Source organism: Ambystoma mexicanum, chromosome 11 (assembly GCF_040938575.1).
Source record: "Ambystoma mexicanum isolate Mex_15411 chromosome 11, UKY_AmexF1_1, whole genome shotgun sequence".
Taxonomy (NCBI): Eukaryota; Metazoa; Chordata; class Amphibia; order Caudata; family Ambystomatidae; genus Ambystoma; species Ambystoma mexicanum.
This window is the reverse complement of record NC_090934.1, coordinates 1,414,701,764-1,414,773,852: the sequence shown is the minus strand read 5'-3', so window position 1 is coordinate 1,414,773,852 and position 72,089 is coordinate 1,414,701,764.

The window sequence follows — 72,089 nt, the reverse complement described above, 5'->3', positions numbered from 1 at the left end:
CGCCAAGACAACCAAATGCCGTATTATCATTTCAATTCAACATGGATCCAAGATGCCTCCTTAACACCTTTTAATTTCGATTTTGTTTCATTTTTCATTTTTATCAATTTTTTTATTTTCTTAATGTATCCTTTCTTCCTCATCTTCTTGCATACCTTTTCGTGTGTGCTCTGATGTGCTATTTAATGTTGGGCTTTTAACGTCTATGTGTTGTGTTCCCAAATGGAACTTGGCTTGAAATATGACCCTGAAATTCTGCTTTTCAATGTACACGTTCCTCCTGCTTTGATGGGGGCGTGATCCACTTCCCCATACCCTCCCTAGGCTCACACACAGACACTCTAGCTGTGCTTACATTTCTTTCCATCCTCTGTTTATTTGAATTCTTCCGACCAAATTTCAAATATAGTACCAATTGCAATTTTTCATTTTCAAGGGAGTTTGATTACTTTTTTTGTTTTATCCATTAGAACATGTAAAATAAGTTTGCGGCAATAATGGCAGCTTTGCTAAAGCAGAATGTTTTGATACATTGGGCCTCATTACGTGGTAGGGTTAAGGGATTACCGGCACCGGTAAGGGCACCGGTGCCGGTAATCCCTTACCACCCTACTCTGAGGTCCCTTAGCGGGTCCCTTCCTCAACGACAGGTTTTACCAGGCGTTATGGAAGGGACCCGTTAAGGGACTTCAGAGCTAATAACGGGCCCCTATGGGGGCTCGAATGGGAATGGGGAATGGCTCCCGGAATGGGGACTTACCGGGTCCTCCACGGTCGGAATGACCCGGTAAGTCCCTATTCCGGGAACACGGATCCGGAATGCGGTAAAGGGTAGCCATGGCGCTAATAGGTTACCTCCTACCGCGTAATGAGGCCCATTGTGTTATGCCATGCTATATTATGTCCCGTTTTGCTATGCTTTGCTTGCAATGTCATGTTGCTTTGGATAACACAGACAGGATCTGTGAAACAGCTGGGAGATGACACGCAGCATTCCACAAACACCCAAATAAATAAATAGTACAGATTAGTGGCACTCAGTGCATGAAAATAGGCCACAGTGCCCGATGTACACCAGCAAATGAGAGCTGGTAAGGAAGGCTCTTCAACCATTTTGAACTTTAATATTCCCCCGCTGCCGTCCATTAACTGGACAAGGTAATCACAGATTTGGTCGAGAAGAGTAGACAAGGCTGAATTATGCGGTACAACTCCCAAAAAAGCACAGCATAAGCCCAGGGGGAATCCAGACACCCATAACACTATTACCATCCCAGTGAACCTTCTAGCATCCCTCAAGAACCTCCAGGCAACTGAACCAGGGCTTTCGTCTCAGATACGCCACTGATCAAAATACACCCTCATTTAGGAGGGCCTATACTCCCTCCCAGAATTTCGGTCCATTGAACATGGCTGTACATGGCTGTTCAGGGACTAAGGAGTAACGTAGAAGAGAGTGTTCTCTCCTGCCCCTTTGGGCATCACCTGAATGTGCTTAGACAGTAGAGAAAGGCTCAAAGCCTGTGTCCATGGTGCCAGACATCCTCTGCATACAAGTGTAGAGGAGCAGCTGCCTGCCTCTGGAGGAAACCCCACCCCCCTACCTCCTATATGTTGGAAGTCTGAAATCGTGCCACGTTTGACACCAGCCGTTGTGCCAATACTGCAATGTATGTTCGAAAGAAGATACCCATTGAGACAACCCTATCAAATGTATCCCCGGAGGGATGACAATTTGAGGGAGGAATTCCCTGAAGGAATATGAGAAAGAGCAAAGAAAAGAAGCCTGTGATATAATAAAAAAGTATGAACGACATCTCAGGATACTGGCTGAAAAGGATGTATAGATCCCGAAGAGCCTAATGACGAAGTAAAGAATTAAGTGAACTTTTAAATACGAAAAAGAAGATATAACGTGTACAAAGTGCTGCAGAGAATTAACCGTTCAATAATGTACAGACGCTGAAACGCAACTAGACTAAATCATCATAGATGCTGGCTATAAATAGTGAATAGAATTCTGGTAAAGACGCCACTGTATAGAAGCTGGACATCAGTATCATGAATTTCAGTAAGCCAGGACCCATGAAGAAGGAAGAGAAAACTATGTTGCAGCAAGAATAAGCTGAATCGTGGAGCTGCATGGCGAGGCTGTGCGGCCTGAAGTCAAGATTGAAGCAGCTAAGGTCAGCCATCTATTCTGGAAAGGAGTGAACACATGAAGGATTAATCATCTCCTGTTAAGGTGCAATTAAGGAACATCAAGAGTGCCAATTTTAATTAATTTAAGACATTTCAAAGCTGCAGAATGGACCAAATCATGGTCTCGTCTCACGTGAGTAAAGCATGAAAATGGAGTTCGAACTTGGAGTCCTAGAAGACGATAGTGAGTGCCTTCACTCCCGTGTATTCTCAGAGACAAGGATACTCTGCAAAGCCAATTTCAAAGACAATCTTCATGGCAGAAGGCATGGGCGATGAGGGATGTTGGGCTATTTGGGTAGGGCGGTAGAGCCAGGTTCCATCTCCTTGCACATGGGTCTGCGCTTACGTGCTGCTAAGTGAACTGAATATTCCAGACATGGCACAAGTGTGCCAACCAATTATGGTACATACAATGAAGGACCTTATCATTTGAGAACCAATGAGAAACTGCGTATCTATTGTTTCTGAATATTACATGTTTTAGAGGTAGGCATATGTAGTCCAGCTGACAGTGGCCAGCCAATTGCAATCCTATTTCTTATAGATGATATACTTAGATGTTCCTCTTAAGCCTATTTCGATTCACAGTGGGCTTTTCATTATTTTCCACGTAGTATGATGTCACCTCTGACGTATTTTGGATATATAACCTTTGTTTTGTGAAAAGATCACTGAAAAATCGAGCATATGTCCGTTGATGTTCCTTCTAACTCCCTTTGTTAGATCATTGTTGATAAAACAGTACTTAGCCATCTTCCTGAGTTTGTGCGGTTATTTGGACTCAGAGTGTGTCTGTGTGATCCCATCCATTGCATGCAGGTTCCTAAAGGGCCCTAAACTCACAAGGCTTTTATTGGGCAGCTGCTCCCCTAGGGCGCTGTCTTTAATGTCAATGTCTCCTCTCACCCAACAATCCTGCCATGCATTGTTTTACAACCTTACCTCGAGGTTAATGCCCTCTGACTGCATTCCAGTGGGTTATTTACCAATTCCTTGCATGCAAGAGTGACACTCGTTCTCTCTTCTCCACCTGCGGCTATCTGGCGTGGCTCTGGGTGGGAGAGATCCTCTGCTAAACTCTTCTTTTGTGTCCCCAGCACTCATTCTGCACACAGTCAATTCATGTTTCTCACACCTCAGTCTTCACGCTCCTCTTTATCAGAATCCCCTCTGCCTCTAACCAGGAGAGACTCACCTGAACTCTTGAGGACATCTGAAGGCTATCATGCAGCCACAATACCCACCTCCATGACACTTCCGTGGTACAATAAGGGAAGCTCTCACGCTTTCTTTTGTTTACATTTTCTTTTGGTCAAACCAATCAGAACTATACAGTCCTCCCAGCAATCACTGTCACTCATCCTTGAGATTTATTTTCTGTACATGCTGTGAGTTTCTGTCGCCCCTTTCCTGCACTCCTTGACCATGTTTCCTTTTCACCCCACAAACCAGGGTCCAGCTGCCGCCCTCGGCGGGTTTCAATTTGCCTCTACACGACAGGCTTGAGTGCTTTAAGACCACTACTATGCCCACCATAAAAGACTATTAACTTAACATAACATCTGAATTTCAATTAATTATTAATTTAAAAATATATATATTGACCTTTTAGCCATCTTGATCTCAGTTAATAGCCATGTTCTTCTTTGCATGACCATTTCCTCTTAAGGACTTCAAAGCTAATCATTGCGTCGCGCTCTTCCATTCAAAGCGGCTTTGAGAGCATCCGAGACATTACAGACTGGAATGCCCTTTAGATTGTTTCTGAAAAATAAACTATCAGCAAACTAAAGTATTTTGGTCATCTGCTTTATTAGTTCTGCATTAAGCGCTTTGAGGCCTACCGGCAAAAGGCGCTCTATAAGAAATGTAAATAAATAAATAAATAAATAAATAAATAAATAAATTGCCAATTGGAAACTCTTTATGCACTGAATAAGACACATAGTTTAACAGATAAAAAATATCGTTTTCTGGCCGATAAAAAAGGTCCCTTCTACATTAAGCAACTATTCCAAACTAGATTCACTAATAAGCATACAATCTACCAATGAGTGAAAATCATGGTGATTTGAATGGAAGAATAACTCTTAGTCTAAATTATGAGACACCGCCAGGTGTCAACAGGCCTGCAGCCTTACAGGTGTTCTCCATCGTGCTAGAACTTAGTCTCGCCTTCCATTTCCTTTCTCAAAGAGTTTCCTATGAGAGGCTGCAATTATCATTTAGCACTATCTCATGCAGTGCCCTCTTTGGCCCATAATGAATGACAGTTGCACGTGGGAGCACACACCTTCAGAATGTCTCACTCCAATCATTGTTAACTAGGACACAGTGACCATCGCCATTATTCGTATGTGTTAGGATTGTGGCGTGTGCGATTTTTCTAATAAGGACATTACTCCCCCATTTATGTCTGCAACCTGAGAAGCTAAGTCTTTTGACACCCGTTCCTGCTTACATAGATCACATTTAAAGTGACATAAAGGATATTCCTGCAGAAGAGAAAGTGTACAACTTCAATGGGTGTACACTGTGTTCTCCCCTCTGCATCGCATAGCCAATCCCCTGGATCCTTCCATCCATCGCCTTTTGCGAGATTTACTACTATTACTAAAGAACAACACCACAGCTTGACAAATCACCCACATGTACATGTGGTTTCATTTAACCAAACTTACACATTTTTCAAAGATATAGATTCCATAGACTTGAGACTGACCAGATGTTGCCACATTTTGACCCATAAGGTGGTACTCATCGTTGAACCAGGTAAGCTGCAAGAAAGGAAACAAGCACTGGCAATGCCAACAGTTTAGGCATTTTGTGTAGGCATGGGAGCACTTGCCAGGCACTGTCGTAGTGTCATTAACTGGCCATTGATGGTAGCAGGTGCATAATGGAGCGAGTACCTGGGCATCCGATAGCAGTTCTTGGCAAATGCCTAATACCTTAACACATGCCAAAACCGTTGGCTTTGCCAATGCTTGTTTTTGACAGGACTTCAGTGAAGGACATGCATAGCGCTTATAAATCAAGTAGGTAAAGGCAGACCTGGTTAAGACATTTTTATTACAACAGTTGCGTGTTAACAGTTCTAGTTAGGTCATTGACTCTCAGAAGACAGCCTTAAAACACTTTAATGCAATTTAAATGCAAAGTTTGATGTTAAGGCTTGAATAAAGGGAGCTCAAAGGGTTTCCATGAGGAGGTGTTTTGGGCAGGAGGGGCAGGAAAAGGGTGGTATTGGCTATGGGGGTTAGCATGGGCAGTCAATGGGTGGGCAAATAACTAAACAACACCCACAAGCTTCGTCTCCCTCCTCATATGCCGTTTCTCCTCATCTGTACTCTAATGCAATAGTTTTGACTTAAAGGTGGTGCAAGCGCCACCTAATAGCCCAAACTAAAAAGAGACGGACCGACATTATAAGGGAAAGAGACTGCACAAACATGACAAACACAGATGAAAAGAGCTGAGAAGCAATGCTTTTAGAAACAGAGACAGGGATGAGAGCCTGACTGCTGGTCTCCGGTCCTCCTTACCTGAGCTTTTGCATTCGTTTCAGAAATTAGAGCATAAGTGCAGCCCTGCGCTTCTCCTTGCCCAAGGCTTTGTGCATCAGAGACAGGGAAGAGAGCATAACTGCAGCACTCCGCTCCTCCTTCCCCAAGGCTCTGTGCATCAGAGAAAGAGATGAGAGCATAACTGCAGCACTGCGCTCCTCCTTCCCCAAGGCTTTGTGCATCAGAGACAGGGATGAGAGCATAACTGCAGCACTCCGCTCCTCCTTCCCCAAGGCTCTGTGCATCAGAGACAGGGATGAGAGCATAACTGCAGCACTCCGCTCCTCCTTCCCCAAGGCTTTGTGCATCAGAGACAGGGATGAGAGCCTAACTGCAGCACTCCGCTCCTCCTTCCCTCAGGCGTTGTGCATCAGAGACAGGAATGAGAGCACAACTGCAGCACTCCACTGCTCCTTCCCCAAGGCTCTCTGCATCAGAGAAAGGGAGGAGAGCATAACTGCAGCACTCCGGTCATTCTTCCCCAAGGCTCTGTGCATCAGAGAAAGGGATGAGAGCATAACTGCAGCACACTGCTACCCTTCCCTAAGGCTTTGTGCATCAGAGACAGGGATGAGAGCACAACTGCAGCACTCCACTGCTCCTTCCCCAAGGCTCTGTGCATCAGAGAAAGGGATGAGTGCATAACTGCAGCACTCTGCTCCTCCTTCCCCAAGGCTCTGTGCATCAGAGAAAGGGATGAGAGCATAACTGCAGCACTCCTCCTTCCATAAGGCTTTGTGCATCAGAGACAGGGATGAGAGCACAACTGCAGCACTCCACTGCTCCTTCCCCAAGGCTCTGTCCATCAGAGAAAGGGATGAGACCATAACTGCAGCACTCCGCTCCTCCTTCCCTAAGGCTTTGTGCATCAGAGACAGGGATGAGAGCACAACTGCAGCACTCCACTGCTCCTTCCCCGAGGCTCTGTGCATCAGAGAAAGGGATGAGAGCATAACTGCAGCACGCTGCTCCTCCTTCCCTAAAGCTTTGTGCATCAGAGACAGGGATGAGAGCATAACTGCAGCACTCCGCTCCTCCTTCCCTAAGGCTTTGTGCATCAGAGACAGGGATGAGAGCACAACTGCAGCACTCCACTGCTCCTTCCCCAAGGCTCTGTGCATCAGAGACAGGGATAAGGGCACAACTGTGGAGCTCAAGTCCTCCTTCTCTGAAGCATAGTGCATCAGAGACAGTAATTAGATCATAATGTGGAGCTCCGTTCCTCTTCCCCTGAGGCTTTGCACATCAGAGACAGGGATGAGAGCATAACTGATGAGCTATGGTCCTCCTTGCATGAGGCATAGTGCATCAGAGACAGTGATGAGAGCATAACTGTGGAGCTCCAGTCCTCCTTCTCTGAGGCATAGTGCTTCAGAGATAGTAATTGTATCATAACTGTGGAGCTCCGCTCCTCCTCCCCTGAGGCTTTGTGTATCAGAGACAGGGATGAGAGCATAACTGTGGAGCTCTGGTCCTCCTTCCCTAAGGCTTTGAGCATCAGAGACAAGAAAGAGATCATTACTGCATTGCTCCACTCCTCCTCCAGTAAGGCTTTGTGAATCAGAGACAGTGGTGAGAGCATAACTGTGGAGCTCCTCTCCTCTTTCCCTGAGGCTTTGTGCATCAGAGAAAGGGATAAGAGCACAGCAGTGGAGCTCAGGTCCTCCTTTCGTGAGGCATAGTACTTCAGAGACAGGAATGAGATCATAACTGCAAAGGTCGGTGTCGTAAATCTCCCCCGTCTCACCTGGGATCGCTTCTTGCTCTGTTCCTTGGGAGGATTCCTCTTGTGGGCGGATCGGGTCTTGTTTAGAATCACTCGAGTCTCGTCCGGCTGCAGAGCGCGTTCAGAGTTCCGGGAAGGCCGCTGTTCCAGGATGTCCAGGAAAGTAGGTAGCGGTCGCTAAGACTAGGGATTCCAGGAGCCGAATAGAGGGAAGGGGAGAAGGAAGGAAGAAGGAACCAGGATCTTGGATAGTGGATTCGCGGACCAGCACACACAAGTCAATTCACTACCTAATGATAGCGTTGAGACGCGCGGGGCCGCGGGGGTGTGGCCAATTTATAGGACGTGCCGTGTGCGACGTGTAAGCTGGTGCGAGGCAAGTCGCTTGTTGGGGCCATGTTGGGAGTAACAAAGAATACAAGCCCCGGCGCGATAAGGATCAGGAAGTCCAGAAGGGGCAAGTTCTATGGGTCATGACAGCATGCCTCCTCCGAAGGTGTCGGGCAAACCTGGTGGTTTTCCCGACACCCGGGCAAACCACCAGGTTTGCCCGGGTGTATGAGATGGAATCTTCTAAGCAGTCGAGGGGTATTTAAGTTAGAAACTGGTTCCCAGGTTCTCTCGCTAGGAGGGTATCCTTTCCATTCAACCAGGTATTGAAGTCGACCCCGTTTATACCTGAAATCGCATATTCGGGACACTTCATATTCTAGCTGATCATTCACAACAACAGGACTGGGTCTGCAGGATTTTCGGGAGGATTGGATGTAAGGTTTCAATAGGGGGGTGTAAAAGACTGGGTGTATTTTCTTCCAGGAATCGGGTAGCTTGAGTCGGAAAGAGACAGGATTGATGACCTCCTTTATGGAAAATGGTCCATAGTACCGAGGGGCCAATTTGTTTGGCCGTAGATATCCGGGTAACAGTTTCGAGGACAACCAGACTTGATCACCAACAGAATAAGAGGGCGCTGGTCTTCTCTTGGAATCCGCATAGAGCTTAGTGCCTGTTTGAGCCTCTTTCAATTGTTCCTTGGCTTCCTTGTGTGTGTTGATGAGAGTCTGTATCCAAGAGTCGAGAGTAGGTACTGGAGTGGGATTTGGAAGAACAGAAGGTAAAACGGACGGGTGAAAACCTTGACTGCAATATAAAGGGCTGACCTTGAGTGCTGAGTGATCGGAATTTTTGTAGTCAAACTCGGCCAGGGGTGTGAAGAGAGACCAGTCATCCTGAACCTTGGTGGCAAAACAACGACGATATTGCTCCAGGGTTTGGTTAACACATTCCGTGGCTCCGTTGGTTTGTGATTGATAACCTGATGAGAGAGCGCGTTGGATCCCTAGAATAAGACACAGATGTTTCCAGAATTGTGAGACATATTGAGGTCCTCAGTCCGATATGATCTTGGAAGGAAGTCCATGAAGACGGAAAATATGTTCCAGGAAGATTCCAGCAAGTTCTGAGGAGGATGGTAGTTTATACAAAGGTGTAAAATGAGCCATATGGGTGAACAAGTCTATGGTTACCATGATGGTCGTGTACCCTCGGGAAGGTGGTAATTCCACAATGAAGTCTGAAGCAATAAACTCCCATGGTCTTGTTGGCAGCGATAGTTGCAGTAGAAGACCCGCCGGTCTCTTGTTATCATGTTTGTTTTGACTGCAGACAGTACAAGCCTTGCCGTACTGTTGTAAGTCGGTCTTCATTTGAGGCCACCAAAACTGTCTTTGTATAAGACGGAGCGTGTTAGTTATACCACGATGACTGGAGTGAGGGGTATCATGGCAGAGGTTTATTACCTTGTGTTGTAATTTCTGTGTAGGAATGACCAGTGCATTGTCCTTGAATAGATATTCTTCCTTGACTCTTAGATTCCATGGATTCTTCCTAGAAATTTCCTTCCAGAGGTCAGAGGACTGGGTTTGCACTCGGATTTCTTCCAGGAGGTTGATTGCTTGATCTACAAAGATAGTTTGGGGAAACATCTTTAGGATAGGCCTTGTCCTCAGTGGCTGCATAGTCTGGTCGTCGAGATAAGGCGCCAGCAATCATGTTTTGTGATCCGGGAACATGAGTGATTTGAAACTGGTACTGGGCAAAGAAGTAGGCCCAACGGGCCTGACGACTGTTCCTGCACTCCAAAGACTGTAGGATTTGGAGATTCCGATGATCTGTGCGGACCTGAACTGGATATCTAGCACCCAGAAGTAGGTGTCGCCATTCAATGAAGGCTTGGCGGATGGCCAAGAGTTCCTTTTCCAGGACGGAATAGTGTGTCTCACTGGGGGTCAGGGTTTGTGAAAGGTAAGCAATGGGGTGTTCCAGTCCATCCTCAAGTTCCTGTTTCAAGACCGCCCCTATGGCGTAGTTAGAGGCATCCATTTCCACTAGAAATGGGCGATTTATGTCGGGCTGGGTCAGGATGGGGGCTTGCGTGAACTCTTTTTTCAATCGTTGGAATGTTTTATCTTGCGATGTAGACCAGATAAAGGGGGTGTCTTTCTTCAATAGAGCAACGATCGGCTGAACGATTTCGGAAAAGGTAGAAATAAACTTCTGGTAGAAGTTGGTGAGGCTCAGGAAGGATTGCACCTGTTTCACAGAAGTGGGAGCGGGCCAAGCCAGTATGGCCTTTACCTTCGAAGGGTCCATACCAATTCCTTCTGGGCTAAGGATGAATCCTAGGTAGTGAACAGAAGTAACGTGGAACAAGCATTTTTCGGGTTTGGCTAACAGTTTGTTTTCACAAAGTCGTTGTAGTACTGCCTTTACGTGTTCTTCATGTTTTAGAGGAATCTTGGAAAAAATCAATATGTCATCCAGATAGACAATGAGGAAGAGGAACAACATATCAGAGAACACCCTGTCCATAAAATGCTGAAAGACTGCGGGAGCATTGGCTAGTCCAAAAGGCATGACTAGGTATTCATAGTGACCAAAGGGTGTTCTAAAGGCTATCTTCCATTCGTCCCCTTCCCGGACACGGATTAAATAGTAGGCACCCCGGAGATCCAGCTTCGTGAAAATTACGGCTCCTCTCACAGCTTCCAGGATATCCGAAATCAGGGGCAGTGGGTATCGATCTTTGAGGGTGCATTGGTTTAAGCCTCGATAGTCGAGGCAAGGTTTGAGTTCCTTGGTATTCTTCTTGGGAACGAAGAACAACGAAGCACGCGCTGGAGATTTCGAGGGTTTTATGGTGCCGTTTTCAAGATTGCTGTCTAGGTATTCCCAAAGGGCCTTTTTCTCAGGTTCGGAAAGGATGAACATTCAGCCGAAGGGAATTACAGCTGAGGGATCTGCATCTATGGCACAGTCTTAGGGCCTGTGAGGGGGTAAGGCTTGGACTGTGGCGGTAGAAAATACATCAGTAAACTCCTGATAGGACTCTGGAACTTGTATGATATTGGAAACCATGAGTGGTGTTTCTTGGTCTCTTGGTGGTTCTTTAGGAGTTATCGAGGAGGGGTCCAGGGATAAACAGTGGGACATACAGAACTCTGAGCCCAGGAATAATGATCCTGCTGTCCAATTGATATACGGATTGTGCTTTTGTAACCAGGGCATACCCAAAACCATGGGGTAATGGGCTGACTTAATGATGTCGAATGTAATCCGCTCTTGATGATGATTTATGGAAAGTTGGATCTCTTTAGTATGCAGGCTTATGGGTCCTGAAGAGAGGGGTCTTCTGTCAATTGCTTCCACCGGCTGCGTGGTGTTTCGTGTCTCATACAGAATATGATGACTAACAACCCAGTCTTGATCAATGAAAATTCCCATAGCTCCGCAGTCCACCAAGGCCAGAATGGGATAAGTCTTGTCTTTGGAGGGCGAGAGGAAGGCCTGTAGTATCACCAAACTGTTTTGTCCAGGAGAGTTCAAGGATGGAATTGATGTAGAGCAAACATCTTTCTCCTGACACCTCGCTCCATCTAGGATCGGGAGCTGGCGTTTCCCAAACGCCGTGGAGGGGCTAGAGGGCATTCTCTAACAAGATGTTTATCCGAGGCACAATACATGCACAGGCCTGTGTGGATCCTTCTCATCCTTTCTTGAGGGGAAATAGGCCCACGGAAGGCTCCGATTCGCATGGGTTCTGGATCTGTGCCAGGGGTTGGGGCAGAATCGGTTTTAACAGAGGTCTCAAGGGAATTCTTTTGAAAAGGTGTCTTGGTCTTTCTTCTTTCAGCCTTTCTTTCCTGGATTCGAAAGTCTATCTGCATGGCTAGATCCATAAGCGCCTGGAATGAACTAGGACGAGCCACCCGGGCTAATTCATCCTTAATGTCCTCGTTTAGACCCCTGCGAAATAGAGTGAAACTTGCTTCAGAGGACCAATCCGCTTCCTTGGCCAGTTGTTTGAATCTAGTAATGTATGTTAGCATATCCTGAGTACCCTGGCGGAAATCAAGTAAGCGTTCCTGAGCACTAAAAACCTGTTCTGGGTGGTCAAACATAGTCTTGAGTGCCTGAATGAATCCATCATAATCATCCAGGAGGGCATCCCCTGAGTTGACTAAGGGCGTAGCCCAGGTTAACGCGTTCCCTGTGAGGTGCGAGATAATGAAGCCCACCTTCGCCCTAGAAGTTGAAAAATAATAGGGCTTAAAAGTAAAATGCACCAAGCAGGAATCCAGGAATCCACATAAGGATTTTGCCAATCCATCATATTTGTCCACCACTCCACCAGTTACACACTGTCCTTGTTAGCGGGGTCACGAGACAAAACTAGCTGCCTTAGCGCAGCATTCTCAGCCTTTAAGTTCTGTACTTCAGTTGTGAGCTCTTGCATGCCACGCATAAGGTCCTGGACTGCTTTCTCCATAGCAGTATCAGTGTCGGTCGTTTGGTGTCTCAAACTGTCGTAAATCTCCCCCCGTCTCACCTGGGATCGCTTCTTGCTCTGTTCCGCGGGAGGATTCCTCTTGTGGGCGGATCGGGTCTTGTATAGACTCACTCAAGTCTCATCCGGCTGCAGAGCGCGTTCAGAGTTCCGGGAAGGCTGCTGTTCCAGGATGTCCAGGAAAGTAGGTAGCGGTCGCTAAGAATGGGGATTCCAGGAGCCAAATAGAGGGAAGGGGAGAAGGAAGGAAGAAGGAACCAGGATCTTGGATTGTGGATTCACCGAACAGCACACACACGTCAAGTCACTACCTAATGATAGTGTTGAGATGCGCCGTGTGCGACGTGTAAGCTGGTGCGAGGCAAGTCGCATGTTGCGGCCATGTTGGGAGTAACAAAGAATACAAGCCCCGGCGCGATAAGGACCAGGAAGTCCAGAAGTGGCAAGTTCTATGGGTCATGACACTCAGCTCCTCCTCCTTCCGTAAGACCTTGAGCATCAGAGACAGTAGAAAGATCATAACTGCATTGGTCCACCCCTCCTTCCCTAAGGCTTTGTGTATCAGAGACAGTGGTGAGAGCATAACTGTGGAGCTTCTCTCCTCCTTCCCTGAGGCTTTGTGCATCAGAGACAGTGATGAGAGCATAACTGTGGAGCTCCCCTCCTCCTTCCCTGAGGCTTTTTGCATCAGAGACAGTGATGAGAGCATAACTGTGGAGCTCCGCTCCTCCTTCCCTGAGGCTTTTTGCATCAGAGACAGTGATGAGACCATTACTGTGGAGCTCCGCTCCTCCTTCCCTGAGGCTTTTTGCATCAGAGACAGTGATGAGAGCATAACTGTGGAGCGCCGCTCCTCCTTCCCCAAGGATTTTTGTTTATTCCAGACTTGCTCTTATGAAAAGCTTATCAAAAGCTTATTTGGGTCTCGACAACAATATCTGTGAGTGCTGGGCAAAAAGACTCACTTCCTTCTGAGTGACCAAAAGGTAAATTAATCTGAGAAGCTTAAAGGCAAAGAGGAAGCTTGACTGTAGTGGAAACAAAGTTTCCATAACATGAGGATTTTTCACAAAAGAACACCCCAAGAATTCGGAGTTTCCTGAGAAGGTTGAATGTGATAAAAAATAAAAGAGAATTAAACAGAGAGCCGCAGAGGGACCAACAAAATAAATTGTACGTGATAATGATCGGTGGTGTATAAAACACATTGGGCTCACGTTAATTGTTGGTGGGGGCATAACATGAGAAACATGCATAAAAACCTTGCGCAAGGCTTACATACATGTTCCTTACATCACGTCCCATTTTCATTCATTTGTATGGTGGAGAGGAGGGGCGGAACTCAACTTGCGTTTCTACTGCCTTTCTTCCTCTCCACCATACAATTGCTGGATTTTCATGGCAGCGCAAATGCTGGAGATCTCTAAGGGCATTGCTATAAACGTTGCCTGACATGCTTGCAATTACAATGTTTATCATTACAATTAAACCCTGCATGACATGCTCCCATGGTAAGCAGTGTTCACAATAGAAATGAACCGCTGCCCGAAATGCGAGCATGTCGGACAGCGTTTGATTGAAATGTGGGCGACGCCTGCCATGTTAACATGGCAAGCAGCACTCACAATTAAAAGTAAACAATGCCTGTAATGCGAGCATGCAAGGCGGACATTACTCACTATGCACGTCAGCGTGCAAAAGTGCAGGGAAAAAGGCAGTGTACACGTGTGTACGCTGCCTTTTGCCCTGCACATTTGCACTCGTCTGTGCAAATTACCAAAATTTGGCAGCAGGGAGCCTGCCTATGTGTATGTCAACAAATAATGGGTCTCCGAGGCAAATTACACATTTTTTTAAAAATGAACTCCATAGGGACTAGTTTATTTGATCCACGTAAATAGTGTGCAGGGGACTTGGTACACATGCGCTTTGGTGCAAACATGTTCTGCCGCATTAATTTTCTCATTTAGACTTTTCAGTGCAAAAGGGAGGTGTAAAGGGGAGGAAAAATCACCTTCACCTCTCCCCTTTGGTGCTTTGCAGTACAAATTAAGTAAGCGCTGTCTGCCATTTACAAATTACAGGCAATGTTTACAATAGATTCCATTGGAATTCCCTTGATGTCCTGGTGTAAAAAGCAGGTGGATTCTATAGGATTCCACAGCAGCCAGCATGAAAATACCATGACGGTGTAAATGCTGTCACATTTGTTTAGAGGAGAGAAACGTGGGTGGAATCGTGAAATACGATCCTTGTCCCCTCTCCATATGGCTCGGCAGGTGAAGAAACGTGGTTTGGAGGGTTTTCCAGAGCAATTGCCAGATGTTTAAGGTTATTTCCAAACTTTCCAGCCATCAGCTCATTGTTTTTGCCATGTCTCCTCTCCTCCATAAGAATGCATGAAAATGTGGAATAACGTATAAGGTAAACAAATGTGTAACATTTTCATGTGTGAATGTCAGACATTTATTTTACATCCCTCCTCCATAAACTTGTTCTCTAAAGTGAAGAACTTACTTATAGGTTCATGAAATATTAATGGTATGAACATGAATAATTGTAATATTTTGAAAGGTTGATTTATCAGATAACCAAATAAATAAATAAATACATAAATAAATAAACATGAATATAAACAATCTACAGGACATATGCTACTTGCGTGCAATATATGGTAATCCTGCACTAGACATGCCTTCCCAAGAATTTAATTTGAATTTTGTATTTAGATATTTGTAGCGCGCAGAACACAGGGAAGTGTACTGGGCAGAATGAACTGCATCTGGGCACAAGTGGAACAGTTGGTGAACTTCTTGTGCAAGTATAAAAGCCCGGTCAGGTGCTGAGATAGTTTTGGTGCTAAGAAAAAAGGAGTGCGTTTAGGTGTTTGCACACGGCCATGAGGAAGACTTGGGAATGCAGTGAAAGGGGAAGTTTGTTCCAGAGCTTAGGTCAGAGCACAGAGACGTGCCTGTTGCCTCTGTAGACTAACATTAGTGAAGACATTGTGCCTCATTACAAGGTCCCCGGTCTGGTAAAAATGCAGGAAAAATTGGAGGTAATACCAGCACCAGCATTTTGAAGGGACCAGGGAAACCCAAGTTTGCCAGTGGGGGCTCTGATCTACCGGCAGGACTGACCTGGGCTGTAATGCTGCCCGAAGCACAGAGAGTGGCCACGTACGAATAGAGAGAAGCTCATGTCTAAATGGCACTCTGAAAGCTCCACGCTACAAAAAGGGAGTGAAGCAATCAAGGAATCACAAAGGCACCTGCAATAAGTGGCAACAAATACGGGAACTCTGGTGAAAGTGTTATGCAATGATGAACAACAGATGGGGACCCGGGCTAGTACCTCTCGACTGGGATTACAATACCCAAACCAAAGAACCTAACGGAAGGGGCTCATTCCTATTCTAACCTGCCCACTCTCTAGACATTTAACCCAACTTTTACATACAATGTGTGACAGCAAACTAGAGGCGGGCCTAGGTCACTGCAGAACGGGGCAATAGTTTGCGGTCTACAGGCCACGTACGCGTAAGTCTGACGCACTAACCGTTGTGTCAGTGGAGTCTGCAGTACAGTGGGCTACCGGGGACACAGCCTGCAGACCATTGGAGGAGGGCTGCTTCCGGAAAGAGGTTGGGGTCGGGAGGGAGTGGGGCGGCTGGACAACCGAGGGGAAGGTGCAGGGGTGGGACCCCTGAAAAGGACTGAGAAGATGGGAGAGGGCAAAACACCAACCTTCACGGGCTGGACTCCACAAAGTTAGTCTTTTTGTTCCCAGTCTTCCTGAACCGGACAAACGTGTGTCCAACTGAGTCCCATGCATTTGACACTTTATAAAACATTGACTGCAATTCAATGGGAGAGAAACAGACTACCAGTAAAACCTGTGCTGTACTGAATTCCCTTCTTTTGTTTAATCCCTTAAGTGCTGAGGACGGGTATGTTCGTGCTTTTTTGCATAGACTTGCATAATAGCCTGGCAGTTGAGAGATACATGAACCAGAAAACAATCCCTTGTTTCAGAAATGAAAGTGCTGTTCTACAATAGAGCTGAAAGAAAATCACAGTGGCAGAAGCATGCTGTACAAGTGCATGTATTGCACTCACTATATTTGCACCATGTACCAGTACCACTAGAGGATCACCACAGTTACAAGAAGATTGCAGGAGGCAACATAATGAACTCCCCCCTGCACCAGCAAGCGGTACTATGGGGCAAGCTCATCATGAGTTAGACATCCATGCAGCAAGCAGTACTATGGGGCAAGCTCATCATGAGTTACACATCCATGCAGCAAGCAGTACTTTGGGGCAAGCTCATCATGAGTTACACATCCATGCAGCAAGCGGTACTACGGGGAAAGCTCGTCATGAGTTACACATCCATGCAGCAAGCGGTACTTTGGGGCTAGCTCATCATGAGTTACACATCCATGCAGCAAGCGGTACTACGGGGCAAGCTCATCATGAGTTACACATCCATGCAGCAAGCGGTACTTTGGGGCAAGCTCATCATGAGTTACACATCCATGCAGCAAGCGGTACTTTGTGGCAAGCTCATCATGAGTTACACATCCATGCAGCAAGCGGTACTTTGGGGCAAGCTCGTCATGAGTTACACATCCATGCAGCAAGCGGTACTTTGGGGCAAGCTCATCATGAGTTACACATCCATGCAGCAAGCGGTACTACGGGGCAAGCTCGTCATGAGTTACATATCCATCCCAGAGAACTGACAATTAAAAGCAAAACCAAGCAAAGGGAGATGTATGATATAATATGATATGATATTTATAACGCGCCTATACACAAGTGTTTCAAGGCACGACGAGGCAGGGAGGGGAAACAGAGGGAAGACAGAGACAGCGATCCTACTAGGCCAGGTGGCATTGAGATTGCGCAAGTGCAGGGGGGGTTGTACTGGTGGCAATGCAGAGAATACACCTACCTAATTCCCTGCGCCCATATATGTGTTTATTTTAATGGCAAAAGTGTGGTACAATAGCTTTAAAGATGCGGTCCTCGTGCCGTAGTGGGCATTCCGGGCCTGAAACCCCTGTTAAAGGCCCTTGCTGCACTCAGGCCTTTAACTCAGCATTCAGGCTGCATAACACCCTGTACAGGCCTCAGTCCAGATCTATAAAGCTTAACGAGCACTTGATCATTGGCCTACCCTCAGCCAATAAGAGTGCTTTGAATGCAGTCAGAAATACTGACATTGACTGATTTCTTAACATCTGACTTCAGGAGCCAATCAAGAAGCAACACAAGGCATGTTTATGCATTCAAGAAAGAGCAATGCAATTTCTCAAAAATGTCTTATTTTAATGCACCATCAATGTGATAGATAATATCCGATTAAATGCACCAATTTGAAAGCAAAACCATGGAACAATGCTTTCACTTTCCTACAGGGAACCCACTCTCTTATTGTGATGATTGGCAGGTTGGGAATAAGAAAGGTTGATGAAGGAGAGAGGGAGGATCTGGTCGTTTCCAGGGAGACAACAATTATTGTGTTATGTCACCTGCATTGAGGTCCTGTTTTCTAACTCAGCGAGGAATGTTCTGTTTTTTTTCTTCCTCACGGTATGTTCGTTGCCAGGAGACTGCCCAGCTGGCTGAGGATGAAGCTAGCCGTTATGAATGGGCGTACTAAGGGTTAAAAGCCAGAAAAACTATTATTTTCGTTGTTATAAAGCGCCGTGCGCTAGTTGATTTTTTTTCGTTGTGTGAGCTGAAGAGTCGTGTTAAATCCATTGAAGAAGGAAGGCAGCCGGACGAGCACTTAAATCCAGCACGAGCCGTTCATGGACTACCAGGAGGTTGGTTTTCGAGCAGGAGCGAAGGTCGGCTCTGAATGGTAGGAGGACTGTGGCGGCAGGACGAGTCTCCAACGTTGGGAGTCTCGCCGAGGACGGGAACTGCCTGCATCTCCAAAGAAGGAAAAAGGAGGAGTCATACATCGGAGCTTCGGGAGGGGCTGAACGAGCGACGTATGAGCAGAGACTACGCGGATGAGCCCCAACAGCTGTTCGTCGCCTACGTACAATGCAGAAGAGGAGGAAAGCTGTCCGGAATATGACGAAGCCGAGTGCCGAGGTCCTGCAAGACCGAGTTGCCAAGTAAGCGGGTAGAAATTCTGACTGCATGATGTACATGTTTGTGTGAGGAAATAAAGTGGGAGAGAAGAGAAGCCTTTTGAAGAGAGATATAGAGAGAGAGGAAGGTTTCTTTAGGAACAAACGTTTTTTGCCAGCATAAATATACCTTACTGGGATGTTCAAGTAATGCATTGGCCAAGACAGTCACATTGCTGAGTAAGCAGTTGAGTCCTATAATTTCATAAAGAACCTATGAACTAAAATAAACAAGACTCATAATAAGGTGATCAGATAGGAGGGAACACTATCTGTTTTCTGCATTGCACTGACCCAGCAGAGCTGTTCAAGGAGCACTGACATTTTGTTTCACATCAGTGGGCCAAGTTTGTTTATTGGACAAGAAGGAAAGCCCTCATATGACTTTGGCCAAGATTGTTAAATATTAGGAGAATCATCACATGAAGCCCTACATCTAAGAGCTGGAGAAGGCCGTGTTCTTCTGGAAAGAGACTACAGCTACCAGTATCCTTTTTCTTGGGAAAGTTCATTGAGAACCTTTAATCAAAATATTAAAGTTATGTTTCACTTTCTGACCGTGTGTGTGATCTTTTAATCCCACAAAGTGACATTTTACCTCCCGTCCTAAGCCCTCACGCTCGGGAAGGGCATACGTACGTGACAACAAATCTGCCTGAGACATCAATTTCCCTGGCTGGTGAATTGTTTGGAAAGAGAAGGGCTGGAGGGAAAGGAACCACCTCAATATCCGTGGGTTGGTGTCTTTATTGCGTGCCATCCACACCAAGGGAGCATGATCGGTCATAAGAGTAAAATGTCTCCCTAGTAAGTCATATTTTAGTGACTCAATAGCCCACTTGACCGCCAGACACTCCTTTTCAATTGTGGCATAATTCTGTTCATGCAGCAACAATTTTCTACTTATAAACATTATGGGTCTCTCTTTCTCCCCTTGATTTTGAAACAAAACTGCCCCTAAACCTGGTACCGGTGCATCTGTCTGAAAGAAGAAGGGAGCTTCATAATCAGGACAGTGTAGGACAGCTTTTTCAGTTAGGGCATCCTTCAAAGAACTGAAAGCCTTTTCTGTTTCGTCATTTAGCCATTCTTTCTTTGATGGTGCAGACTTCTTTAGTAGTTCTGTTAAGGGAGCGGCCAACGTCGAGAAATGGGGAATACATCTACGATAGTAGCCTAAAAAGCCTAAGAAGGCTTGGACTTGTCTAGCAGTTCTGGGAAATTGTAATTTTTGTATTGCCGACAATTTCTCTTCTTGCGGTCTGATCTCCCCTTGACCTACAAAATACCCAAGGTGCTTAGTATGGGAATATGCCAGAAAGGTTTTCTTCGGATTAACGTGTAAACCAGCTTGTTGTAATGTAATGAAAACAGCTTCCAAGTGAGTTAAATGATCCCCCCCATGAGTGACTGTATACAATAATATCATCCAAGTAAGCTCCCATATATTTCTCATGACCTTTGTTTAGATGATTAGTCAGTCTTTGGAAGGTTGCTGGGGCTCCATGTAGGCCGAAAGGGAGGACAGTAAATTGGTACAGACCCATGGGTGTGGCAAAGGCCTTTTTTCCTTGTCTTCTGGCCATAGGGGAATCTGCCAATATCCTTTCGTTAAGTCTATCGTCGTTAAGAATTTCTCCTTCCCAAGATTGTTTTATAAATCCTCTATCCTTGGCATAGGATATGCGTCGAACTTGGAGATTTCATTTAACCTCCTGAAGTCCATACAGAAGTACGTGGTTCCATCTGGTTTTGGAACCAGAACTACCGGTGAACACCAGTCACTGTGAGATGGTTCTATTACTCCTAGATCAAGCATTTCTTTAACCTCTTGATTTAATGCTTGAATCTCGGATTCTGGAATTCTGTAGGGGCGCAGCCTCACGTTAACCCCTGGAGTAGTTGTTATACTGTGAACAGTGAGGTTGGTCTTTCCTGGGATGGAGGAAAACATCTTCTCAAATGTTCCTATTAACTGATCCAACTCCAGACGTTTTGAAGGTGAGATGCTAGGATTTCCTTTCAGGACTTCCTTTCCATAAATCTCTTTTGATTGTGGGAAAAGCTCAGCTTGTATTTCTTGATTGTCAATCATAGCCATCGTCTCAGGCGGTTTCACCCACTCCTTCAAAAGATTCACATGATACTTCTGTAAAGGAAACTTTTTCTCAGGTTGTCGTACGGAATATGTAACTGGGCCCAACACTTTCTCTCTCAAATATGGGCCTCTCCAGGATGCTAACATCTTATTTTCTGACGACGGTAACATTACTAACACCTGGTCTCTGACCTTGAAACTTCTCATTCGGCTCTTTTGGTTATAATATTGTTCCCGTCTCACCTGAGCTTGACGTAGATTCTCTGTAGCGATAGACTGCAATTTCTCCAATCTTTCTTTCAGCTGACAGGCATACTCTGTGAGAGAAATTTCCTCCGACGGTTGCTCTTCCCAGCTTTCCTTTAGTACATCCAGCGATGTGCGCACCGGCCTCCCAAAAAGGAGTTCAAAGGGAGAGAATCCTGTTGATGATTGTGGAGTATTACGTAAGGTCAGTAATATCCAAGGTAGCATCCTGTCCCAGTTCCATTCACTCGGAGAAGTGGTCTTCCTTAGCATTTGTTTAATGGTCTGGTTATAGCGCTAAACAAGACCATCATTCTGGGGATGATACAGTGCCGTCTTCAGAGGGTTCATTTTTCATGTCTCACACACTTGCTTCATGACGTTAGACATAAAGTTGTTTCCACGGTCCATCACCACTTCCTTAGGTATGCCAACCCGACTCATAAAAGGTATCAAGGCATCGCAAATTTGTTGTGAATTAGTAGTTCTCAAAGGGAATGCTTCGGGATAGCGAGTCGCATAATCCACTACGACAAGAATATACTTATGCCCTCGGCTGGAGGGATCCAATGGACCCACAATGTCCATCCCAATACGCTGGAATGGTTCAAGTACTAACGGCATAGGTTGTAAGGGTGCCTTTGTTATATTTGCCCCGTTTTTCCTCTGACATTCTTCACATGCCTTACAAAACCTAGCCACTTGAGCATAAACTCCAGGCCAATACAATCTGGCTAAAACTTTGTTGTCTGTTCCTAAATGTCCTTCTCCTAGCTGTAAGTGAGCTACCTCCAAGACGGCTTTATAGAATTTACTGGGTACCAGTAACTGACGGATCAGAGTTTCTCCAGAGCCTCTTGTTATTCGATAGTATAAGCCCCTCTCCTGAATAAAGTGGGTTCCATCGTGTGTGGTTTTGTCCTTAGCAGCAATTCTAGCATTTTGCAGGAGGGGATCTAGCTCCTGTGCCCTTCGAAAACTGTCACCCCCTTCATCAATTTTCCAGTCTACAACTATAGGTAGTATGTGTCTTTCTCCCCATTCTTGTTTTATTCTCCTCTTGTCTGCTCTTCCTTTCCTTGTTATTTGGGCTTCGTATCTCTTCATTATTAAATGGGGCACTTTCCAACCAGCTCTCCCCAACTTTCTTCAAAAGATTTGAAAGATTGGGGACATCTGACCCTACTAACAACGGTTCAGGTAGAATAGGCATTACTGCTGCCCTTATCCTGAACTGTTCCCCAGCTACTTTTATCTTAACTTCTTTCGTAGGGTAGTATTTTATGTCCCCATGTACACATCTAATGGGTATATCTTTGTTACAGTCAACCATTCCACCTACCAGATCAGAGGTTACAGCGGTTTGAAGACTCCCAGAGTCAATCATGGCTCCCATTCGGGCTTCCTGAGCATGGAGTTCGGCCATCTCTGGTTGCTCATAGGTCTTCCTGAAGAGGGCAATGGGGTTGTGCTGCCCCTTGAAACTGTTGTATAGGTTAACAGGCATCCTTTCCCTGCCTTCTGATATGCAGAGGCGATATTAACTGCTTCTGTCAACGTGAGTTGGTGATGTTGCCTAACCCGTCTCTCCTGCAGGATTAGCGGCTTGGTAGGCGCTCTGCATTTCACCCGTCATCAAGGGGGCAATGTAGTGGCACCACCTCTCGGGCCCCACTGACCATTCCTAGCTACCCGCTCAAAATTAACAAAATAATGAGCAGGGTCCTCGCCCGGAGCGTATTTCTGCAAGACTGAAGTTGGAACTTGTGAGTGATTCCTTAAGGTAGTAGCTTCTAAGAGTTGAGCCTGCTGTACTTGTAGAGCCTGTTGAAAGGCCTGCCTATCGGCCTGAGCCTGCTGGCTTTGCCTTTGTAATGCTTGCTGTAACAGGTGTTGGCTTTCACTTAGCGTCTTAATTAAGTCCTCCATGGCGTTCTCTTCAATCCCACTGCTGCCCCCAAAATGTCACTTTGTGGGATTAAAAGATCACACACACGGTCAGAAAGTAAAACATAATTTTAATATTTTGATCAAAGGTTCTCAATGAACTTTCCCAAGAAAAAGGATACTGGTAGCTGTAGTCTCTTTCCAGAACAACACGGCCTTCTCCAGCTCTTAGATGTAGGGCTTCATGTGATGATTCTCCTAATATTTTACAGTCTTGGCCAAAGTCACATGAGGGCTTTCCTTCTTGTCCAATAAACAAGCTTGACCCACTGATGTGAAACAAAATGTCAGTGCTCCTTGAACAGCTCTGCTGGGTCAGTGCAATGCAGAAAACAGATAGTGTTCCCTCCTATCTGATCACTTTATTATGAGTCTTGTTTATTTTGGTTCATAAGTTCTTTATGAAATTATAGGACTCAACTGCTTACTCAGCAACGTGACTGTCTTGGTCAATGCATTACTTGAACATCCCAGTAAAGTATATTTATGCTGGCAAAAAACGTTCATTCCTAAAGAAACCTTCCTCTCTCTCTCTATAACTCTCTTCAAAAGGCTTCTCTTCTCTCCCTCTTTATTTCCTCACACAAACATGTACATCGTGCAGTCGGGATTTCTACCCGCTTACTTGGCAACTGGGTCTTGCAGGACCTCGGCACTCGGCTTTGTCATATTCCGGACAGCTTTCCTCCTCTTCCGCGTTGTACGTAGGCGACAAACAGCTTTTGGGGCTCGTCTGCGTACTCTCTGCTCATACGCCGCTCGTTCAGCCCCTCCCGAAGCTCTGACGTATAACTCCTCCTGTTTCCTTCTTTGGAGATGCAGGCAGTTCCCGTCCTCGGCGAGACTCCCAACGTTGGAGACTCGTCCTGCCGCCACAGTCCTCCTACCATTCAGAGCCGACTTCCGCTCCTGCTCGAAAACCAACCGCCTTGTAGTCCATGAACGGCTCGTGCCGGTTTTCAGCGCTCGCCCGGCTGCCTTCCTTCTTCAATGGATTTAACACGACTCTAGCTTCACACAACGAAAAAAACTCAACTAGCGCAACGGCGCTTTATAACAATGAAAATAATTGTTTTTCTGGCTTTTAACCCTTAGTACGCCCATTCATAAAGTCTAGCTTCGTCCTCAGCCAGCTGAGCAGTCTCCTGGCAATGATCATACAGAGAGGAAGAAAATAACCAGAACATTCCTCGCTGAGTTAGAAAACAGGACCTCAATGCAGGTGACATAACACAATAAGCATTGTCTCCCTGGAAACGACCAGATCCTCCCTCCCTCCTTCATCAACCTTTCTTATTCCCAACCTGCCAATCATCACACTTATACATTCCACATAATTCATGAGTATGCTGCTAAAGTGTTCAATGTCAACCAAGTTTATTTATGAAATGCTTACCCTATCGTATATCACTTTGAATGCACTCAGATTTTGTGCGTATTCACGCGTAATTGAACTAACGTTTTTTTACTTCAACTACTGTCATGATGCCTACCACCGGAGCACCAGGCCAGGCCCAGCACCCCTGGGAGCAGGCATCACTCCCCCGGGTAAAAGCCCAGCGGCCCTTTATAGGGGCTCTTTGGACTCTGTCCTGGCGCCGTTGGCGCCAAGCTCATGTTGGACATCAGTCCTGGCGCCATAGGTGTTTGGTGCACTTACCTGAAGCAGACCAGGCTGCACACTCACCTGAAGCAGACCATGCTGCATGAAGAACCAAGCCAAATGAGGCTTAGGAGGGACTATTTTTCTGAAGGAACTATTTTGTTACTTGGGTGGGGCTGTGGAAGAATACTCACCTGGAACTTCTTCCAAAGCTATTTAAGCCACGCCCGGACAGCCACACGTGCTTCGCGTTGTTCTGCATCCCAGCAGCTGAACGCTCACCGTGTCTGCTCCTGCACCTGGACTCCAGGCACGCCTGCCTCGAACCTGGAACACCAGTAAGGGAATAAGAGAAGAGAAAGGTGAAAACAAAGAACTTATTCAACGTTCTTACCTGCATCCGGAATCTTCACGCCAGCATTCCTGAAAGAAGACTTCCATTTAAAAGAACCGCGTTGCTCGCTGCAGCGCCGCGCTTCACTCACCTGTTCCCGAGACGCCGCCCGGCTCCATCACGGCTCTCAGCACCGGTCGCCACATCTCTGCACCTAGGGGAGAGAAGAAGAGACAAAAGGTGAGCAAGGGAGCAAGGGAACACAAGAGGAAAACCGAATTTTCAGCCATATTACTTACCGGCTTTTCTTGGTGAACCATTCCACATCTCGGGTCGGCGCCGCATCTTTGGCAGGTACCGCACCCCGGCCCCTAAGGGGAAAGGACAAAAGACATTACTGGGAAATTATAAAGACATTTAGAGGGGTCGCCCTCATCACTAACTCACCTGATTTTACCACCGGCAATTTAACCCCTCAACGCATCGCCTTTGTTCTGCACCTGAAATAAAGGACAGAAAAAATAACATAAAAGGAGGCTCACACTTGAACTTTTGCATCTTCATACTTACGGTGTATCACTCAGAAAAGTCAAGTGGATGTGCCAGCGCCATTCTGAAAACCAGTGAAGTAACTGGACGAACGCGCGCCCCTACACCAGAAGCAGGATGGAGAGTTCATCCTTCCAAACCATAAGGTGAGCTTAAACCGGGGGTTTTGGAGGAAGTCAGAGAAGAACGAAGGGGGGAGGGGGGAGCAAGCACACTATTCAGCAGACAGTTAATCCCCTTTCTCATCTGCAGAAGGATATTCCTACGGGCCAGACAAGCAAGATTTGGGGGTCCTGTTCAATCGGTGGTCCGAATTCTGCGCATCACGCTTGAAGAGGCCACAGCAACCCAGACCAGACCAGCGCCTCCGTGGGAGCCAGGTGAGCGTTACAACTACACAACCTATATTGTTATTACCGTCAAGTGCAACAGCATTACAGGTCACAGGAGGGGTGAGTGTGACCGGGTTCTGCAAAAACATGGAGTGCACGAGCCGGGCATGGAAGAAAAAGGCTTGAAGAACATGTAGGTGGATTTCAGAACTCTGGCCTGATTTTTATCTTTCTGTAGACATTTTGTTTGTTTGTTTATTGATTTGTTGGGCGCACCGAACCCATAGGTAACTGGGCGCAACGAGGTACAAGAATACTTAAAGCTTAGCTTACACAACAAAATAGATACAGTACATCGTCAGGAAATATACAAAGAAATATAGCAGAAAGGTACATAAGATTGCATAGATATAAGGTATATACATCAGCGTTGGGTCCATCATATGTCGTTGGATCGCAGCCAGCTCAGGGTATTGCGCCTAAAGCAAAGGTAGGATTGGCCAGCTCTGAGTGCTAGAGGTAGTGAGTTCCAGGACTGGGCAGCTTTCACTGGGAAACTGTTTCCTCCAGATTTCTTTACCTTATATCTGGGTATCTCCAAACAAAAGTAGCTAGCCATTCTAGACAGGTGGGACCATGCAGTTCCGTGCAAGCGAATTGTATGTGTGATGGCGAAACCAAACAAGGACACATCTGCCCTGGTCTGAGCGGCAGTTGCGGCAGCTCCGGGGGCTTGAGTCCATCGTATGAGTTCCAGAGCAATGTCTATGTTGAGGGTTTGCGCTTTGCGGCTGTAAGAACCCTCTATAAAGGGTAGGCAATGGTGTTCCCGGGAGCGATAGCTCAGGGGAAACATGCTCGCCTCAGAAGCAAGACGAGGCAGAGCAATGTAGGTTCGATCCCAGGTCCGCACTTAGAAACCTCTGGGTATTAAGTGAGTTATAAATAACCAATTAAAATAAATACAATAAAAATCACCTTCTCAACATCTGCTGTACGTTGCCACTCAAAGAGTGTTTTGCTGGAGGGTCTTTAGTGGCAACCCTACGTTTATTCATGGTGGTAGTTGGTTATCACAGCATCAATGTGTGGCTTTAATCAATCTGTTGGTCAACTTTGCCAATTGGCATGGGACTGGCCAAGGAAAGTGCTTGGTTTAGGATGTAGGGCCAATGGAAAATTCCAATGTAAATCATGCGATTTTTCAAACAAATTGACTCAGAAGCAAAGCCTGGCCCAACAGAATGCTTGATTCAGACACCCCGCCTCTTGCAGGAAGAGCTCGTCCATCTACGCCGGGAGAGATGAAAAGCATGCATAGTGATGCGACATGGACCACTTTTGCAAGCAGTCATCCCAGATAAAGAGCTTATTTATGAGAAGTCCTACCCAAGAAACCTATGTTTCCTCTTTTGCAAGACCCAGATAACATGACAGGTGTATCTGTGGAGGGGCATCTTGGCGCTATTGACAGATATTGTTACCCAACTTAATGGTACTCATTTCATTATATTATAATAACAAATTATTTAATAATAAGTTATTGAAACTGCGCTTAATACCCTGAGGTTTCTAAGTGTGGACGAGTTGCTCCCCGTCATCTTGTTTCCAATGTGAGTGTTGCCCCTGAGCTATCCTCTAGAGACCCTGAGCTATTCTTCCAAGCCCTTTGAAGGGCCTCAGAAGGATGAAAGTCTGAGCGGACCTGCCGGCATTCGAACCTGTGACCATGAGATCAAGCACAAGTCCCTGTCAAGGATGCATTATTCTTCCGCCGCTGACTAGATGGAGAGGCTTGTAGGATAGCAGCTGCTTCTGATTTCTGGCCCTGATTTCTGGATTTCTTCCTAGAGCTTCCCAGTTGCTACCGCACTAGTATAAAGAGATCAACATTTCTTGAGATCCAGGCGCTCCAGCAAATGGGAGACCCTTAGGGCGAGGGAACACGAGCAGAAGCCAATAGCCGTCCATGGATTTCACTGTCAAAATATTCCCAGGTCACGCTTGTGATTTTTTTTTTCTCATTGCGTTGGCATCAGATCTTTATCAAAATGATTTAAAATGCGCCTCTCACTGCGCATCCATATTTCACTGCGTTATTTATTGTACTTTTTTGGAGAGTGCGATTCTAATGCACATCCTGAATTTTTGCCAAAACCTTTCGAAGGAAAGAAACATGGATGCTGGAGCAGGCCGTTTTTGATGACACATATTTATTAGACGTTTTCGTTCACAAGGATGTCGCACAAATAGATCAAAATAAATCTTCCAGAGACTTACCACATGAATCGTGAATTCCTCGACCACCCCGCGAGTGAGTTATCTGCCGTGCACTGCGCCTGTGTGCACGTGCACCTCTCTGGTCATTCCTGCCGGGCATAAAGCGGTGGGGCGCTCTTGCCTTAAAAGCAATATTTATCAGGACAGGGTAAAACAGAGGATTTTGTTTTTGCTTGGTTGGTGCCTATTAAAGTCTATGGACGGTCAAGGGGCTTGGTGGGTGTGTGAACTGACTCCATGGCTGAAGACGCCGTCCAAAAGCTATCGAAATATCAGAGGTAGATCTTTCTAGGGTGGCAGCGGCATTGTACCTCTGGCACGGTGAATACACAAGATGGTGCCCAAACAAGACCCGTAACTGTCAATTTTCCATGGCAGCCAGTGGCCATCTTGGCGGCATGGCCCCTCAAGCTAACTGATGGCTTATTCTGCCACCTTCTACATTGCTGATTTGGAACTATGGCCAGGGCTCTGCCGAACATAGCCTGTGCCTGCAAGTTAACCCCTTAAGTGCCAGCCTATTATGCAAGTCTATGCAAAAAGGACAGGCATACTATTAATGTTAGTATTTTCTCTGGGGGGCCTCCTTTTTCCAAGCACAACCACTCCATGCATCCTTCCAGAAATCAGGCACAGAATGTGGTCTTGCTCACACTGTTGTCAACTACTGGCAGCTGCCTACCTCACTCTACGTGCAGGAGTACAAGGGAAGCAATTGAAAGTTCCTCTGGGGAGTTCCAACCCCAGAGAGGACAGTGTAGACCTTCCAATTCTCATATAAATCAGACTAGGGTGTGAACTTCTTAAGTGTGTGTGTGTTCTGTGGGAAGGTGTCCACACAGAGGGATCTACACACAAGAGAGGCTCTCATTTTCTGGGGTGGCCATGCTTTCAGTTGTGTGTACGCAATGTTGAATGAGCCATTGTCATGGTCTGCTCCACTGGAGGAGAAATTCATCTGATGCTTAATGCAAATCGACCAGTCGAGGGACCTTCGATTATTCGGACCCACTTTTTCAGCTAAGGCAAAGTGGTTTGCAATTCTTCCTAAACTCTGGTATTGCATTATGGGATAATAATGCATCTTACACATTATTTTATATACTAAATGTTGGAAAATGTGTAACCTTCACAATGGTGGAAGATCCTAATCCAGGAAAATAATATGCACGGAGATAGACTAAATTGTCCAATGAAATAAATAACAAAAAAGGTTGCGTTCATTGCCTATAAAAAGATGAAGTCTATGCATGTTGGGAATGCCAACTTTTTAGGGTACAAACGCTGAGTGCAGATGCTATGGTATTAAGATTAGTGCCATGCAGCTGTGCCCTTTGAATGGTTTACAGACACTCTGGTAGATCTGTAAGAAATTGAGTTGGGTTGGTTAGTTGGGAAGAGAGGGAAAGACAAGATTGCACTGCTTTGCGTTGAGGTTGCACATTGGAAGCACCCTGAGCTCTGCTTGCTTCAAGGATTTCTAGGTGAGAAGTGCAGGTGGCATTATGGGCTTTTTATCCAAAGGATCGCCTCATGCTTAGAGTGCGGGTGAGTATTGGCCAGGGGCTGAGTATGTCAGTTGTAGTTAGAGGTGTGCATTTGTGATCTTCAACGTTTGGGGAGAGGGTTTTTTGAAGCCGTCTGAGAGTGGCTTATTTGCATTTGTGTGTGGTGAGCAAGGTGGAGAGAAACTGAGGGTTAGTGGAAAAATAGGCAGTGTTCTTGGGGTTTCAGTAGTGCTTTCAAATTATTGGTCTTGCTATCTATTGCGTTTATGGTGAGAGGTGTTTGGCTTCAGTGGTCGAAGCAGACGTGGAGATGTGCGGTATTGAGGTTTAGATATTTTGGGGAACAGGGAAGGTGTTCTCATTAGGTTTTGGCTTTGCATTGTTGTGATGTCTTCTAGTCATCACAGGTTCCTGAGTGTCATGGGCTGAGTTCTAGGTGGACGGTCGGAAGCTGGTTTGGTGTTCCCACGGTTTCATCTTTTCATGAACGTCAAACTATTGAGGAGTGTTGTTTCTGCTGTTTGATGAGTGTTGGTTGTACGTTGTCGGTTAAGTGTTGAATGGCCAGGTTTGTAGTCTTCTCCTGAATTTCAGGTGATACAGTATGGTGTGGATTTCCCTGGGTAGTGTGTGCCAGTGTTGGGCCGGTTCATAGTGATAATACCGAATCAAAAAATCTCGAAAACAAAAATCTCGAATACAAAAGGCCGAAAAAAAAAATATCGAATTTTTTTTTCAATGTGTTTTTTTCCAAAATGGGGGGGTTCCCCCCCCAACCCCCCTTTTTTCATTTTTTTTTAATTTTACCCCTTTTTTTACTTACCTGACCCCAAAAACATATATAAATAAATAAATAAAAAATTCGATATTTTTTTTTTCGAGATTTTTGTTTCGGGCTTTTTGTCATTCGATATTTTGTTTTCGAGATTTTAACTGACCACCGTTGGGCCACCATAATGGAAAAGGCAGAGCCCTGTCTATCTGTGCAAAATCTACTTGTTTCCGATAGTCTGTTGTTTCTTATTCTTAGGTCTCTGATTGGCTGGTGGAGTGGGATTTTGTTTTGCAGAAATCCTGTGCCTTGAACTTCAGTTGCTCTGTGGGGGATGCAGATGGCCTTGAACTGTGTCCTTTCGTGATTGGTTGCCAGTGGAGTGCTCTGAGAGCCGGTGCTACTTGTTCCCTTCTGCTCCTGTTGAGTCTGAATAGTTGTGGAGAGGCCGTGTTTTGAATCTGTTGCCGTTTTTTGGGAAGTTGTCTGACATAGCTATATAAAAGCTGTTTGCATAGTTGATTCTTGAGAAAGATCAGGAAGATGATGGCCAGTGCTCTGTGTGCGAAGGAGAATCTGTTAAGTAGAGCAGAGTTGGTAGAAGCACTTTTTGACTATTGCGCTCACTTGGGGTTGAAGTGTGGGTTTGGTGCCCATTGATATGCTTAGGGTCTTGATCATTTTAGAAGGTTTGGGGCAGTTATATATTTCCACAGCCTATGGTTGAGGTAATTCAGGTGTGAAATGCAGAGACATTATCATCATTATTTCCATTGTGTCTAGGTTGAGTTATAGTTAGTTGTCCATCACCCATTCACTTAATCACAAAAGGCCATTGCTGAGGGTGTTGCTGGGGTTTCCATCGTCTGTAATTTTGTATGTGATTTGTGTGTAATCCACATAGATGTAACAGGCAAGACCATAGGACTTTATGATCATCACCAAAGAGGCCATGTAGAAGGTGAAAAGAATCAACGAGAGACTTGATCCCTAGCAAAGACCACAAGTAATGGATCTTGGAGTTAAACGGAAAGGGGGAGCAAAGTGATTTCTGTTCTGTCCATTAAGAAAGATCTCATCCATTATAAAGTTTTGTTATGGAGTCTGGTGTCTTCAAGCCTTCTAATTAGCAGGATGTGCTTAACAGTGTCAAAAGCTGCTGAGATGTCATGGAGCAGCAGCACTGAGGTGATGTTGTTGTCCACTACGATTTTGTGGACGTCCCAAATGGAAACCCATGCTGATTCAGCGCCACTTGCAGGTCTAAAATAAATGTGTTAGTTATTTATTATGTTATTGGACTGAACATGCTCCAAGATTTCACTGTCGACATAGCTCTCTAGAATAATGGTTGGTTACGGTGTGTTTGAGATAGAATACAAGTTGGTGGTGTCTTCTGGGTCTCAAGCAGTGTTTTTTTGAAGCGGTTTGATATAGGCAGTCTCGAAAGCTTTTGTTGCAATTCCTATTTTGAGATAGCATTTCATTAATTTGAGGAAGTAGAAGGCTGGTGTTTCTTTGTTAAGGAACTCTTTCTGGATGTTTGTTGGCAAGGCTCAATCAGAGAGCTGCTTTGATGTTAGGTTTTACAAATTAATTGAAGTCTGGCTCAGATATTGGTTTAAAGTTGTTCATCAGTGGCGTTCTAGGTTGAAAGTCATTTACCACAGTCTGAATGTTTCTTCTAATTCAGTTCCTTATTGCAGTGTTAATGGCTTGCTGTATGTTTAGCCCTTTGCTTCTGAAATGGTTGGTCATAACATTACATACATTTTGGGTAGATGAATGTACTTTGTTGCAGCAAGCAGGGTTTCTCATGATTAATGATTTGCTAAAGTTCTTTCTTTGGACAAGGTGCATTATTGATTTATTTGAATAGTAATGTTTCCTTTCTTGAAGGATTTCTGCTTTGAATTGACACATCTGTCTCTGCTAGGTGACCTTGCCTTGTGTGTGGTAGTGTTTCCTCCATGTTTTTTCAAGTATTCAATTTCAATGTTTGTAGTTGAACCATCTTGTTGAAGTCTTTTTTTCTGAGAGAGTGGTACGCATTCATCGGTTGTGAGTGTCTAGTGCTTTGGCTGTCCAATTTTCTAGTCTCATTAAAGTACCTCCTGGTAGAAAGAGTTCTTGTATGTTGGGGTTGGGTTTGGTCTCTTCCATAAGATTGCCAAGTACCTCCAGGTTTAGAGCTCTCCAGCTTCCCCTGGTGGTTGTTCTTTTTGAGTCAGGAGATGATGCATGATCGTGTTGATAGTAAAAGGGATCATTAGATGCTCACCCCGTAGTAATTTAAAGGGCGGGGGTAATTAGGCCTTGCTCACAAAAGGTTAGATTGCGAATATGTTGTGCAACGTGTTCAGCTCTTTAACCATTCCTTTTAAGCTGGCTATGCAGTAGCTCAGGTGTTTCAGTGATAGCTCTCTTTGCTCCTTATACCAAATTATCGAAGTATCATACGACCGGTAGATGTTTCTGTTGTATTTCTAGGTTTGCAATTATGTCTGAAATGTTTTCTGCAAAGGTTGGATTGCATGAGGGTGGTCTACAAATAAGTGGTAAGGGGAGGTTGGTTTAGTGCTTAAGTGTGAGATGGATCAGGAGTCCTGCACAGTCCAAGAAATTCATGTCACATGAATTTGGGGTTTTGAGGTGTACCTTGTGTTCCACCACGATACGCGTTTCTCTTTTGCCAGTCCGGTTGACTTGGGTAAGTTGTTGGGGATGGGCTTGTGTGCCATTACCTTGTAGGCATCCGACAACCCAATTTCTGTCGTTAATAACATGTGCATTCCTCATTTGCTAAGAACTTTGTGAATCTCTGTTCTTTGTTTAGAGATGGAACACATTTTGATCAGACTGCAGTGCATCATGTCTCCTGCTTCTGGATCATGTGTCAGTGTCACTGGATGACCCAAATTGCTTCAAGTTTCTGGGTGCAAGCTTGGGTCCAGGTTCTCAGATGGTAGAATGGTTGTGGGTTGGTCAGCTGCATTCACCATAATGACCCCCTGAGCTCGAACAGCTGCTTTGGGCATCAGAATTGATGGAGACAAACAGCCTCCACTCTGCACTGGTCCTCTTCCTCTCAAAGCAAAGGACAATGTGCTCCCACCGCTCTGCATTGTGTTGGGAGTATTGATGTCGGTGACAGTGTTCTCATGGTGTGGGCTTTTAAGCAGTGGCTGCTTTGTATGACTATTGTGCTGATTTATATTCCACATATGTTGAGTGTATTATTGTAAGTGTGTTTTTACACATTTTATTTTACTCTACTGTTTTGAGTGAGGCAGTGGAGTTGAGGGAAGGGTCTGTGTGTGTATGTGTGTTTGTTGGAGGACTTTAGCATCATTATAATCACACACCATTTCTGTGCATTTCTGTGGAGACTTGTCATGCCGCCGTCTTTTGGTGGTCGCTGGCGGTTATGGAAGGCTTGGCGTTGGCGGCGCCATTAGATTGTTCCGTTTTTTTTCCTTTCACTTCCTGCTTTGACGGTCTAGTCTTTTTCTCTTGTTTCTGTATTTAACCACGCCCTCCCCTGGGCTCTGCGCGTTGCAACTTTGTTTCCTTTTCCTGGTTGCCGTGCTACTTTGTTTTCCGTGCCTTTTCCTGTTGCCATTTTCCGCGGAGTCTATCGCGGTATCCTTTCACTCAGCTCCTCTCCCTTCCTTCCCTTTTTCTGCCTTTCCGTCCTCTCGGTCCCCTTACCTTTTGGGGTTTCTTCTCTCCTTCCTTTCTCCCGGATCTCGTTCCTGGTTCCTGGCGGTGCTTCCATTCCAGTCCCTCACACTGCTCCTAGTTCAGTATCAGCATCTCCGGACTATCCAGCTTACTGCCGCACCGAGATACTTACCTTGATTCTCCTGCTCCGGTTTTTTCCTGCATTTCCCGGGCTCCCCAGTCATCTCTTCCTGCACAGCATCCGTATCAACTACATCCGTAGAGAGTTTTTTTTTAGCGGCTGCTTTTTTCCTCTCGTCTTGGTTTCTGCGGGACGGGGGCCGGCTGCTTCCCTGTTTATCAGGGGATCAGGGTGGCTTCTTCCCGCGGATGGCCGTACCTCTTCACAAAGAAGAGGAAGCCCAAGAACAAGGCCTCCAGACGAGGAACCGTTCCGAAAGAGACAGGTGAGGAGAAAGGGGAGGTGGACGTTGATTTATCAGATTTGGAGGATAATCCGCTGGCTCCCATCATCCGTGACAGTTTGCAACGCCAGAAAGGGATTACAATGTCTATTCCGGAACAGGTCCAAGAGCTGCTCACCGCAATGCAGAATGTGACATTAGAATTACAGGCTGTGAAGGCCGAAAACGCTGCTTTGAGACAGCGAGTCGACCACTTCGAACAGTCCCGGAGTGATCTGCCTCCCATGCCCTTAGCCTGCGGTAAATATGATGGTTCACCTACTAGATTTAAGGAATTCATGGAGGCTTGCATAATCTATTTCACCTTCAGACCTCAGACATATGCCTCAGATGCAGCCCGCATAGGTTTTCTGATTTCTAACCTTACGGGTAACGCTCTTTCCTGGGCTACTCCGCTTGTGACCGGTGCCAGCCCGTTACTACACGATTACGCCGGTTTCACCGCCCAGTTCAAATTGGCCTTCGAGAGGCAAGAGACTGCGGTAGTCGCCAGTGAACAGTTACTGGACATTCGACAGGGAAGTTCAGATCTTCTGTCCTACATCTCCCGCTTTAAACGGGTGGCTGCAGACGCAGGCTGGCAAGAGAACGCTCAGTACACCATTTTTCGCCGAGGATTAAGGGAAGACCTTAAAGATGAATTAGCAAGGGTAACCAGACCAGCCACTTTAACCGACTTGTGGTCTACAGTGGTTCAGCTGGATTTCCGTCTCTCAGAACGGCGGTCTGAACGTCGAAAACAGCGTGGATTTCCTGCTACGCCTGATCCTGGGATTACCTCTCCTTCTCCTACCTGTATGTCAAAAGAAGAGCCAATGCAAATTGGGACTACTCGAGGGCCACTCACCTCGGAAGAAAAAAGAAGACGCAGGGAGAACAACCTGTGTATGTATTGTGGATCTAACCAGCATATTCTTAGAGACTGCCCTAATGTACCACCAAGACGTTCGGGAAACGCCAGTCCTCGGAGCTAGTAGGGACAAGTTACCGAGGGGGATTTCCTGGTCCCTTCGTTTCTTTATCATTCACACCCATGCTTACTACAGAAGACAACCGTCTCATGGTAGTCGGAGTAGAGTTATGCATCTCTCAGCAGTCCTATGAGGTTCTGGCTCTACTGGATTGCGGCGCTGCTGGTTGCTTTATGGACTTGGTTTGGGCGGAAAAGGTCGGTATTCGCCGTTTGCAGAAAGACAGAAAGACGAGGACCAAAAGGTGGAAGGTGTGGATGGTAGACCACTCAGCTTGGGTCTTATCACCCATACCACATCTCCGATGCAGATGAAGATCCTACATCACAACGAAACCATTCAATTCGACCTTATCTGAGTAGCCTATTTTCCAGTAATCCTTGGAATCTCTTGGCTTCGGAAGCATAACCCGACCATTGATTGGACAAAGAATCAACTGTCATTTACTTCAACATTTTGTCGTCGGTCATGTTCTTCGCAGACCATGCATACTTCTGTCCACATTTTTCCAGACATAACCTCCAGTTCAGATGTATTGAAGGTAAACAGCATCCCTAAAGAATATCTCCGCTATCAGGAGGTGTTTACGGACGATGGCCCGCAGGAGCTACCTCCTCATAGACCAGAGGATTGTCAGATCATTCTCCAGCCCAATGCTGTTGTCCCTTTTGGACGAATGTTTTCTCTTTCTCTCAAGGAAAAGAAGGCTCTGAAGGAATATCTGGATTCTAATTCACATCATGGCCTGATCCGACCTTCATTCTCTCCGCTGGGGCTTCACTTTTTTTTGTTCCAAAGAAAGGTTCCAATGAACTTCGTCCTTGCATTGATTATAGGGGCCTAAACCAAGTCACGCTTAGGGATAGGTATCCCATGCCACTTATCGGAGACATTCTGGAAGCAGTTCAAGGGGCGAAAGTCTTTTCCACAATCGATTTAAGAAGAGCCTACCTCCTTTTGCGGATACGAGCAGGTGATGAATGGAAGACGGCCTTTCGCACTCCCTTCGGACACTACGAATATTGTGTCATGCCCTTTGGCCTAGTCAACGCTCCATCGATATTCCAAAGATTCATGGATCGCATCTTTTCTGATCTACTTTTCCATTGTGCCGTCGTCTATCTTGACGACATTCTGGTTTATTCTAAAAACGCCCAACTCCATTCTGATCACCTCCACCAAGTCCTTCAAAGACTGCGAGACAATCTACTTAAGGCCAATGCTGATAAATGCATTTTTCAAGCCTCCGAGGTCAACTACCTTGGCTTTATCCTGTCTTCGGAAGGAATCCGCATGGATCCTACTAAGATCGACGCCATATTGCAATGGCCTACACCCCATTCCATCAAAGACATCCAAAGGTTTCTAGGGCTAGCCAATTTTTATCGCAAATTCATTCAAGGTTTCTCGGATCGAGTTCTTCCCATTACGAGGCTGTTAAAAAAGTCTTCAATGCCCTTTATCTGGTCTTCTGAGGCAAACCGAGCTTTCCAACGACTTAAGGAGGAATTCTGTTCTGCCCCGGTACTTCGTCAACCAGATCAGAATCTAAGATTCATTGTGGAGACTGACGCCTCCTCTGCGTGATTGGTGCAGCTCTTCTACAGGAACATGAAGGTTTGGAGTATCCTGTTGCCTACATGTCCAAGACACTGAATGACAGCCAGACACACTATTCGGTGATAGAAAAAGAACTCCTGGCCATGAAATCCGCATGCGAAGAATGGAGACATCTCCTACAAGGAGCAAAGCATCCCTTTGAGATCAGAACTGACCACAAGAATCTTAAAATTCTACAAAAGATGGAATGTGTCAACTCCCGTCAGGCTCGTTGGGCGCATTTTTTCTCCCAATATGATTTCACATTGACTTACTTACCAGGTTCCAAGAACATACTAGATGATGCCCTTTCTAGAAAGCCATATCCAGACGTGTCTCAGAAGGAATTTCCCAGTCTCATGCTTCCCGAGGTCAAGGTAATCTGTTCGGTGGAGTCTTTCTTAGAAAGGGTCCGCAAGGCCGCGCGGTCCACCTCTCCTCTCTCAAAGGACCTATCCATTCAAGATGGTTTATGTTTCAAGCAACAGCGATTATTTCTGCCAGACAGATTCACCCGTCAGTCGGCTTTAAAGTGGTGCCACGATGATCCAACGGCAGGACACAGAGGTGTTAAGAACACTTTGGAATTGCTTCATCGCAGGTTCTGGTGGCCCGGTATGGCCAAAGATTTTTCAATCTACGTCAAGTCATGTCCGGTATGCTGTCGATCCAAACATTGCACTCAAAAGTCGATTGGATTTCTCCAACAACAGGACCTTCCCAAGAGACCCTGGAGCCTTATTTCCACAGATTTTATTGTGGATCTGCCACCCTCGGAAGGTTGTTCATGCATCATGGTAACAGTCGACTGCTTCACTAAGATGGCACATTTCACTCCCTTGGCTGGTCTTCCCACTGCCGCTGAGATGGCGGCTGTATTTGCCAGGGAAATATTTCGCTTACATGGTACTCCAGACAAGATTATTTCTGACAGAGGTTCTCAGTATACTTCAAAGTTCTGGAAGGAGCTTTGTGAGAGACTGGGAATGGAACGTGCATTGTCATCTGGCTTCCACCCACAGACTAACGGGCAGACTGAAAGAACCAATGCCACGCTGGAGCAGTATCTTCGATGCTTCACAAATGCCCAACAGGATAATTGGGTTAGTCTGTTGGTCACCGCGGAATTTGCCTATAACAATGCCAAACACAGTGCCACTGGTCTCAGTCCTTTCTTTTGTTCCTATGGTTTCCATCCCAGCTTTATTCCTTCTCTCTCCTTTCCTCCTTCTAACACTCCATCTGTGGATGCCCTACTTACCAGTATCTCGGAGGCTCACAAGTCTGCTACAGGATGTTTGCGGGCAAGCAGTCTTCGGTATCGATCATACTGCAATCTTAAGCGCCAGCCCGTTCCGGCATGGCGGAGGGGCACCAAGGTCTGGTTATCTACTAGGTTTCTGCCTCGCTGGCTTCGCCCCTCTAAACTGTCTCCCCGGTACCTGGGTCCTTTCCCTATACTTCGCCAGATCAACCCCGTGGCTTTCCGCCTCCGGTTGCCCAAACACATGCACCGTCTCCATCCTGTGTTTCATTCCTCTCTCCTGAGGGAATGTAGGGGTGATCCCTACCATCGTCCTTTGCCACGGGACCCGGTCCCAAAGAGGTTCCTTCCGATGAGTATGAGGTGGCCTCCGTTCGTGACTCCCGCTATCGGTGGGGTCGCTTGGAGTATCTCATCCACTGGAAAGGGTACCCCCACTCAGAGGACTCCTGGGAACCGGTGTCTCATGTGCCAGCTCCGGCGTTGATTCAGCGGTTTCACCGTCTGTTCCCGGGTAAGCCGGGGGGTGTCCCTTGGCGGGGGGCATACTGTCATGCCGCCGTCTTTTGGTGGTCGCTGGCGGTTATGGAAGGCTTGGCGTTGGCGGCGCCATTAGATTGTTCCGTGTTTTTTCCTTTCACTTCCTGGTTTGACGGTCTAGTCTTTTTCTCTTGTTTCTGTATTTAACCACGCCCTCCCCTGGGCTCTGTGCGTTGCAACTTTGTTTCCTTTTCCTGGTTGCCGTGCTACTTTGTTTTCCGTGCCTTTTCCTGTTGCCATTTTCCGCGGAGTCTATCGCGGTATCCTTTCACTCAGCTTCTCCCCCTTCCTTCCCTTTTTCTGCCTTTCCGTCCTCTCGGTCCCCTTACCTTTCGGGGTTTCTTCTCTCCTTCCTTTCTCCCGGATCTCGTTCCTGGTTCCTGGCGGTGCTTCCATTCCAGTCCCTCGCACTGCTCCTAGTTCAGTATCAGCATCTCCGGACTATCCAGCTTACTGCCGCACCGAGAGACTTACCTTGATTCTCCTGCTCCGGTTTTTTCCTGCATTTCCCGGGCTCTCCAGTCATCTCTTCCTGCACAGCATCCGTATCAACTACATCCGTAGAGAGGTTTTTTTTAGCGGCTGCTTTTTTCCTCTCGTCTTGGTTTCTGCGGGACGGGGGCCGGCTGCTTCCCTGTTTATCAGGGGATCAGGGTGGCTTCTTCCCGCGGACGGCCGTACCTCTTCACAAAGAAGAAGAAGCCCAAGAACAAGGCCTCCCGGCGAGGAACCGTTCCGAAAGAGACAGGTGAGGAGAAAGGGGAGGTGGGCGTTGATTTATCAGATTTGGAGGATAATCCGCTGGTTCCCATCATCCGTGACAAGACTTTAACATAACCATCACACACAATTTCTATGAGGATCTGAAAATCAATATCATGACACAATCTCTACTGGGACTTCAACATCACCAACTTCACACACCATGTGCATGGGGATTTAAAATCATGATTATCACACAGCATCCCTGTGGGGACTTCAACATCATTTTTGGCATACATCATCTGTGTGGGAACTTCAACATCAGTGTTAATAAACACCATCCATGTGGGGCATTTAACATCATTATTATCACACACTGTTTCTGTGGGGTCATCAACATCTGCATTATCAAACAGCACCCTGCTGGGTCTTTTACATAATTATAATCACACACTATCTCTGTGAGGACTTCAGTATAATTATAATCATGTCATCTCTGTGGGGACTTCAACAACGTTATTATCACACACTCTGGGGACTTGCCCGTTGCCAAAATTAAGCAACATCCCTATCTTGAAATTAACCTCACTAACATTACACACAGCTTCAAAGGAACCGTAACATATTTATCATCACAACAATTCTAGAGGTAGAGGACATGATTCAGAGAGCAAGATGGTGACTGTGAAACAATGAAACCAGAATTCAAATCATTGCTTCCCCACATCCGTCACTTACGTCATCTTTCTGTGCCCTTGTTCTCTTTTCTGAATCTTTTTGTAGTGTTTATAATAGGGTTTACTGTTACAATTAAGTGCCTTTAAGTAAATGTCTTATGGGAATAGCAATACCTTTACCATCCATCTTCCATCTGTGTACATCCTTAGAAAGTGGGCAGTTAATCCTATAGAAATGGAATTGTATAATGTACAAATGAGTAATGTGAAACAAAAAATTAGCCATTTTCACATGGTTGCACATGATTGCACCCAACTCCAAATAAGAGTAATGAAGCAAGTCCCCACAAGGATGGTAACACACGTTCAGGTCTTCACAAAAATGGTACCGTACACATGATTAAAAATAAGCATTTTTGTGAATTAGAAGCTGGACCCTATATAATGATTTTTTTCTTAATGTATTTCTGTCATTAGCATATTTTCAAAAAATTTGGAGAGTGAAGTCCCCACACGGCTGTTTTCCACAATTGGGGCCTGATTCCAAGTTTGCAAGTATTCTGGTGGTAAAGCCGTTGAAATACTGGCAGACAGAATTGCTGTTACCGGCACTTGTTCTGCTGCAATAACTGGCTGATTACAAGTGCTGGTAAAGGCAGTTAATCCCCATCCCATGGAATCCTATGGACGGGATTCTGCCACTATTTCCGGCCGTGCCAGTAATGAAGGCAGTTTTTGGCCAGTTGTGGTCTGATTTACCTCCAGCTTTTAGCTGGAGGTAAATTGTTAACCCCTACTGGCAAAGTTGTATTTGGCCGGTCTGGTAAAAGTGAAAGTAAATGTTATTATCTGCACTTTTACCATGTACTGGACAACTTGGAATGAGGCCCATAGCCCCCACAAGGTAGGTAAAACGTGTGTCTGTGTGTTTGTGTTGGGGAAGCATGCATTACTCATGTGTTGCGCAGTATATTTATTGGTCTGTGTTGTCCCTCTCACTGGCCGTAATGTGAATGTACAACTATAGTCCATAGTATTTTCTTAGAACGTAAATAGCTCGTTTCACTGATGCAAGCTCGACTCAAGCTGCTTCCACAGTGTTTAAATGTCTAAACTGTCCAGACAACCAACAACATTAAAACTACAAATCCACTACAGAAATGACTGCAGAGATTAAAGAGCTAGCATGTATAGCTAACAAAATGAGATGATCTGTTCTAAAGAACATGATTTCCTGTACTATAAAAACCTGAGACCACCAGTATTTTATACTCTTCCTAAACTGCACAAGGATATTGCACAACTACAGGATGTGGCTCATCGGTGATTCTATGTGAATATAAATACATGGATTTTGTTTTACATGTACAGACATGACAAACCTGATTGAAGGCAAATACTTCAAAAACTTAAGAGCAATATTTCTGTCATTTGATTTGGAGAGTCTTTATACCAAGAGGAAGATATAGTGATCGCACAGGGGCAATGCGCTGGTCTTGGAAGAAAGAGCAACAGAGGTTTGAATCCCGGGTCCGTGCTTAGAAACCAAACTCATGTATGGTATCAGGCGCGTTATAAAAAACACAATTTATTAATTAATTATCAGAAGCCTTGCTTGAAAGAAGAGAACGTCCCACCAAGTACCCACAGACACCCACAGACTTTATCACCAAATATCTGACAATCACATCACAAAAAAAACCTTTTATTTGCTACAAAGGAGAATTCTTTCTCCAGACAAAAAGCCATAGCAATAGGTCATGCCATTGCTATGAATCTGTATAACATGTGCATTTTCATATGAGTGGAGATAACATATTTAACATGGGAACCCATTCTCTGAAAGAAATAGATCTATGGAGAAAAATTGCAGATGAAGTATTCATGGCTTGGACTGGAGATATACAAGAATGAGTCATCCTCCATGCATGGTTTAATCAGCGATACCCAGACTTGAGCCTCACTATGAACAGCAGCAACAAAAAAAACACACCATTTTTAGATGCATACATCATGCACGGAGAAGGCAAACTATGTACCATGCCATAGTTCATTGGGGTATACCTGTATTCACATGTGCATTTTCCCTTTGGGGTTATCTCGCATATATTTTCTTAAAGGCACGTCATGTTTTTTATATGAAAGCTACTCAGTTTATTGCAAGTGTTCTAGACAGAACTGATGTAGCCGACACAGTGTTCCGACCTGAAACGTCTTTTTCAAGGCTATAACAATCATTTCATATTTAATACAAGTAAGTTTATAACAGTGTATCAGCAACACAAGATTAATACAAAGGTAACTTTACATAGATCATCCACTTTTCCAGATTATTTACTAATTTGAGTAACAGCCCAATCTGAACATAATTAAAAACCACATATACTATTCAACCAGCTTACCTCGATTCACAGGACAGACTGGTCTGCAGACCTGATAATATGGAATATGAGTGTATTATCATGCTTCAACTGCCTTCACTGTTTATATATGCAGGTATCGACCACATCACAATATACGGATCTATGTGAAATGACCGAATCCAAAAGTCTGAGTCCCAAATGTCTGTTTTTGTTTCCCCATTTGTTTGTAAATATATATGTGGGTGGAGACCCCTCAAAGCCCCCCACCTTACCGCTATACATTTTTATTAACTGTACCCACGACACATATATATATTCAAACAAATAAGGGTCAGACCTTTGGGCTTCAGACTTTTTGCCCTCTGTAATTTCGTACAATACCACAATATACTAAGGACCTGATTCACAGAAACGTGTTATAATGGTGCAACCCTATTAGAAAACACTCTCTGAATCAGGCCTCAAATCACATACGTAATGTATTTTCCACTCATCAATACAAATGCAAGCATCGATGGTCAACTGTGTTCTGGAATGAGCAACATGCTTATAATAATAGTTTATGAATTCTCAGGAACAAATAGTAATATACATATATGGTTAATACTTTGCTTACTGATTCAACTAATCAAGCGATTCTGTGCTTGAAGAGACTTCAAGCAGACCTCTTGCATCATTAGAACTAGTAACACTTTGGATTTCATTAGTCTCATACTCATACATCTTCACTGCCTTCCAGTTAATTCCAGGATTCATTTTAAAATCCTCTGTTATTCGTAAGACCCTTTTTTGCTCAGCCGCTCTGTATCTCAAGGAACGCTTTAAGCTTTACTCACCTGCAAGATCACTTAGATCACAATTGAAGCGAGAAATCTCACTACCAAGATTCTGTAATAATAGAAGATCCTTCAGAAGATCTTGTGGGTTGTGGGATCAAGACTCTGAAATAATCTTCCTTTAAGTATTTGAGAAATTCCTGACCATATACTGTTTAGAAATAAAGATAAAATCACTCTTGTTTGACAAGGTGTAGCAGCCGCCTGTATGTGGGAGAACATTTAGGTTCTCCTTGTAAATCCTCAGAGAAGAGTAAGATTTGTGGGTAGTAGATCGGTTAAACCTTGGAAATAGAAATAGGGCTGTCGATTGGATGCTCAAGAAGGACCAGACCGATGCCAACCATTGGGACTTTGTAAGAAACTCTTGACTGAATGACTGTCATGAACAGCCCAGAGGATTTAAAAAAGCGGTTCCCACTGAAGCACCCTGAATTTGAGTGTCCATATTGTCACCACTTTTCTTTTGAGTTATCCCCTACGTTCATCTTACCGACCTCAAGTAAAATCATAATCAAACTTTAGGTTCTGTATAAATCTTATATGAGTTATTTGTTATCTGATGATTTATATTCCGAGGAATTTGTTATTTGATGATTTGTATTTTGTACTCTGGTGAATTTTCTTTCTTCTTCTTTTCTGTGTTTTGAAAAATATTTGTGTGTTTTAAAATTAGTTTGATTTTTTTTTGTCTCTGTATTTTTTCTATTGTAAAGGTTATGTTATAACCGAATACAAAAAAAGAAATTAAAAAAATAATAAAACACTTTAGTTTGTCAAGAGCCTAAACCTTGAGATTTGTTATAGCTACATGTACTTCTTTTAGGAACTGGAAACGTACACATTATTGTGATAGCAGGTACATCTTGAATGTTGTGAAACTGAATTGTATAAATGATTGCAGTATTTGAAAACCTATAACACATTACATTGTACCGTCAACTAAGCCACGCTCCACATTAACATTTTTGTGCATTACTATTCTACCTGGCATACATTTAAAATTCTATCAAGTCCTACTGTTCTTGGTACTATATGTGTTTGTTCTGTTTTATTCGCTTTGCTGGTAAACCATGCACTGGTATTCAGTCAAGTTCTACATGCAACAAAGGATTGCTGTGGATTTAGGATCATTTTACTGTTAAATTTGACACAGCCTGTCTGCTAGAGTGGACATTACTAAGCATGGGCAGACTTTCTCAAAAGTGGTGTGCAGGTTCCCGCAAATCACTGTGTGCGATTCAGGTTCCAGCAGACTTTTCTTCCAGCCTGAATGCCCTATAAGGGCCATACAACTTCAGGGGGATAGTCTCCATTATTTAGGACAGGTTTGGGCAGATATTTGAAAAATAAGTCATAAAATAACTTCATTTTCTTCAGAAAGGATATGAGAGGTTACAGAAAAGGGAGGGGTAGTGAGAGGAAGGTTATGGGGATAGCAAGACGAAATGGAGTCCTTTGCATCTGTAAATGTTAGAAAAGCGTACAGTACATGAAACCCTTCAGTATGCTACCTCAGTAGGTAAATGCAACTACTGCTCCTTGTAGCTCCCACGTTTGAATCTAGGTAAGAACCACTCAGCCTTCCATCCTGCAGAGGTTTTGATGACAATTAGTAAAGAGGGAGTGGGCAATTGTAGGTGTTATGTCAGACGAGCAGACTCACATGTCGGGCATTACTTGATCTGAATTTCGTCATTTGGAAGTTGATACAGTGAGTATTTTTGAGATTTAGCAGATTGCCATGTAGGGACTTCAAAAGAGATATGGGGCCTCATTAAAGGGTTGCCGGTAAAACCCACCGGTAGATGGTGGGTTATTGCCAACCCTGTAACACTGTTTCCGCCGCCTGACTTCTCGATGCCACTGAGATATTATGGAAAGCGGCGAAAACGGTAAGTCCCCATTCCCATTGAGTCCGATATGGGAATGGGGTCATTGAAGCACTGGTACTTCAGTGAAAACACTGCGGTAGGGGCCTGAACTCCCAGCAGGTCAGTCCTGCTGGGAATTCCATGCACCTACCGGCAAACTCTTCGTTTTTGCAGTCCAGCAAGGCTACCAGCACCCTTAATTCCAGACCACCTAACTCGTAATGAGGCTAATGGATTTCTAAACTGTCAACAGGGATGGGAAAGAGTCGTCATGCTTAAGTGTTCATGAAGTTGCATTGTGCCGAGTTTCCTTCCAAAAGGACCACTTAGGTGACTTGTTTTATAGAGAGAGTCCATGGATGCAGATCAATAACCTCCAAATTGTCAGCAGGACTGAGGCAGAGTGAGTCACATATCAAGCATTAATGATGCAGGCTTTCATCCCTCAGACACTGCCTACATGGATACAATTTAGTTGGGTACCATTGCAATGGTATGAGCTCTGTAGCTAGTAAAAAAATGCACATAGCATAGCTCTTCTGTCAGAAGCTGATTCTTAAAACGCTTTTGCAGAAGTGATGAAATGTGCCACTGCATCTCATCAGGTGCAGCAAAACATTGTGCCCTATTCACAAGGGGCATTAGAATGTGTGCATATTATAGACCATAATTGTCCACATTCAGATGCCCTCTTTCACCCTAGTGTGTATTTGTGCAAATAAGGTGTGCATTTTGCACATTTTAATGTGCATCCCAAATTCCCAAACAGGATACACATTAAAATGTGTAAAAAAAACACATTATAATTCTTGTTTTTCTTTTTTCACACATTTCACAATTTAGGGCCTGTCATGGAGAAATGTGCTGGTAGCATCTATGTGGATGCTGGGGGCCTGCAAGACATTAGTGTCAGGAGCGAGAGCCTGACTCTAATGCATGCTAGGAAGCCGGCCAGAAGGTTTTCTACTGCAGCATAGTCCTTTGGAATGCACAGGTCACCTTTGTGAATAAGACCTGCACATTTCCCAAAGTAATGCAAATATAAGAGAGCCCCTGCATATTTTATATTTGTATTTTTTAAGGAATATTTGTTTTGCAGCTGAAAAGAAAGAATTCATTATGGGTTTCTGAATTAAACAAACAGCCAGATGTAAGCAATTAGTCATTTGAACTATTTATTTATTTTTTACTTTCTGTCAGGAAAGGCTCGGACCATCTCCATTAAGTTTAAAGACTATGGGCCTCATTACGAGTTTGGTGGTAAATCCACTGAAATACTGCCACATTCAATTACCGTTACCACCTCTGTTCCCATGGAGTTACCATGGGATTACAAATGGATGTTATTCCCCATTTTTGGTGTCCATCGGACTTCATGGGAATGGTTTACAGATTTGCTCGAAAATGTTGACTGGGTGATCAAGACCAGTTTAAATGGACCTATGTAGATTTGTTTTTCATCTTTTTTCCCCTTACCTACTGCTTTCACCCTACCCTCTACTCAACCTCCCTCTGCACCTCTGTTTGTTTCATAATTTTATTTGTGTTAAGAAATTGCATTTTCATGAAAATGTGTTGTGAAAGTGCAATTCATTAATGCATTCACATGAAAAATTCCTATTGATATAGGCTATGCAGTGAATGATGTCACAATTGATCTCACACTCCAGACAGACATCATCAAATATAGAGACATTCTACAAACTTTATTGTTGGTAATTATTGATGATGCAGGTGTGAGGAAAGAGAACTCAGAGTGGCCTTTTCATTTAAAAGTTTCTGGCCAATAATGATTTGGCTTGTATGAAAGACATTCATGTTAAATATTTAATTGATCAATCATTTCCTCTGTGTGGGATTTGTTTTTCATTCTTATGTCACATTTGCTGCACCACTGTGTGTGGCCATTTGGGCTTAATTTCTAAATAAAGCTTTAACAGCTTTAGAGATAGGATTTTCTGATTTGGGCTTTGTGTCAATGCATAATTCTTTTTAGAGTAATATTTCTTGCTCAATTTCTTCAAGGGGCATTTGTAAATAGTTTTTGAATGCTGAACATTGTATGTGGTCTTTATGCTGGTTAAATGACTGTTGATAATCATTATATGCCCCTAATTGCTCCTATGTTTTGAGCTATAACAAAAACAGTTGGCATAGAAGATAATGGTATAATTCTTGATGTTCATGCATAGAGGACATTCGTTTTCATATAAACAAAATCATTGAGGTTGTCTAATTGGCCTGGATAGTGACATCAGTCAAGGAATGTTTTTTATGTTTTTATTTAACGTGTTATACAGCAGTACAAAAGACAGCTTTTCAACACAACATTAAAACAAGAGCATCTATATACACCCCCACCCTTCCCTATGGACCCCTAAAAAAATAATGCTTCCACTCCTCACCAATATTTAACATAACGATTCCCACTCTTAAAATACGGTTTAACAACCCGGGCTTCCACCCAGTCCACCCTCAGAATCCCGCTCCCAAATCACAACCAGCCAATCTCTCTTCCAAACTTGGGATTTTTGGTAGATGGTGGTCCCCCACACCACCCCTATAAGTCCTGCTCCACACAGTGCACATCAAGGGCTTTCAGTATCAATGTTACCTTTTTCCACATCACACTAAAGAATATAATACTAAAAGCAATAGCATTGGTTTCGCTGAATGTTAATCCATGCCCCCTTGATTTCTAAGGTGTTATCCACGTTCATTTTGAGCCTCAAGTAATCATGGCATTTTTTACAATAGCAATACTGTTTGGTTCAGCATCTGCTAAAACCTCAATTTGATGAAATTATTGATGGAATCATTTTATGTTTCCATGCACCCTAGTCTTATCCACTTTATGTCAATGCTCTAGAGAAATGCCCTTGTTTCGGTTAATTTAGCAAGTGATTCATAAGTGCCTGAGTTAGACTTTTAAGACCTGATTGTCTCAATTTGGATACTAAGCTTTACATGTTGGAAATTAATTCCTACAGATATTTCAAATTATATTTTTTAGGTATTTAGGATATAGGACATAATGGATTGATTCACTGCCATGAAATTAATCGGGAAACAACTGATCACCGATTTTGGATCAACGCCAACCGGGATTAGTTGATTGCATTACACCTGTGGCCATTGTTTACTGAAATTGTGCCAATAAATTGTGTATAGTAATCCTGAGCACCCCTTCTATGCTGCTATTGTCCACGACTCACTTCATGCTTTCAGAGGCCCCTCGCCCGCCAACCCTCCCACCACCATCCCCTGAATTGGCCTGCCAGTGTGCCTCGGAAAGGCCAGTGTTGCGAGGCCTGCTTCCCTGCTCGGCACGCATTTTAGATCAGTACCTGCTGGGGTAAGTTGCTTGTATTCCAACTGTGGCCATTTTTTACCGAAATTGTGTTAAGTAATCCCGAGCACCCCATTTGTGTGGTATTGTTCATGACCTGCTTCCTTCTTCAGAATCCCTGTGCCCACCTCTCCTCCCCATCCCCTGATTGGCCCATAGCCCCTAATTAGACTTCTCACCAGGGCAGACCCCTGCCCGTGCAGTCCCTTTTGCCAAAGGGCCCTAGGGCAAAGGGCAGCTCCTACAATAGCAGCTCCAAATTGTCTTTGCCTGTGTTCACCATTGGAGCATGCAGTGCAGCCGTCAACCAGCAAGGTAAGAAAGGTGCGGGCAGTGGGAACAGCTATTATTGCTCCCTATTTAAGTGTCCCTCCTCTCTTATTACTCCTATTAACTAAGTTTGAAGTCCACTGCACATCGCAGTTGTACCTTATCGATATCTGGCATTAGGTGAATTGTCGTAGTTAGCCAGTGGGACGTTTCCCCTCCACCTAGTAAAGTCAAATCTGTGTATTTTTGCATTTGCTGTTGTGTTTGAAAATTAGGCTTTTTCCTTCTATCTAGAAAAGTTGAATCTGTGTGTTTTTATATTTTCTGTTGTGTTTGAAAACTAGGTGTTACCCCCTATCCCTTTATATAGGTTCTTTTTCCCTCTATCCAGAAAACTTGGCTCTAGGTGTCTTGCTTTTCTGCTGTATCCTGTAACCTAGGTTTTTCCCTTTATCCTGGGCACTTGAATCTAGATTGTTGCATTGCTGTGTGTTGAAGTTGGGTGTCATGCACTGCAGTTTCTCCCTCTCTTCCTCTCTACCCCCTCTTCTCTAACTTCCACGCTATCAACTAGCCTATCTCTCTTTCGAACTCTGGAAGGAAAAAGTTCAAGAAGGATCTCCTGGTCTCCAATCCAGTCCTGTCCATCACTGACACCAATGTCAACGCTTCTTCTAGGCAGACAGTCACTGGCATCCTCTTTGACATTCCCTCTGCGGACCTTTGGATTCCCCAGTTGATCTCAGTGCTCTCCCCTTTCTCGTCTTCTCCCATTAATGTAGGCACCCATTGGGAAGCACTTTTAACATACTTCATTTCCTCTAGGGCCGTCATTTATGTCTACCGGAATGGCACTGTCATGGTCCAGGGCTCTCAGCCCAACCTCCTCCTTCTTGATAGGTGCAGTCCATCTCTCATCAACTTCCTCCATTCTCTTTCCACTCATTCTTATGTCACCCCTCTGGCCCTTCTGGCACCACCGACGTGTGTACCACATTCCTGTACCCTCCTCGGAAGACCTTCAAAAGTGGCAACCAGCTCCACTTAGCCACCCTCAACCCTCACTCTGCCGTCAAACACTCCTCTAATATCTGCCACCTCCATGAAGGCCTTGACCTCGAAGTCCTCCCTCTCACCGAGATGTGAGTCACAGCCAGCTCTGTCACGAGTTTTGACACTCTCCTCCTGGAGGGCTACAAGATCCTCTCTAAGCCCAGGCCTAACTGGTCTGGGACGGAGTAGCCTTGATCTTCCCTGAATGGGTCCCTGCTACTATAATACCCACTCAGTCCTATGCCCCCTTCAAATGCCTTGTCTGATGGCTTGGTGTCTTGCCTATCCTCTCGCTGACTCTGTCCACCATCTGCAAGCCCCATGGCCCGGTCTCCCTCTTCCTCTGAGAGTGGTCTGACCTCACCTCTTCTCTCCTGGCCTCCACCTCCAAGCTTCTCCTCCTCAGTGACTTCAATATTCACCTTGACTCCCCTGATGTGGCCTCTGGACTCTTCTGCAAGCTCTGTGACTCCCTTTCCCTCTTCATTCTTCCCTTCGGCCTGACGAACTCAGTCGGACACACCTTGGATGCTCTCATCTCAGCAGAGATCACCATCTCCAACCCACTCACTATTCCTCTCTCCTGGTCTGATCATGCTCTCCTGTCCTCTCACCTGGACCTCTTTGGTCCCCCGGCTAAGCCTCTGCCTGCAGTGCCAGTCTCCTTCTCCATCATTCGACCTATGAAGCGAGTGTGAGTTTCTGCTTTTGCTGTCACTTTCATTCCCCCTCCCACTCCCGCCATTGGGAAGCACTTTTAACATACTTCATTTCCTCTAGGGCCGTCATTTATGTCTACCGGAATGGCACTGTCATGGTCCAGGGCTCTCAGCCCAACCTCCTCCTTCTTGATAGGTGCCGTCCATCTCTCATCAACTTCCTCCATTCTCTTGCCACTCATTCTTATGTCACCCCTCTGGCCCTTCTGGCACCACCGACGTGTGTACCACATTTCTGTACCCTCCTCGGAAGACCTTCAAAAGTGGCAACCAGCTCCACTTAGCCACCCTCAACCCTCACTCTGCCGTCAAACACTCCTCTAATATCTGCCACCTCCATGAAGGCCTTGACCTCGAAGTCCTCCCTCTCACCGAGATGTGAGTCACAGCCAGCTCTGTCACGAGTTTTGACACTCTCCTCCTGGAGGGCTACAAGATCCTCTCTAAGCCCAGGCCTAACTGGTCTCGGACGGAGTAGCCTTGATCTTCCCTGAATGGGTCCCTGCTACTATAATACCCACTCAGTCCTACGCCCCCTTCAAAGGCCTTGTCTGATGGCTTGGTGTCTTGCCTATCCTCTCGCTGACTCTGTCCACCATCTACAAGCCCCATGGCCCGGTCTCCCTCTTCCTCTGAGAGTGGTCTGACCTCACCTCTTCTATCCTGGCCTCCACCTCCAAGCTTCTCCTCCTCAGTGACTTCAATATTCACCTTGACTCCCCTGATGTGGCCTCTGGACTCTTCTGCAAGCTCTGTGACTCCCTTTCCCTCTTCATTCTTCCCTTCGGCCTGACAAACTCAGTCGGACACACCTTGGATGCTCTCATCTCAGCAGAGATCACCATCTCCAACCCACTCACTATTCCTCTCTCCTGGTCTGATCATGCTCTCCTGTCCTCTCACCTGGACCTCCTTGGTCCCCCGGCTAAGCCTCTGCCTGCAGTGCCAGTCTCCTTCTCCATCATTCGACCTATGAAGCGAGTGTGAGTTTCTGCTTTTGCTGTCACTTTCATTCCCCCTCCCACTCCCGCCACTGACTCTCAGTCTGACACAGCCCTTACTAACCTTCAACTCTCCATCTCCAACACTCTGGACATCCTTGTCCCTGTCATGAGGATCCGCATAATGCCTGCCTCCAAGTGCAACACCTGGTATGACTCCGACCGGGCCTCTCTAAAACACGAGTGCAGAGCTGCTGAGCGAAGCGGCAGGCTTCAAGCACATTCTCTGACAAAATGGCCTGCCCCCTGCTCCAAAAACAATACAGACTTTCCATCTGCTCAAAGGAGAGGGCCTATATCCAAGCCTGCATCTCTGGGGCCACCAACAACATGGCTGAACTTTTCAAAATATGAACTCACCAATCCTACTGCAGTCTCCATTTCTCCTCTGCCTTCCATGGCCCTCTCCACTGCACTGGCCTCTCACCTCATTACTAAAACTCAGGACATCTTGTCTTCACCCTCCTCTACACCACTCCAATCACCCTCACCTGCTCTCGGGCCTCCCTTGGCCCACCCCTCTGTCCTTTTTAACACAAATAAGACAGAACCACTTAATTAATAAAAAATATTTATTCCTGCTGCTCAAGTCCCTACAACTCACTTAGACGCCCTGCAAAGAGAAACGTACTGTCCCTACAACCATTGCGCTATCCCCAGAGAGTGCTAATGTAACGCCTATCTAGTAGTAGGGATAGACCAGGAGCTCGCCCTATTCTCTCTCACTACTTTCACGAAGAACTAAAAATCAGTGCACACCTTATGGAAGTCGATTAATCTCCTTTTTATTTGTATCGCTTCCATTCTTTGTGTTTTATCAGTTTCTCAATCAGTTAATTTTCCACAACAATTGTGTTAAACACAACCTTGTTCTTAAGTTGTTTAGTGTCTGTCTTAGCTTTACACGAATCTAAAAGATGATTTAATGATACCGAGCTCACATATCCATATTGTGCATCTCAAGGGTCAGGTAATCACCCTGAACCATATTGTTGTTTACCGGTTTCAGCGGATCTTGTACCCTTTCTGCTTTCTTCAGGACAATTAATATGACATTAGATCATCATATGCATATCACAATAAAAAAGACAATCTCCTTGTTTCTTGTCTTGGTCTCCGTTCTTTCTAGGGAGAGCGTCTGATGTAAGTCTCTAACAGAGGTCTTGTTTCTATTCCGAAAACCCTAAAAGGGGATACACATAAAGGGGCACCATCAGTGTGTCTCTCTCTAATAACTTCTACACTTTAGATATCTCTCTATTACCAGGTAGGTTCTTCACTCAAAAAATCCTTCTGTGAGGAAAAAACCTTGGTGTCATCTTCGACTCCTCTCTCTCCTCTCTCTCCTTCTCTCCTCACATCACAGACCTTGCCAAGAAGGCCCACTTTCAGTGGCACCTCCTCACCTTCCCCCAGAAACTCAATGTCTCCAGAGCTCTGGTCCTCCACAGGCTGGACTAGTACAACAGCCTCTTCCTCAATCGTTTCTCTTTCTCCTTCCCTCTCCCCCTCCCCTGCTAATGTCCCCCTCTGCCTCTTTCACTGGGTGCCTGGTTCCTTCAGATTCTTACTGGGCATTATAATTTTGTGATGTATTGTGTTACTTTGGGTTAATTACAATGTTGTTGGTTACATTTTTAGAAAGTTTGTGCATGTTTGTATTTTTTTTTTTTTTAGTGGGGACCTATTCTCTAGAAATCCTAATGAACAGTCTTGCATACCTTGGATAATTGGGAGTCTACTTTGTACTGTACCTTGTTCCATATTATGTTTTAATACCTGTAACATTTCTGGTGTTTTTAACAATGTACATTTTCCACACTAAATAACACATTCAAATGCTATCAGGAGCTACCGATGTTATGTTGTTGAATGTATTATTGTAGTGTTCATTCGACCTGAAGACAATGTACTGTCCCCGTAGTTGTGTATAGTCTATGAATGCATAATAATCAATATTTTGGAAAATGTTGATTTTATATTTGTTTCTGGTGCCTCAGTATTTGTAGACAGATGATTTTAACATTTTACATTTATGTTCTGTGATACATGTCTACACCAGCCATTTGTTTTACATTGTTTATATTGTCTTACGTATCATGGATGGCCTGCATAATACCCTGTGCATCATATCTAGTTACGTTGTTTGTATATACCGACTTGGTGGGGTGTGGGGATTCAATACATTGGTGCATGTTTCCATATTTCCATTGAAAACATTGAATTCTGTAGCAAAGGCATCTACTACGCTATTATCAACCATATATGCTTTTTAGTATCACTAATTGAAAAAAGAGTAAATTAATTTTCCTCCAATATATTGTTTAAATTTATCCTATGTGTATTGGCCCACATTGTGTAATTGTAGATTTATTTTTCTTAAAAGTGTTGTCACCTCTTTCAGTGACTGAATGGTATGCTCCAACATTTTTGTTTCGACTTTATATTATTTGTTGACTTTATTTTTCATTTACCTTCATGTCCCTTTACGGCTATTTCTTGTGTTAATTAGGATTTGTATTCTTTAGACATTTGTTGTGTTGTGTTTATGGCATGATATTCTTTGTGCATTTTTACTTTTATATGTAGGGATTGAGGATTGTATTGGTAATGTACACGCTGATTGTCTTCTTTTGGTGTTATTTTTTTGTTTAGTTGAGGTATTTGCTAGCTTCTGCATATTTTGGTTTTATTGTTTTTTTAATGTTTTAAGCATGTGTTAGATTTCTACCGTCATCACCATTGGGGGAGGGTTCCATTAACAGCTAGTATGTGTCTCAGTCTGAGGTGTTGATACTTTTTTATTTTCGATTATTGATTTGTTTTGTTTGGGTGTTTGACCTATTTTGCGGGTTTTGGTCTGATGGTCAAGTGTATCTTGGGGATGTGTTAGATGTAAATGATAGTATTTTTCTTTTGGAGATGTTTGTTGGATTGTACTTTTTATATTCCTTGGTACTGTATGTATTGTTTTCCTTTTGCAACGTTTGTTTACATTTGTTGGGATATTTGACAGATTAGGTAGATTATGGACTACTATATTATGGACTACTAGTTATTCCATATTTGCTGAGAATGAGTCACATGTGAATGTTAATCTTTTTTTTTGCTCATCTGTGGGCATGTACTCTTTATATTTCTTGGTACTGTGGCTACTCTATTCATTTTCTTTTGCTGTTTCCTTGTGCTCTTGGTGAGGTGCTTGCCTGATTTAGTGCATTTTAAGATACATGTACATATGTGTGTGTGTATTTATTGTGTATGTAGGGGAAGACCAAGTGCATTTCAACCTACGTGTTTCATTTATAAATTGATGTTTACTAAGTGACTGTAGAAGTGCATCATATTGTTTACATGTTTGTTCCATATACTTGCGGAAATGGCTGCTTCGTTTGGCTATTTCTGGATGGATGCTGGAGTGAAGAACATGGAAAGTGTGTTCCTTATTTGTTATTTGGTGCCGCAGTTTTATGTATTATGAATGTATGTTTTTTATGTCTCTTGTAGTTTGCATTGGGAGGGCAAAGTATCATGTATCACATTTCCACCATGCAGATATATTATTTTCTCCAAAATATAGCAAATTTATCGGAATATTTGATTGCACAAGGTTTCCTCTCTAGACCTCACATTTCTGATGTGCAGATGATTATTTAGAGATTGGTTTGATTGTGGTTACATTTTCACACCAAAATACTTTTTCCTGGCACATGGATTGTTTATTACTCTGCTGCTGCAAGTTGTGGTTTGCTGTTCATGTGTGCTATTTCTTATTCAGCTTATACCACACACTTAGGGGCTGTAACTGTAACCCTACAGTCCCTTGTTCTCCTTGCACTACCCAGAGCCTCCCTGCAATGGCTGCACTTACTCAGAGTGCCTGTTTTCTCCTCCCATTCCCCTTGCACTTCTCGTTCTCGTACTTGCAAGATCTGAAAGACACGAGGCCTTGTAAGATCATTTGTCTTGTCCTTTCTCTGTCTTCTCTCCCTTATCTTGTCGAGCCTAGAAACACTTGTGTACAGGCGCGTTGTCAATGATTTATCATATCATAACAAGTTTTTGTCATGTTTTGGGGCATATCACTGATCATTCTGCGAGTACCAGTTAGATTTTGCTACTGCGAGGAACATTGTTTATCTCATTGTTCCGTGTGTATTGCATCTTATAACATGCATGGCACTTATTTACAGAGGGAGGTTGTTGTGTTTAGATGTGTAATGGATGATATCTTACGTACAATGCAAACATTCAGCATTTGGTAGATACACGTTTGTGCATTGCACATTTTGTGAAGATATTCCTGTTATTTCACTGTTTCGTTTGGTTCTGTGGAATTAAAAGCTAGATACCAGTCCATCTTTTGTGTTTAGTTACACATGCATGCATACATTTACATTTTTTTAATGGTATTAACGAAACATATGTAAACGGGCATCTTTATATGATTAAAACATTTTCTTAAATGTACCCGCAGCTTCAGCAGAGTCATGTTCAGGATGTTTCTCTGTACATGCTATGCAACAGACAGAGAGTGGGTTCCAGTTTGTTTGGTGTCTTAAGAGTGTAAGGTATGATGCTTGACTGATCGTGATGGCTTGTGTTTCCATGTTTCCAACAAGGGTAGAGGTGATTGGATGGTTGTTGTTTTTTTCTTCAGGAAATGTATGAAACTGAAAGTGAAACTATTGCTATGCTGCGTTGTTAGTCTGGCGTGTGTGTTTTCAATTATTCCTCGTTGTTCATATCTATAAGTAGTTTGAAGTCTTTTAGTCACAGTCTTGTCACACATGTATGGTAAAGCCTTTTATGGTTCCTAGGTTCGATATTTGTTCCAAGTTCTTATAGGAAGGTTTCATATGTTGCACAGTTAATATTCTATTTAATTTTGTACGAAATTCAGAGTATGGTGTATGATGACACGTGTTGTTCTATTCGAGTGTAGTTTACAATGACATCTTTATTCAGTTCCAGTTGGATCCCTAGTTTGTATTGGATGACTTTGTATGCTGTGTGATATTTTCTGTGGACTACTGATTTGGGAGTGTGCCACACTTGTGATGCTAGATGTGTGTGGTAACGGCATATTTGGTGAGTACATTTACTAAACCATGCATGTATCTGTTACTTCCACATAAAGTCATGTTGTTCACTGTGACCAGTTTGGTTTGTGCTGTAAGTTGTATGATTTGTGATAGCAGGCGTTATTTTTTCCATTTGTATTTGTGGTTTATGTTTTCTGTTTACATGCTGTGATGCAGTGGTATGTATTGTGGTGGGTGTTTTGCCTACTAAGGAGTGTGTGATTGAGGGGTATTCTGTGTCTTTCCTGGCATATTTTTAAATCCTATTTGGGGTTGTGCATGTTCCCCATCCTACACTGCACATGACTAAACTTGCTTGGCGAATGTCTTTGGCTTTTTACAGATTGATTTAGTCCAGTTTGGCCCCCTGTGCCCACTATGTATGTCATATTACAAATACCAATACATTTTTTGGCCTTCAAAAAGTAACTCAAGTTTGGCTGATCTGATTTCCGAAACGTTTGTGGCATGCACCACTTCAGCTGACGGCCATGTGTATGCCAAAAATATGAAAAATTGAAGGGGGCAATTGTGATATAGCTTGCGCTAAACAGTATACTTTTCAGCATTGATGGAAAGTTCCATGCAAAAAATAGTTTATTTTCAGCAGTAATACACGGCATGAAAACGTTGGTGAAGTGGTATGAGTATTTGCTTTTGGAATTAACATTTGCATGCCAAATGTGGTAAGCTTTCATGGAATATATGCATAGATACATGTTTTCAATTTTCCTACTGAAAGTTTGATGCAACATTAACTATACAGTCAGGGCTCACAGAGTGGGAGATATATATTGTTACGTTGTGCAAGTGGTTGTGAGAGGTTTAGACCGTGGTTCCATGATATAGTTTTGGAATTTTCTCATTGAGCAAGAGAATGGGGCTCAGTGCGAGTTTGGTGGTATCTCAGTGGTGCTACCACTGAGATACCACCAAATGGTATTACTGTTACTGCCACTTGGCCCAGCAGTATTATCACTGGAGGTATTACCTCTGGCAGTAATACTGCCGGATTAAAAGTGATGGTTTGTCAGTGTAAATCCCCATTTTATGGAGTCCATAGGATTCTATTGGGGATTCTCGGTGGCATTACCTCCGGCAGTATTACCGGATGGTAATGCCGCCAATTTTTGGAGGTAAAGTGGAGGAGTTACCTCCAGAGGTAATTCCTCCACTTTACCTCAGAAAATCAGCAGCATAACCATCCAGTAATTCTGCCGGAGGTAATACCACCAAACTTGTAGCTTGTCAGTGAGGGGAATATTGAGGTAAACAAAAATACCTCCACTTTTTCATACACCACCAAAATCGTAATGATGCCCAATGTCATAAATTAATTGGGCATCTACGACTCCCTTCTTAATCCTTTGTTAGTTGAAAGAAAACATTTGGAACAGTATAGCAAGATTGCCCAGAAGGCTCAGTGGTAGAAGGAGTATTAACATCTTGCAGTTAATGTAAGGAGAAGTATTAGATGTAGAAGTGAGGTGGGCACAGCAGTTGGGGGCCAGGCTGGCTGCAAGTCTGTTTCATCAATCCTTCACTCCTTCCTTAGAATCCAATGCTGGTAGGCATTGTGGATGTTATAATGTTTACTCCAGAGAGATCAATGAGTTGGTTTGTATGCATCACTAGAGAGAGAGGGAAAACAATTAGGCTGGGTATTCAAGGCTTTTCTCCCCCCTCAATGTTCCCTGGGACTCCCCTCAGTTGGAATTGTGGAATTTAATCAGGCTCGCAGATGGAATAATTCTGAAGGCTTTGGACTATGCATTTGGTCCTGTGTATCCCACCCCTAACACCATATGTGATGTTGGGCTACATAGTCATTAAAGAGACTCAAATAGATACAATGTAGTGATGTTTTAACAACGTTCATTTTAAAGTTGTAATAGGGTTAGGGTTGGATGAATTCCTATACAAATTAGGAGAAGTTACAGCAATGGTAAGGAAGTCCCTAATGAAAACAGTGTCCAGGATAACACAGCACATAGTGGATTATATCTCGGATGTCCAATACTCCCAGTTCTCCAAATGAAAATGTTCTTAAACTTGATCTTAATCTTCTTTTCCCACCAGGGGCACCCTAGTTTAGAATCAATGTTTAAAAATGTCAGCAACAGAAGAGTTCACAAGGTCTCCTTTCAAAGTGTATAACTCTATGCCAAACAATAAAGTCACGATTACCTGGTAAGGCTCTATCATGGTTGCTTACGATTGGGACCCTGCTTCAATCTTCCTGCTTTCATGGTATTCGCAAGACGTCCCCTAGCCTTTGAACTTCTCGGTCTGTAACTCAGCCTCACAGTGTTCACGCTAGATCTCTCCCATACCACAGGTTTCTCAGGATTCAATTCAGGTCCCTGAGGTTTCATAGGACTCTATTCATGTCTCTCACTAGAGCTTAGTTCTGCAGCTTTCAATTCAAGTCTCTCACAGAAATTGTGTTTCTTCAAGTTAGGTCAATCACAGACATCTCCCAAGCTTCTCAAAATGCACTGTCCAGGTCTCTCAGGGACCTCTTCCAGGGTTCTCAATGTCAATGTTCTGGTCCCTCATAGACCACTGCTAAGCTTCTTAATATGCTCTGTTCAGGTATCGCATAGATCTCGACCATACCTCTCCTCTTTCAATTCTGGTTAAATAGTTGTTTCACTCCCTCCCTCATTCAACACCCTTTCCATTCAGCCAATATTTTGTCACCCTCAATGTACGAGTCTGGTTTCTCGATTTCACCTTCCAAAGCATCGCTGGTGAAGAACCTCAGGCTTTAGTTTTCAAATTCTATGGAAATTGAGAGGTGCTCTTGTACTGTTCTTGTAAGCTGCTCTCCCAAGGTCTTCGAGGTATTTGCTGCGCCCGATTCTCCTTTCAAGCACTACAAGCTTACACTGCCTTAATCCAGGAGTCAGTCTTCACAGCATTCCTCCCATCGAAAAACCTCCCTTTGTATCAAGAGAGCGGTGATTAGCAGATCTGCTTGCTCTGGGCCTTTCACAAACATGGGGAGCAACAGATCTCTCCTTATTGCTGAGTTAAATCTAGCGGCCAACCAATGGGAGAAAGGAGATTGGCCTGTATGCTGATTGCGATGGCTATCTTGGATTCCCAGTTAGTGCTTGGGATGGATGTTTTCAGACAGGTTTGATTTTCTCACCCCCCACAACCCACCACCCCCACATTCCTCCCTCCTGAGATTCTTGGAGCTTTTCATTAGGTCTTTCTGGGTGAGGGAGGGAGTCTGCGTTATCTGTTATTGTGTAATACAATAAAAACATGTTGGTCTTGTGTCTGCTGCCATATGTCTGTTCTCTCTGAAAAACCCAACAATGTGTTTGATAAGGTTCTTATCAGTTCAAAATAGCCCCTGCTGTTTATTATTTACAATACCGTTCCAGAAATCCAGTCCTGGTTTTGTTCTCGGTAAAGTGATGCATTTTGAGTGTAATAGTGACCTGGGCTTTGGTAGAGAGTGGGGGCTAAGGTGTGCAACTGAGTTTTGGGGAAAACTGAAAACTATTTATGTTTTGGCCCAGTTTTTTGATTTATATGAATGTTGTATTTTGGGAGCTGTAGTGTGAACTGATATCTGGGTTTTCAGAAATGACGTGGCCAGGTGTTTTAGGCTCCCTAATTTTACATGGGGAAATGGTACTCTGCTGGCTTCTAGGAGTTTCTGTCAAATTTGACTTGTTTAAATACAGTCTGCATGGCCCTGTATTTTGTGACTGATATTATGAGGCATTATAGAGATGTGGATTCGCAGGGGATGGAACATGGTTCTAGGAAATCCTCCCAGAAGCACCTTCAGGTTGCACTCCACTATCTGGAGTAATGTGAGAGGAGGAATTCAGTGTCATGGTGGGTTTAAATATGCATAAAAATCCTTTGAATTGAAATGTGAGAGTAGAATAGGGCATTTCAGCCAGCAAGCCACACTTGCCACAACACCACCCATCCCTGCAAGTTCTCCTCAAGTTTAGAGCCACTTAGCAATAAACTGAGGTTATGTAAATTAGCTGAAGAACGTACATTTCTCCTCTAGAAAATTAGCTGTGCCTCATCGGATATCGGACAGTGCTATTCATTAATCGCTTTATCAGCCTATGACATCCTTGAGAGCTGTCTATCTTCGGGTTGATAAAGTTTTTTTATGCAATATCTCTACCAGGTAACTCTAAGGCAATTTCTTGGGACACAAATTATGCTTTTCAGCTAATTTGTATACCCACAATGCATTGGGAGTATACCTTCCCCTTCCGCTTTCTCTCTTCCTCTCCCCTCCTGATGCACCCGACTGCTCCGCGCACTGGTCACCTGGTCACTCTCTGCACTCGGCCCAGGCTGCTGCAAGTCCAGTTGCCCTTGCACTGCCTCCAGGCTCCCCAGCATCTAAGGGTCTGTATCTGCAACCCTACAGTCCCTTCTCTCTGCACCTATGACCCACTTCCTGGCTACACATGTGAGTTAAATACACTTCCCCCTTCCCCTCCCCACTGGCACTTCTCCCCTTCCCTCTTCCCTGTACTTGCGCGATCTGAATGACACAAGGCCTCGTAAGATCGTTATTTTGTCCTCTCTTTGTTTCCCCCTCCTTGTCTTGTCGCGCCTAGAAACACTTGTGTACAGGCACGTTATAAATGCCACATCATATCATATCATTGCTAAGTGACTCGGAATGGGGGGTAAACATCCAGAGATGGCTGTCTGTTGGCACCATGGCATGTGTGACTTCTTGGATATATCTTTATCACTATTGTTAAACTAAATGAACTCAAAGTTATGTGATATATTTCATTGTTATATATGGAGATGGATTTTATGAATGCAATCAAATTTCTTGCTTGCTTTTATGGTACCAGATCGAAATAAAGTATTTTATGATCGAATATTTAAATGGGTTTATGATCATTCCATCCAATTTTTACCTTCGAATATCCATCCCATCTAAACGAAATGCATCGAAAAAATTACCATTGAATGAATGTTTGTTCCTTTTTTGAAAAAAAAAACAACCCCCCGTTTTTGACCCTTTAAAACCCATTATAAATAACACTAAACCCTTTACCTTGAAAAAACATGCATTTAATGCATATTTTTTTGATGCAATTTTGTCAATGGAATGGCATTCGATGGTAATGTTTTAGATGAAATGTCCAGATACCATTTAAATGCTCAATTGACATTGCCATTTTTAGATGTCATCTGTGATGTCATCTGTGTGCGTATGAGTAGTGCAGGGTGGTTGGATAGGTTGCCTAGCTTACCATAACTGGTGAATTTATATGGTTTCTAAAAATTTGGTTGCAACCATAACTGCCCTTTAACAAAGGTTTTTCACTGAATATATCCATTTCCATATACATATACTTAGTGAAAAAGCGTTAGATAAAACAGGGTTACGGTGAATTACTTGAGTAGAATAAAACCTTTGAAATTCAGTTAAAAAACGATAGAGGAAGTGATGTTCAGATGCCGATTTTAAGCAACAAAAGCCATAAAATTCGGCAGGTGTTGGGAGCTGTGCTAGCCTAACTATGCGCCACACTTTGCACAGCCCCAAAGCACACAGATAAAATCGACACCTAAAAGGTTTGTGTCCCTCCTCATATCTCATCTCCCTCCTAGCGGTACCCCAATGCTATCCTTTCGGCTTATAGATAGGGCTTTAACACCACTCAATAGCTACAATTAATGAGACATTAATGGGCCTCATCACGACCCTGGCAGTGACGGTATGAATGGTGCTGGTAAGGCAACGGCGCCGCATTACGAGTTCTGCTCGCGGGTTTCCTGACAGCCCACCAGGTCTTATCTGGCGGGTTGTGAGGCACCCGCGAGTAGAACTCGTGATTGCACTGGCACCGCTATGAACGGTGCGGTGCAACCATGCTCCCCACCCCCGTTCTGCCCTATGGGGCAGAATGGCAATCGGGATTCCGGCAAAACCGCCACCCGCGAATGGGCAATTACTGGCCCATTCAACTCGTAATGGGCCGGTTATTACCCAATCGCGGGTGGCAGGGCCGGTAGCGAGCATGGCGGTGGCCGTGCCTGCCATACAGGCACGACTACCAGCATGCTCGTAATGAGGCCCATTGGTTACTTGCAATGTATCCACAGATGCACCGCCAGGAACCAAATCTGGCAACAGAAATACCCTTCCATGTTGCCCCATGAAGTTAGGTGTGACACAATCAGTCATGTCTGTTATTATGTAGGCAGTAGCTGTTCCACTACTGCATTCATAATAGGAACAATGTTCAAACCACATGTACCACAATGCAACAAGCAAGGGACAACTCATCACATGAAGCATGGCGCAACTTGATATTATACAGAATAACAGGAAGGAAGTGGGCACTACAAAAGGCAACTGTAAAAAGGTAGCTAGATAAATGTGCTCTCGGCAATATATTATGTTTCTGGCTCTGCTGATGGGCTGTAAATAGGGATAGACACCGGGTACAGCAGTGGTACCTGTATGCTGCTCATTTGCTGAGGGAGGCAAAGGCACGCTCCAGATCAGGGTTGAGACGATGTATGCTTGTATGCAGGGATGGACTGGCATATAGGGAACTCTGGAGATTTCCTGCTAGGTCTCTGCACCCTGGGCCTCTTTTGTGTGGTAACCTATTTTATTTTCAAACGTTCTCATAGGAAAAGGCTTGGGGCTTGCTGAAATGTGCAATAGGAGGCTGCTTTGAACATTATTTCCAGGGCCTCTTTTGGGTCCCAGTCCACCCCTGCGTGTATGCGGTTTTCATAGCGCTGTTAACACTTTGCGCATGGTCCCCATAAACAGTCACTGGACACTGCATGCACAAAGGCACATCTGGAAACTAGCGACACAAGGGGCTGCACAATCATAAGTGAAATCCAAGGACATAGATCTGCCCTAACTATTATGTTACTCTAACATTGGGAGTGATGGATAGAGTTGCATGTCCCCTTAATTTGCAGTGTGCATGGCAGCCAGTACCTAAAGCAGTTATGTGACTTGCTATAAAATAGGGCATAGCACCTCCAGCGTACAGTGAACAGCAAACTCTTTCCCTTCCCACACATATTTGCTTGTGAGGAGCAATTCGTTGTGAGCCTACACACTAACCTCATTGGTGTGGGTTCATAGTTTTTTCATCGAAAGTTTACCAACAAACATTTACCAGCCGATTCATGGAAAAAATGTGCGCCGAAAATCCCGGCGCAGAGGGGCCAATACGTGCGCTGCGCCGAAAATTAGCGAAAAGCGCAGGGAAACCAGCGCACGTCGATTCATGGAAGTCCGTGCGCAAGAAAAGCAGAGGACGTGCGCTGAAAAAGCGCGCGGCGCAGGCCGGCGCACAGGTCAACCAACGTCGTGCGCCACGGCCACTGCGCTATCACTCCGAGCGCAGCGCACAGCTCTAAAGTAGGCGGAACACAGGGCGGGACACTCGGAATGGGGAATAAAATGGGGCACAACACTCGGAATGGGGAAGAATGTGGGCGGCACGGGGAAAGTTTAGGAGGCAAGTGCGCGGAACGCCCACACGCTCGCATACAACACGTATTCATGGAATAGAATAGGGCAAAAAAGCGCACGCTCAAAGCAGCGCACAGGCACAAACAGGCACAAACACGACCGCCACAAGAAAGCAGGCGGTAGCGTCTCTGCGCCTGCAAGAAATGTGCGCTAAAAGGTGCGCCAACAAATAGCACCTATATACAGACATGATCAATGTCCAATACTGTGGCCCTCCAGGACAAATGACGTACAAAGGGGTACCCACAAACACAGACACGCGCTGAGAGAAAAAATAAACGTGTGCGTGTATACCGGGGTGCGCGGGAAGTTGCACACGCGATATGGCCGGGTACGTGGATTTCAGGGGTGCGCGGGAAGTTCCACACGCGATTAGTCAGGGTACGTGGATTTCATGGGTGCGCGGGAAGTTCCACACGCGATATGGCCGGGTAGGTGGATTTCAGGGGGGCGCGGGAAGTTCCACACGCGAATAGTCAGGGTACGTGGATTTCATGGGTGCGCGGGAAGTTCCACACGCGATATGGCCGGGTACGTGGATTTCAGGGGTGCGCGGGAAGTTCCACACGCGATATGGCCGGGTACGTGGATTTCAGGGGTGCGCGGGAAGTTCCACACGCGATATGGCCGGGTACGTGGATTGCAGGGGTGCGCGGGAAGTTGCACACGCGATATGGCCGGGTACGTGGATTTCAGGGGTGCGCGGGAAGTTCCACACGCGTTATGGCCGGGTACGTGGATTTCAGGGGTGCGCGGGAAGTTGCACACGCGATATGGCCGGGTACGTGGATTTCAGGGGGGCGCGGGAAGTTCCACACGCGATTAGTCAGGGTACGTGGATTGCAGGGGTGCGCGGGAAGTTGCACACGCGATATGGCCGGGTACGTGGATTTCAGGGGTGCGCGGGAAGTTCCACACGCGATATGGCCGGGTACGTGGATTGCAGGGGTGCGCGGGAAGTTGCACACGCGATATGGCCGGGTACGTGGATTTCAGGGGGGCGCGGGAAGTTCCACACGCGATTAGTCAGGGTACGTGGATTGCAGGGGTGCGCGGGAAGTTGCACACGCGATATGGCCGGGTACGTGGATTTCAGGGGTGCGCGGGAAGTTCCACACGCGATATGGCCGGGTACGTGGATTTCAGGGGTGCGCGGGAAGTTCCACACGCGATATGGCCGGGTACGTGGATTTCAGGGGTGCGCGGGAAGTTCCACACGCGAATAGTCAGGGTACGTGGATTGCAGGGGTGCGCGGGAAGTTGCACACGCGATATGGCCGGGTACGTGGATTTCAGGGGGGCGCGGGAAGTTCCACACGCGATTAGTCAGGGTACGTGGATTGCAGGGGTGCGCGGGAAGTTGCACACGCGATATGGCCGGGTGCGTGGATTTCAGGGGTGCGCGGGAAGTTGCACACGCGATATGGCCGGGTACGTGGATTGCAGGGGTGCGCGGAAGTTGCACACGCGATATGGCCGGGTACGTGGATTTCAGGGGGGCGCGGGAAGTTCCACACGCGATTAGTCAGGGTACGTGGATTGCAGGGGTGCGCGGGAAGTTGCACACGCGATATGGCCGGGTACGTGGATTTCAGGGGTGCGCGGGAAGTTCCACACGCGATATGGCCGGGTACGTGGATTTCAGGGGTGCGCGGGAAGTTCCACACGCGATATGGCCGGGTACGTGGATTTCAGGGGTGCGCGGGAAGTTCCACACGTGAATAGTCAGGGTACGTGGATTTCATGGGTGCGCGGGAAGTTCCACACGCGATATGGCCGGGTACGTGGATTTCAGGGGGGCGCGGGAAGTTCCACACGCGAATAGTCAGGGTACGTGGATTTCATGGGTGCGCGGGAAGTTCCACACGCGATATGGCCGGGTACGTGGATTTCAGGGGTGCGTGGGAAGTTCCACACGCGAATTGGCTGTGTGCTCCCAGGCATTACCTGTACACCCTCCACGGCCCCTGCAGGCAGCACACACCACAGGGAACTACCCTGCACACCTGCTCATGTCTCCCACCACCCCCACCCCCCATCCACCAGGGACACCCTCCACCAGGCCCCCACCCATGTCTCCCACCACCCCCACCCCCAGCACTGTGGGGAACCTGCCAGCAGGCCCCCAGCCATGTCCAACCCATGTCTCCCACCACCCCCACCCCCCATCCACCAGGGACACCCTCCACCAGGCCCCCACCCATGTCTCCCACCACCCCCACCCCCCATCCACCAGGGACACCCTCCACCAGGCCCCCACCCATGTCTCCCACCACCCCCACCCCCAGCACTGTGGGGAACCTGCCAGCAGGCCCCCACCCATGTCCAACCCATGTCACCCACCACCCCCACCCCCCATCCACCAGGGACACCCTCCACCAGGCCCCCACCCATGTCTCCCACCACCCCCACCCCCCATCCACCCGGGACACCCTCCACCAGGCCCCCACCCATGTCTCCCACCACCCCCACCCCCCATCCACCAGGGACACCCTCCACCAGGCCCCCACCCATGTCTCCCACCACCCCCACCCCCAGCACTGTGGGGAACCTGCCAGCAGGCCCCCACCCATGTCCAACCCATGTCTCCCACCACCCCCACCCCCCATCCACCAGGGGCACCCTCCACCAGGCCCCCACCCATGTCTCCCACCACCCCCACCCCCCATCCACCAGGGACACCCTCCACCAGGCCCCCACCCATGTCTCCCACCACCCCCACCCCCCATCCACCAGGGACACCCTCCACCAGGCCCCCACCCATGTCTCCCACCCCCCCCACCCCCAGCACTGTGGGGAACCTGCCAGCAGGCCCCCACCCATGTCCAACCCATGTCTCCCACCACCCCCACCCCCCATCCACCAGGGACACCCTCCACCAGGCCCCCACCCATGTCTCCCACCACCCCCACCCCCATCCACCAGGGACACCCTCCACCAGGCCCCCACCCATGTCTCCCACCACCCCCACCCCCCATCCACCAGGGACACCCTCCACCAGGCCCCCACCCATGTCTCCCACCACCCCCACCCCCCATCCACCAGGGACACCCTCCACCAGGCCCCCACCCATGTCTCCCACCCCCAGCACTGTGGGGAACCTGCCAGCAGGCCCCCACCCATGTCCAACCCATGTCTCCCACCACCCCCACCCCCCATCCACCAGGGACACCCTCCACCAGGCCCCCACCCATGTCTCCCACCACCCCCACCCCCCATCCACCAGGAACACCCTCCACCAGGCCCCCACCCATGTCTCCCACCACCCCCACCCCCCATCCACCAGGGACACCCTCCACCAGGCCCCCACCCATGTCTCCCACCACCCCCACCCCCAGCACTGTGGGGAACCTGCCAGCAGGCCCCCACCCATGTCCAACCCATGTCTCCCACCACCCCCACCCCCCATCCACCAGGGGCACCCTCCACCAGGCCCCCACCCATGTCTCCCACCACCCCCACCCCCCATCCACCAGGGACACCCTCCACCAGGCCCCCACCCATGTCTCCCACCACCCCCACCCCCCATCCACCAGGGACACCCTCCACCAGGCCCCCACCCATGTCTCCCACCACCCCCACCCCCAGCACTGTGGGGAACCTGCCAGCAGGCCCCCACCCATGTCCAACCCATGTCTCCCACCACCCCCACCCCCCATCCACCAGGGACACCCTCCACCAGGCCCCCACCCATGTCCCCCTGGCCCCAGGTCCTGACGATACACAATCATGGCAGTAATGGCCAGCATACCCAGCACAAACACCCAGGCAAGGATTGCATGCACCCACATAGTGAATGCAATCACATGACACAACCCCAAAGGCAAGTATGCAAAAGAACACATGTCCGTCACACACACATACACAATGGGTGCAAGTGAATGTCAAAACCCATATCATGACATGTAAGAAACCAAAGAGAAAATGACACAAGTGTAAGATAATATAAAAATGTATTAAAAACAAAAAATAAGTAAACTAATAAAACATACAACTATGTGGCAAAGTAAATAAAAGGTCCATGTCCGAGAACAAAAATGATAAACCAAAAAACAAAGGATTAAAAAATCAATAGAATTTGTCCAAAGCAAAACCATGTAGTAGGAAATCAAAGAAAAACCATTACGTCATGGTGTAAACAATAAGAAAATAAAAAAATGTATCTCCCAAAAAATAACAATATATACAGGAATGTTCCAGGGTCCATGAGCCCAACACCACAAATGAAACCTAATACTAACTAATTAAAAAAATATGTACAAAAAAGTGGCCATTGTCCGAGCGGTCCAAAATAATAAAAATAAATAAAGGAAACCTAGCACTAACTAACTAAAAAACTATATACAAAGGCAGCGGGCTAGTCCTGCGGCTCACTTGGTGATGCTGGCCAGGGCATCCTTGAACTCCATGTCAATGTCCTGGAGGCGGGACTCAGTCCTGGCCCCGAGGTCTCGCAGGGACAACCCCATGTGCTCACCAAAATCCCTGCGAGCCTCCTCGAGGCACTCAGCCCGCCTCAATGCCCGACGCATGGAGATCTCCGCCCTGGCCATGGCGAGCCGCTCCTCTTCCGCCCGCTGCCGCTCCGCACCTATCCGCTGGCCAAACTCCTCCCACACGGAACACACCGCCATGCCAGGGTTGCCCTGCCCTCCGGCCGATGCCTGCCCCTCTGATCTTGATGGCCCTGAGCCATGATGCCTCCCACGTCGAGCCCGCTGCTGCCTCCGACGCCACTGCCTCTGCCAGCACGACGGCATCCAGGCTGATGGTAACCACCGACGCCGTCGTGCACGTGCCCTGCCCGATGATGCCGGCACATCTTCCATCTGCTGGGGTCCACTTGCTGTGTTGTCCACCCCTGCTGGACCTCCGACTCCCAACTGTGGCAGGGATGGGATCCCCACCGAGCTGGCTGCATTGGTCGGGGCAGGTCCACAGGGGGCCATGGTGGCATCTGGGCTGGAAGACGGCAAGGAGAACGACCGGTGGATAGCCTGCACAGAGGAGGAGAGGGCCGTCAGATTGGCCAACACATGCAGGAACCCCCCGAACATGGCCGATCCCAATTGGGCCACGTCGGCACGGTGCACTTCGTGATGACGTGCGTGCTCCTCCCGGGAAGCACGCACGGCATCACGAATCACAGCCGTGCGCATCGCGACCCCAATCAGGACCTGCTCCACGCGGCCAGGGGTTCCCACGGCCGCAGGTGGAGGGGAGTCAGTTGACATGGACATCCCCTCTACCTGCGGACGGGCCTGGGACGGGGCATCCCTGCTGGTGCATGGTGGTGCACTCACAGGGTCAGGGACAGCGACATGCACAGGCACCTCCACGGTGACCTGTGCTGCCTCCTGCCCCTGGCCCTGGACTGCACCACTTGCACCAGCAGGGATGCTCCCACCAGGCCCCATGTGTGCACCAGTGTCGGCCTCCTCCTCCTCTGTGCAAACCACCAACCTGGATGGCTCCTCACCGTCTCCCGCCGTAGCAGGCCCCTGTGGGGGCTCACCCACCCCTTCCGCTGCAGCCGTGGGGGCATCCCCGCCGCCTTGCTCCACAGCGCCGTCTCCGCCCTCTTCTTCACTAGCCGCTGCGTAGAGGGAGACAAAGGACACAAGCATCAGGCTACTGTACAATGGTCCCCTAGACAGGAAGCAATAGCAGATGAGCACCCCTGTCAAAGTACACTTCCATCATGTCCCTCCACAACACATGGGTCAGTCCAGGCAAAACACACACAGTAACAGGCATGGTGCATGCCATGCACATTTCCATGCATGTCCAATTGACTCTTGAAACATTCAATGATATGTAACTCACATGCATCATGGCTCATGCATATCACATGCACACACTTCACCTCAGTCACATCCATCTGGCCCCAAACACAACGAACACAGGCGAAACAAGGGTAAGTTGGGTGCGTCACTGAATCTGTGCATTGTCACACACATGTGTCATGCATCCATGGCATGCACAAGTCACAGACACGCAGGTCAGGCACACAGACATGGCTACCATATATGTACCTGGCATCAGCACCCATCCTTCACCCCCATCCATGTCCAGGTACAGAGACTGGCATGCTCTCATGTCCTAAATCTGCATAGGGCTCCCCATGCCGCATTTCAACACATGCAACAACCATGTGGGTCACACATCACTGGTCGCACATGCATTACCATGATGTCCCTGCACACATACATGCATACATGGCCCATGGCACACATACAGGCAAGTATCATAGAACCAGCACACCGCAACATGCCCTGTCTCACACAGTAATGCTTGCACACTTACCGCTCAACTCCAGACGGGCCTCCCTCTCAAGGACCTGGGCGTGGAGCGCTGGGCGTACGCGTTCCAGGACCCTCTTCTGGATGGAACTCATGCGGCCCCGGCCCCCCTCCACGAGGCGCCGGGCCTTCACAAGGGTCCTGGACCTCAAGTCCTCCCAGCGCTTCTTGATCTTCTGGACGTTGCGGGTTGCCACGCCCTCCGCGTTGATGGCAACCACACAGTCGGCCCAGATCCTCTCCCGTCCTTCCTTGCTGGCGCGGGACGATCCAAAGAGGGCATCATACTGCCCCAGGACATGCTCCACCAGGACACCAACTTCGGTGGCAGTGAAGCTGGTGCCCCTCTGCCCCTCTGGCCTGGGGTTGCCACTGGTGCCAGATGTGGAAGTGCCCGACATGGCAACCCCAGAGGCAGGTGTGGGTGGGCAACTGGGTCCTGGGGCTGGGCTGTGGAGCGATGTAATCCCAGTTGGGAGTCTTCAGTTCCAGCAGGGGTGGACACAGCAACTGGACCCCTGCAGATGGCTGATGTGCAGGCACCAAATGGCAGGGCACGGTGGCAGCAGGCAGGCAGGCAGGCAGGCAGCAGCAGATAGCACGTGGGAGGCTGCTCAGGGCACTGGGGGGGCAGTAACTCGGCCTTCTGGGCAGGAGCGTGGTGTTCCGTGTGTTTTCGGGTGGCCAGCTTGATACGGAGTGATTTGGCACGTGAAATTCCTGCACGTCAGCGTGAAATCCGAGGAAAGGCCCTTAGCGCGTAAGTGCGTCAGCACGCATACGCGATTCTATTGGACCAGAGTCCCTCACCGCGTAAGCGCGTCTGACGTGATCCGCACGGGCGTTCCCCACTCAGCTCGTGATGACGGAGCACACGTGGAAATACTGCACGTCAGAGTGTCATCGCGTGTAATTGGCCAAAAGTGCGCGTCCACGCCATTGGCCTATGTACGTGTATTTCATCGCGTGTAATTGGCCAAAAGTGCGCGTACACGCCATTGGCCTATGTACGTGTATTTCAGGGGTGCGCGGCCACTTACACACGCAAGTACGTCAGCGCACCTGTATGCCTGCTGCGTGGGAATTTCCACACGCTATTGGAGTGGGAACTAGATTCCAGGGTTGCGAGGGTCACACGCTCGCCTAGAACACGCGCAAGGCATTAATTTGCGCACTTTTCAATAAACAAGCCAGATGCCAGGATGAACATACCGTTCCTAGCAGCAGTGGCAGTGGGCTACCAAAGGAGGAGGAGGAGGAGAGTCAGGGCCAGAATATTCACACCCAGAACCAGCCTATTCGGGATGCCTGATGACCAGGTGTATGGGAGGTACAGGTTTCCAGCACACATCATACTGGACCTGGTCAGTGAGTGGGAGGATGACCTCACATCACCCACCCTGTGCTCCCAAGCACTCAGCCCCCTGCAGAAGGTCCTGAATGTACTGCACTTCTTGGCCACTGGATCCTTTCAGCGGACAAGTGCCATAGTGGGTGGTGTGTCACAGGCCACGCAGTCACGCTGCCTACACCAGGTCTTGAACATCATCACTGCACGGCCATCAGTCCGCAGGCACATATATCTCCCCAGGACTCATGCAGAAAGGCGGACGTGCATCCAGGAATTCTATGGTGTGGCTCAATTCCCC